The sequence below is a fragment of the Dermacentor silvarum genome, chromosome 9, assembly GCF_013339745.2.
Source record: "Dermacentor silvarum isolate Dsil-2018 chromosome 9, BIME_Dsil_1.4, whole genome shotgun sequence".
Classification (NCBI taxonomy): Eukaryota; Metazoa; Arthropoda; class Arachnida; order Ixodida; family Ixodidae; genus Dermacentor; species Dermacentor silvarum.
Window position 1 is genome coordinate 19941874 of NC_051162.1, and position 72089 is coordinate 20013962.

General features: G+C 46.6%; 3 protein-coding genes across 3 annotated transcripts; all 3 read left to right on the forward strand.

Moving 5' to 3' along the window:
- Positions 1–8600: 8600 nt before the first annotated feature.
- LOC125940327 (uncharacterized) lies at positions 8601–20098 on the forward strand. The gene is made up of 3 exons (XM_049656383.1): positions 8601–8826; positions 18113–18297; positions 19896–20098. Exons 1-3 carry the CDS (start codon positions 8644–8646, stop codon positions 19999–20001), a joined length of 474 nt encoding a protein of 157 aa, XP_049512340.1. The 5' UTR covers positions 8601–8643; the 3' UTR covers positions 20002–20098.
- Positions 20099–23702: 3604 nt separating this feature from the next.
- On the forward strand, positions 23703–40306 carry LOC119463470 (vacuolar protein sorting-associated protein 4B). The gene is made up of 5 exons (XM_049655224.1): positions 23703–23714; positions 24891–25081; positions 30078–30207; positions 37636–37865; positions 39987–40306. Exons 1-5 carry the CDS (start codon positions 23703–23705, stop codon positions 40237–40239), a joined length of 816 nt encoding a protein of 271 aa, XP_049511181.1. The 3' UTR covers positions 40240–40306.
- Positions 40307–41931: 1625 nt separating this feature from the next.
- On the forward strand, positions 41932–49893 carry LOC119463471 (achaete-scute homolog 2). Its single transcript, XM_037724310.2, has 2 exons — positions 41932–42625; positions 49345–49893. Exon 1 carries the CDS (start codon positions 41943–41945, stop codon positions 42555–42557), a length of 615 nt encoding a protein of 204 aa, XP_037580238.1. The 5' UTR covers positions 41932–41942; the 3' UTR covers positions 42558–42625; positions 49345–49893.
- Positions 49894–72089: the final 22196 nt, after the last annotated feature.

Sequence of the window (72089 nt, forward strand, 5' to 3'; positions counted from 1 at the left end):
ATGGAACATTCTGCACTCAAGAACGAATTATGGTCAACAAATGCTTCGACATACGTATACACTTCCGACTTTACTCAATAACCTCGCCTTACGATAAATAGACCTTCTGTCCTTATGCAGCCTGCACAACTACTTTCAGTCAAACTAATCCTTGTTGTTTAATGAGATTGTTCATAAGCAATACTGTATGACTTTTCCCCCCTTTATTTGCTTTAGTTTATGCTGCAATGAATATAGTGCTATGTTATGTTTTTTTTTCCTATTTTCGTATAATAAGACTTTCTTTATGTAATCTATAATGCTCATGTATAAATTCAATATTTCCTTGTTAATGCAGACTACTTGTTTTTCTAATTATTAAAGTGTATTACTACCTGTCTCGTATACACATTTTTTTTAATTGACACCTCCCCATCTGTTTACTCACATGTGAGCGCCCGATGCCCTTTGTTGCCTTTGATGGGTTTTTGGGCTGATCAAGTTGCCTGCGTGCAACGTTGTATTCAGAACCCCACCATGTCATTCTTTTCATGGGAAGTAAATGATTATTATTATTATTATTATTATTATTATTATTATTATTATTATTATTATTATTATTATTATTATTATTATTATTGTTATTATTATTATTATTATTATTATTATTCCCGGCATTTGTGGTAGTTTTTGTCGGCGGTGCCTGCGGGCACGAAAAAAATTCGGGGGGGGAGGGGCTGAAGCCCCATCAGCCCCCCCCCCCCCCCCCCTGGCTACGCGCCTGTACTCTATGTCCGCTTGGCAGGTCGCTTTCAAGATACCGTCCGCGCGGTCGTGCTAGACTATGTTTGATCTGTCCGTGCTGCTACCAGTCTTTTGATCGCGGTTCATAATATTTCCACACGGACGGACGAGGCGCTAAAGAGTGCTAGCGGCTTATGATGGTCGGAACTTCTCCAGCGAACCTGGCGCCGCCACCTGCAGTACTTAGCTTTAACGTTATCAATGCATCTTGCGCTGCCGTCCGCACCAGTTTGTGTCGCCACAGCGCTGTCGTTTGTACGGGCCAGATCAAGTCTCACAACACTGATGATACCGGGCTGGGCGGAGATGAGCAAGTGGCACAATGCTTACGCATACTTAAAAAACTACGATGCTTTTTCTTTCTCCCGTGTCATGTTGGTGGACTGCCGCCTCCTCCCGGGACTGTCGTTGCTGTTGCGCGTGAGCAAGGAGACAAGCGCGGCAGCTCCTGCAATGCTTTTTCGGGGGCTCATGCCTAATTACGGCATCCAGAGGGCATTGTTTGCGTCCACCAAGGAGCTTCAAAATGGATTGTGGCGTCGCCGAGGGCGCGTCAGAGGGCACTGTGGCCCCGCTCTACCGAAACGTTCGGTTCTACCCATACTCAGCGGTTGAGGCGGGGAAGACGGCAAGATGGCGCCGGCCGACTACAATGGCAACAAGTACGGCGTCAGCGGGAGACTCTCGTATAAAGCGGCTGGAAGACAGCTTGCGGAGCGGTCGGTGGCGTCGCACCTGCCGCGTCTTCCGAACGCGGATCACAAGATAATTATCAGGCCAGTGGTTGGGGGAGCAATCAGGATGGCGGCGGCCATCCCGTGGCGGAAAGGTCAAGAGGAGGACAGGATCGTCGTGAACGACAAGCCGGGAGTACTGATATACAGCTCGGCCAACGGGAACGATGCCAAGAAAATTTTGGGGCCGAGGTCCATAAAACTCGACGGTAAGGAGTACGAGGTGTCGACATACATGGCGGCGCCCGAAAGCTGTGGCAAGGGAGTATTGCACGGACTTGATCTGAGGCTAACTGAGAAGGAATCGGAATTAGCTTTCCCAAACCGACAGAATCCTCCCATTCTTGGTGTGCGGAGGATGGGCAACTCCAACTAGGTAATCATCATCTTTGCTGGCGACTATGTGCCGATATGGATGATCTGTTTTGGGACGCCGATGAAGTGTTTTCTATACAAGAAGACATATGAAGTGTGTTACAGGTGTGGTGAGCTCGGACATCGATCCGACGTGTGCGACAGTCCGCATGAAAAGTGCAGAGGATGTGGGGCGACCTCCCCGACGAAGGATTACGAGTGTGTACAGAGCTGACGACTGTGTGGCAATGATCACGTAAACGGAGACAAGAGATGCAAGGCAATTTTCCGAACACCTTACATAGTCAAGAAGCGACAGTGGGAAATGAAGCTGGAAGAAGCGCGACAGCAAGCAGAGTGACGCAAGGCCGAACCGGAAAAGCACCGGCGCAGCAGGAAAGACTGGTCTCAAGATCCTTCGAGGAGTAAATCCACGCATTGAAGCAAGTCGAGAAGGCGCTCGGAATCCTTCCCTCCGCTGCCATCGCAGGAGAGACAAGGACCTCCCCACAAAAAACCCCAGGACTGTGGTGGTGGAACTCAAGTAAAGCCAAAGTCCACTGGACCAAAGTGGGTTGAGTAGCTAAGGTCTCCCAGGATGCTAATGCAGAAATGATTAGGGCTCTTAAAGAGTAAAACAGGGTTTTACGAGAGCAAAAAGCGGAATTACGCAAACAGCTTGATGAGATTAAGGCACAACTAGCCAGTAAGCATGAGCCGGAGCAGGAAACACTCCGGACAACTAATCCTCCACCCGTAAAGAAGAAGAGGGTTAAGGAAATAGAAGTTGAAGAGAATCATGGAGCGAGAATTGCAGCGCTTGAGGTTGAAACAAAGTCATTGCACAGAATGCTTAAACGGTACTTGAGCCGCTGAAACAAGTAGGCACCGCTATCGAGCAAATGAAGGTTGAATTTGCTGGTAGGGGCAGGCAGATGCAATGGCTCTGCCAAGAGGCCCAAGAACTCAAACAAATTGGCTCTGTACCATACTAATAACACGGTTTGGCCGTGGAACTGCAGGGGTTTCTCGCGTAAACGTACGGTTTTGCAGTCCTTTTTGACCACTGGCGATCGACCGGAGGTTATTGCGGTCCAGGAATGCGGAAAAAATGCTAAATTAACAGGTTACAAATCTTTTGCGGGGTCGGGCAACGATACCCAAGTGACTGGGGTTCAAACTCTCGGAGTGTTCCAAGCAGACAGGTAAGGTACCCAGGCAAACTAGGGATATACTCAAAATTCCACCGCTGCCCAAAACATGCATCTGGTATTTCACGAAGACGGACGCAAAGAGTAGGCCCTGCAGGTCAGATTTGAAAGAGGTCCGATGTGCTTTACACGGACGCTGCCGAATAGAATAGCAGGGTAGCACACACAGCGGCAATGTTCCGTGAGAGTGGAGACCCGGTGTCATGCTGCACCGTTAAAAACACAACTACAACCGAGGCAGAAGAAGTGGCCATTGCTCTAGCAATAGCACAGAACGGTACAAGGGTGATTGTTAGTGACTGCAAGGCAGCCATTAAGAATTATGATATGGGCAGGATCTCTGTTGCAGCCGCAAAAATTCTGAGAGAAGGACAAGTACCCAGAGAGCAAATCTCACTGATTGGTCCCTGGTCCATCAGGGCCTGTGTGGGAACGAGAAGGGGCACGCGACCGCCCGAGGGCTCACTTTCTGGTCAATCGCCGCTGACTCACCGCCTCCACGGGAGGAACCCCTCCCTATGGGTGACGAACTAAGGACATTCCAGGAAATCACTTTTCCTTATAAACTCAGTCGTAAGACCTACCCAGCGGCAGATAAACAGCTCCTCAAAAAAGAGGAAGTCATGTGGAGAAAATTGCAAACCGGGGTGTTTCCAAACCGTCAACTGTACAGTAAATGGCATCCGGAAGTCTTTTATCCTAGATGTAGGCACTGCAATAGCATTGCAGATCTAGTCCACGTGGTCTGGACCTGCCCTTCCTATAGCGACCCGAATAGAAATGTAGAATCCTGGGAGACCTTATTATTCAACCATGAAGCAGAAGAGCAACGCAAAGTCATCGATCCCGCCCTGACCACCGCCGGGTTCCAAGGGATTCTGGCCGACGGTTAGGGGGATGAATGAGAGTAGTCTAAAGCCCCAGTCAATTTAGACGGGTGCAAATAAAAGTTATTTCTCTCTCTGTGTCCGCAATGCTTTTGCGGGGGTTCACGAATAATTACAGCAGTCAAGAGGTGAACGTGGTGACATCCGAGCTACAAACGAGTTTCTCGCGTGGTATCTCCTCTTTGCAACACTCCTGTCATGTATGCACACATTCTGAATCGCCTCCGCGTGCGGTGCCAGGCGACAGCAGCAGCAGCAGCACAGCGGCAGCACGGAAACTGTCATACAGGGGTAAAAATATTGCTCGGACATTTTTAGAACAGACACTGTTGGTGTCGGCTGTACGTGAGTGAGTATGTTCCACATGGCAGCATAAAGGATACACACACAAAGGCGTACAATTATTTGCAGTCAACAATTGTAATTTATGCCACCGTACATCTGTCGCGCACACACGAAGAAATTACGCATGGTATACATATTCGCGCTGGAAGATAGCCACGACTGGGATATGATTGTGAGTAGCTACAACTGGGCATACACAATGAGGCATTTCAGTGTTGGAAAATTCGGCGGCTGCCTTCAGTTTCAAGGCGGTGAGAGCTGAAATGTCTTACCACCTCGATGCTACAAATAAAAATATTGATTTGGCACTGCAATTTCAGGATATTTGGCGAGCCGGTTGAGAACTGTCAAATCCCAGAAGCTCGGCTTCCGGGATTCATAGTTTACACATCGTGCTACATGGCCTTCGAGGTAACCATTATAGACATAAAAAAGTATAAACACGCCATAAATATCAGTCATGGGCAGAATTCCCGAATGTTCCTTACTGAAGGTATTGGTTTCACTTTTTTTTCAAGGCTTTCACTGTAAGCATTGGGTGTGCATAAGGATTTTAGTCATCAAATAGAGTGACCGCATGCATAACTCGACACTTCAGTTACTTCTTTCACAGAATATGATGTCAGTCCTCCGCGAACAGTGTAGACTGATGATAGCTCGAAAAAATGAAAACGTCTGGCTAAGCCTTTGTGCAAACCGAATGTTTTTTTTTTCTTCTTCTTTTTCATTACCGGTGATATTGTACACCCAAATGACTTCAGAAACTCCATTCTGGAGGCTTGTTTTATGGCCCGACTGCAAAAACAAAACAAAAAAAAAACGTCACCGAACCGCTTCTGACACCATGCATCGATGCACGCACGATGGCGAAGGATGTTTATAGCCGTGCACGACCCTGGCTCGCCAACAACCAGGGTTTCCAGCCGAGAGCGGTGGAATGGCAGCTATGTACAACTATATACATACGATATGTAGTGCCCTACGCAGGCCCCATGTGCCGATGCGGAATGCATTACAGCCAGTCCGCGAAAATGTTCACTGTGCCGACCATCATGGCAAGACAATAACACTGGATTTTATTTTTGTAGTGCCACTTGTGAGGGAGCCAGTAGTACAAGCCCTCACAAGCTGTGGACATGCGCCTTGCAACCTGCAGCACCATGCGCTGGCAACGAACTGCAAGAAGGACGGCGTGCTGTGCGGCAAAGCTACAAGACGAAGCAATACCGAACACGCAGTCAAGGTCAACTTGAACTGAATTTTTCTCGCTTAAAAGAAAAATAAATTTCTCGAGGCCTTATGCAGTGCTTGCCAATAATGTAAAGCAGTTATATATTTGGTTGGTGCACATCTTTTCGCCGATTACAGAGGAACGTGCAATATATCATCCCATATTCTCTGGCATCTCCTTTCTTTTGCGAAAAATTTTAAATCCATAGCAGTCCACGAGCATACTGTATATGCTTTCCTGCCAATCCTAAAGAGCTGTTAGTTGCTGCAATGAACAAGCGAGAATTCTGATACAAAAGCCTAACCTTAAGATCATTTCCTTTTGTTTTTGAGAACAAATAAGACTTGCGGGAACGCGATCTTGAATTCTCATAATACCATATCGAAGCATAATCTCCGTAGATGCGCAGGCAATGTTCGCAGGGCTACGTACCAGTACAACACATATATAAAGTTTTCTATGGCGCACACCGTTCCAAAGGCCAGCAAATTTCGGGTGGGCCATCACAGGACCGAGAAACCTCCATGGCAGCATAATTAAATGTCACCAGTTTTATTACAAAAGTCTACGATGGCTGATAATTACATCTGGGATACTTGACATGGAATGACCCCTTTGCATAACTCTGACTAGTTTTGGAGTGCTCTAACGAGTGCTATAAGGCACCTATTTCTTCCTGTCACTTATATTGATTGTTTTTCAGCTTTTATCTTTCAAATTCTAAATGTGAACTATATCATGGGCTTAGGAATATGTCAGGATCACTCCGAATAATGCTTTATGCCAGTCACTGTAGTGCAGCTCTTTTCGTACTGATGGCGCCAAACAGTGATAAGAAGTTCACCTGTCTTTTTATACTTCAACAAAGGCACAACAATTTATTGGCCACGCCGTCGTCGAAAATGCTTCGAAGCTTTGAATACGCACCGGATTTTTTTCTTCGAGTCATCAATTCGACGAAGGCTCTCCCGGTTAGGGCAAGATTATGGTTAAAGGAGAAATAAAGGTGAGTTCTTCGTTCTACCCGGGAATTTTCCGCAGACGAATCCGAGAGGTGGTCAAATTGATTATATGTTGATTCTTTTATGCAGCTTGCATGTAATCGGTCATTTAGAGCATTAGCAATTTTACGGATGCTCAATGCGCATTCGCGCCTTCGCCGTTGGCGTTGCCGTACTGTCCTGCTATCGATGGCGCATGGATGGCTCTCGCGTCGAGGGTTAGAATGCCTTCGGAGACACGAAGCCCGTTTGGCCGCGTTTTGCTATGTTCTTTCTCCCCAACAGGGCAGCAGCAGCAGCCTAACTTGTGGCTTGCGCAAAGAGCTTCGCACAATCTTTCTTTGCATCATGACAAAAAGGCTGCTTAGGCAAGCTGTACCGAAATTTGGGAAAGTTGGCATAAATTTGCCCTATTGTCCAAGGCGGCAAGCGGGACACAAACGGAAGAGGATGGATAATTGCCCGTCATCTCAGTTTTTGTTCTGGTTGGTGCCTAAGACACCACCATGGATTACTAAAGCGTCAAGTCATCAACAATTCGTGACGGCAGTTTGCCTAATGCCTTGCTATTCTGCCAGTACTAGCCTAGGGGATGAAAATATAAACGTTTTGCTTAATGTTAGGAAAGGCTAAAACAGCGGTGTAGCTGAGCGAGTCAGCGCACGTACCTAATATTCTGTTTGACTTGAGCAGTCTCTGTAATTCTAAAAAAAATTAAAACTCAATAGAGAGTGGTAGAAGTATATGTGGATCGTTTTAGAAGAATCGGAAGTTGCACTAGTTTGTGTGTGTTCGTTCATATGCGAAACGAATAAATCTGAAACGGATCAAACTGAAGTCTCTCATGTCTTCGGTTTCCGTGAAAAACATTTTCAGCAGCCAGAACTGTCGTTTCGTTTTGCTATTTTGTACGTCATGTGCTGTTGCGCTCTCAAAGTGTTCAGAATAAGGAAAGAGGTGCATTTTTAGAGCATTCGGCTTACGCAGTACTGGCCTTCATTGCGTATTAGACATCAAATAGGCTGACGAGAGAGGCGATGCGGGCTGGTTTGTGCGCCTTATTGAACGAGGATTAAATGTAGCGCAGCACCCCGACGCGGTCGTAAAGAAGAGCGACAGATAGAGTGCGGTGTGTCTGTCATTGATTTCTTTTATTTATGTTGTTGTTGTGCTGTTGTAGTCATGAATGATTGTGGCGCATCTCTGCAGTGGGGATTGGCCATGACTCGTGTGATTAAGAGAAACGGACAAGAGGAGGGAAAAGAACAAGTAGGCACTTGCGAATTAAAAAGGAACATTATAAGTGTGGCGTTAGAAGTACAAAAAATGAGAAAGAAAAAGACCAACGTACATTGCAGATTTAAAAAAAATCGGGTTAGGTTGCACTAGTGGCGCAAGGCTAAATACACAGCGCAGCTGATCGGTTCCTAGCTGGTCATGGCTACACGAAGTGTATAAGTCCTCGTGGTCCGTGCCATCGGGGAACGCCTCGCGAGGCACTTGCAGTCTGAGCACACGTAGGGGAAGTGGGGCGAAAGCTATGCACAGTGTACAGGCGGCGCACAGCAGACAGAACGCGAGGATGACGTCATTGCGCATGCGCAGTAGCGCGCAGCTGGTGGGAGCTCGGCTGAGCCGCCGCCAGAGGCGCCTGCTGCAGTTACGGACACCGCGAGCGTTCAGCGCTAATGCGGGGAAACGGAGAAGCGCGGATGGCTTCGGCGGATGGCCTCTGCGCGTTGCCTCGTTGGTACTGCTATACTCTGTTTCTCTTTCCCTCTCGCTGTCCTTTTCTCTTTCTCTCTCCCGAACATAGCGCGCGCTGCGCAATTTCTCTCGCTCTCATTTTCGCTTTTCTCTCTCCCGAGCATAGCACGCGACGCTCCGCGAGGTGGTCGCTAGGCAACGCAGTGGCAGGCAGCTGCAGCGTCGCTGGTTGCCATGGCTACGGCGGCTGGCTTTTCGTGAAACGCGCACGTTTCTTCGCTGGTAAAGAAGAAATCGTGGTGCACATATAAATTCCGATCGTGGTGACGATGACAAAGACCCAGCGCCGATCCTCGCGCTCTATCGGCTTCCACGTGGGGAGGCGCGCGCATGTTTAAGAAAGAAGAAGACGGAGAAGAAGCAGCGAATATGGCCGAGTTGGAGTCCCTGATGCGGAAAGCCCAAGACCAGGTCCAGCAGGCGGTGCGCGCCGAGGTGTTTGAGGGCAACATCAGCAAGGCCGTCACCCTGTATGCCCTCGCCGGAGGAGTCTACCTGGATGCACTCCGAGAGGTACCACTAGCGCTGCTCACTCAGCGGAAGCACACAGCTGCCCTTTAACGTGATTAGAATTGTTAGGGTACTTGGCCCACTTTTCAGGTTTTATCTATGCACCTCTTTTTACTTCACCTTGGGTGACTGCGAAGTCCGCGATCTAATGGGTAAAGCATCACGTGTGGTGTGATCATGGAACCGGGTTCAAAGCCAACTCCCGCAACATCTGGGTCCCTGATTATGTGACAGGAGGTATGTGCCGCTCATCAGTTAAACCATTTCAGGCCAACATGCGTTCCTGTGTCTGTACCACTGTCCATGTGCCGCTCTTCAGTGAACCTACTTGACGCCAACTAGGGTAACTGGGTGTGTGCCGCTCATCAGTCGCCAAAAAATCATTTAAGATTTATCTGGGGCTTGAACGCAATTGAACCCGCGTCATATACGCATATCCATGCAAACTTCTCTGAATGTATATTCTGACAAGGGACTTCGCGGCGCCACCGCTGAATGACCCAGCATGTTCAGAAGGAAGGGCGAGAGAGGAGGCGGTGGCATACACGCCTCATATTTATTATTGAGGCGTGTATGCCTAGATTCCACAGAGGAATCTCTGTGGTGGCAATACGTTGTGTGGCTAGATTTCTACATTGCTGACCGCGTTAACGTCGACTGATAATTTGCAGCGCGAGAGCAAACACGGACAAGCGCTGTCCGTGTCTGTTATTCGTCCCCGTGTTTGCTCTCGGGCTGTGTATTACCAGTATGAATAACCAGTAGCCCAGTCAGCCACCTTAACCTTGACATTCATTGTGGGATTCATTTTGCCGCAATTTTATTGATAGTAACTGCCAGGAGTTGAGAAATTAGGCAATTTTCTTCACCTATTTGTTACTTATAATTCAGGCATAGCAGGGCGTAATCTCAAAAAGATAATTCAGAGCCTTAGTTAGGCGCGCGTAGAAGTCATGCGCGCGCAAACGTGAGAATCGTTCCCGCGTTGGACGCGGCACGCCGGGTACGTTTTCAGACTTGCAGGAGCAAAATATTTGGCTATAGCGGGTGCTTCAACATGCCGAATTACTGTTCACTGGCTGACGTCTGTCGGCAGACGTGAACATTAGAGCAGCCAAGTTTGTTCAAGACTAGCCGAAGCCAGAATCATGGTTTCGTAAGTGCGCGAACTGAACATTTGTGCTTCTTTATGGTCGGCCAACACCACCTAAATAGCACAAGGCCTACGCACTCCGATCCATGACGTTATGCTACCTGGCCCAACTGCCATAGAATCTAATGGGCATGCTCTCGCGTAAGCAAGAGTTAGTTTGACGTCACCGCTTTCGTCACGCCAGCCTTGGCAATTTAAATTTCGTGCCAGGTAGCATGACGTCATAGATCGGAGTGCATAGGCCTGTGCTATCTAGGTGGTGTTGGATTGGCTCGCTGCAAGGTTTCGAGCTGCAAATTACCTCAATGTCCTCTGATCGTCATTTTCTATCAGTGTTCTTGTGTTTAGAAATCGACGCCCTCTTCGATAACAAAGGCTGAGCGGCAGCTTTTCTCAAGAACCGCACATAGTGCCGTTCACTTGCGCGTGCAACACAAGCGGATACTTCAGCGTGCGTACGTAAAACACCTAGTTTATCTGCACTGTGCGCATGTGCATTACTTAGAGCTGGCAGGGCTACGTTCGATATTCCAGTTTTGGTATTTCTATTTCAATGTCGCTTATTCCTGACTGATTCCTATCGGAGCCACGAATTCATGTTCTACGTACACTACAGGCGCACCCTTACCTCTCCCCTGCCCAAGTTTGAAATAAATCAGTATAGGGGCGTGCAAATATTCTAAACTCTCGAAGAACAAATCAAATAGGGCTCGGTCTTCGAATCAAATAGTCACTAATTGAAAATGCGAATACTTCTCGAATACCTTTCAAATATTTCAGAACGCAATCTACGCACGATTAAACATAATATTATAGCAAATGTGCGATAAATTTTCACTCGCGCGGGCATAGTCTAGGCATAACACATGAGGTCGTGCGTATAGTGCCTGCATGAAGCAGGCTACGTTGCTTAGGTAGCCATACTTCACAGGCTATACAGCGATCATTCGGACTCTCTAAAGAGTAATGTGCATGCGAAGAAACTGCTTGTTGGTCCTAATGCTCCATTTGTGCTTTTAATAAATAATGCTTCATAACCAACTATGTCATGACCGAAACCTGCTTATCTTAAGAATACCAGAATGTCAACGTCGTTTAACATTATTTGTCGTAACGGTTGTTCTTTATTCTATTCGATATTCCATTCGATTCAATTCGAGTCTGGCACTATTCGATGCGTATTCGATTCTGTCTCAAAAATTCCTACTCGAACACTCCTATAAATCAATCAGTGCTTCGTTGGTCCTTTAAAGAGCCACTCCTTTTTCATTGCGGCGCTCCGCGCCTATGCCGCTAATCTTCGTCCCAACACTAGGCTCGAAAGTGATAGCATAGAGACAAGGAGACCGTGCTAGTACCGAAGTATCAACTGCCCCACGCTGTAGTCCACATCCCGATACATAGCTGTTAGCGGAGTTGTGGCGGCCTCTACATATGTGCCCTTTGAGACGGAGAGGAAGATGGATGACGCCAGCATGTTCGCAGTGTTCACAAATCCCGGCGGTCCTGCGAAACGACGTGCCGGCCACTACATGTGTGTGGCTATACGTTTGTGTGGCTGTGTTGATTCTCGGCCTGCAACTCTCGTGCACATGACCTGCGACATTTTCATTGCGCTCAACGTGCCGCGTTCGCCATTCGCGGGCTCGAAAAGTAAACAGGAAAAATAACATTTAATTCGCCGCCATTAAACGACAAACTCTCCAGAAGCCACCTCGCGGATGACTCGCAAACCCAGCCAATTTTGGTGTGGCCTCGGATTATAACTGTATGTGCACGCTATAGTTTATTGATAGAACCGCTTAACATATGCCCTGCTATAGTGCTGGCTGTTATTGGTAATTCGAGCTGCATTGGAGATGTCGCCAACTGTCGTAGCTGTAGGCCATGGTTGTAGCAGTTTCTCCACAAAGGTCATTGCGTCGTCATGTCAACTATAAATGTTCCCGAAAGAGTGGCGCACAAACGTATCGAACCCTGCACGTTGCTACAGTTTATGCAGTCTGCAAATAACGGGGACTCGAAGTATGCACAAACCTTAACTCGCGCTGTTATCTGTCGTCGTACGTAACTGTAAACATACGTGGCATGTTAGTGCTATAATTATAATAGCAGCAGTACTGACTCGCGGCACTGTGGATACGGTGTGCGCAACTGCTATTATGTAGGCTAAGATACTAGTAAAGTACCAGATAGCAGTAAACTAGCGCTGAGGTTGACAATCTAAAACAGGTGGGATGATCGGAGTGATAAGGCAGGAAAGTTTATTTCAATAGGTGATTCATATTATTCTTCATAGTATGCGAATAAGTTTACATATACCATCTCAACCTATAATGTGACAGCAGTGGGAGCTTCACTAGACACTATAATTCATTATGCATCGCGGCCAAGGCACTCCTTTCACTTGAACTAGATGACAAAAGCAGCTATACAAGATGTAAACGTCTATGCGCTCTGTTTCCTATGCACGCACAGTTCGATATGCATCGCGCTGTTTAAAAGGTATTCCGCAATATTCACCGTCGAAATCAGCGTCTAAACCGGCCAACATCAGCTCTTACCGGGCAGCTACTACCAGTCTCATGTCCTGCGGAACCATTCGAGGTTGTTGGCATCGATTTCTATGGGCCAGTTCCCATGACTCCCGCCGGTAGTCGATGGATAGTGACAGCCGTCGACCACCTGACGCGCTATGCCGAAACAGCTTGTGTAAGTTCAACATTGACTTCCCTAGTTGCTGCTTTCATTCTTCAATCTATAACCCTGCGCCACGGCGCCCCTCGTGTCCTTCTGAGCCACCGCGGAAAGACATTCCTTTCCCAACTGGGGGCGAAGTGCTCAGAGCCTCTGCAACCACTCACAAGACTACATCAAGTTATCATCCTCAGACCAATGGCCTGACTGAGCGGTTTCATCGTACGCTCTCTGACATGATAGCCGCATATATTCAACCAGGTCATAGAAAGGGGGACACAATTTGCCATTCGTCACCTTCGCGTATAACAACGCCGTTCAACGCACAACCGGTTACTCGCCTATTCTACCTTGTTTATGGCCGTTCATCCCAGTTCCTTTCTCGATGTTTTTTTTTTTCTTCTCTGCCCCTGTCAGTCCATCTCCATCTTCCTGCGAATAATATGCTAAGAAATAAGAAGTCGATAATAATAAAAAATTATGTCCATAAAGAAAAATGGGACTCGTGAGCCGACCGGGCGCTACGTCGGGCCGCAACCATCCTTGTACCGATCGTTTCACCTGACCCGACTAGGGCTGGGCTGACGACCACGTACAACTTGACCACAGATACAATGAAGTCCCACCGGGGTACATGGGCTCAACCGTTGACAACAACCGGGACAATGCCTTCGAGAGACACTCTCACGGTTACCTGCCAAGCTCGTTTGAAACCCACTGCACACCTACCCAGTGGCACCTCATGCTTCGAGTCACAAGGCTACCACTGCGGTGATGCTACTGGTTGTCGTTGGTGCTTATATCAGTATCAGTGTAGATGCAGATAAGGCAAGCACAAGGGGTGTGCGGTCTGCAAGGTCACGGCTACAGGAGCCAGTGAAGAAGACGGTCTTGACAGGGACGGCAGACATTGGAGTCGATCGAGACAGCGCGGGTAGGTTCTTTGCTGCTGTCCTGAATCGATCATCGCGCGCTTATGGCTGCCCGCGAGCACTGGTAATTCTAAAGCGTTAGTATTGTGTCAACTGTTAGTATTGTGTCAACGTTAGTATTGTGGCAGAGGGGAGAAAGCCGAAGGCTACAGAGATTACTCGTAGGTAAAGCTGTTACGGCGCATTCGAGCAGTCACCCCCCACATCATCTGAAGTGTTCATGTGTTTGACCCATTCCGCAAGACGAGTTTTAAGGAGACAGAGAGTACAATTTAAATTTTTGCTCGGTAAATATGATAAATATTATTACAAGAAAAAGAAAGAGATAGCCAGTTGTTACACTCTTTACCAGAAGAAAGCGACAGCGTGCTGCACATTTGCTGATACATGAGGTATTACAATCGGGGTTAGACTTCTTGCGAAACATAACGAGCCGCAATGGAAAGTGCAGATGTGGCACTAAGGCGACGTCCTGAACGCCACATATGAACACCTTACGTATAGTACCTATTTCAGACGTGATGTGTATCATTCTCCAATTACCGATCGTGCTACGAAAGCCAGACATTCGAAAAACGCGTGGACTGGTTGTTGTTGTCTGCTCTGGACAACAACAACCGGGCCGCGCGTTTTTCGAACGTCTGGCTTTCGTAGCGCGATCGGTGACTGCAGAATACTGCACATCACGTCTGAAATACCGCACGTTCATTGGCTAATGCTTGCTTCTGGCCGTTTGGTATAAAGTCGAAATAGTCGGTCAATCTTATATGTTGTCCTTAAAAACTTTCTGTATTACTTGATAAACACCTACCGCATACAATAACTACATTGCCATTCGCTACACAAAAATTACATTGTTCATACAACCATTCTCTACGCAACATGAATCCTTGGCGATGCTTGGACTTAGCTACAGTTGAGTCTGCCAATTTTTTTTAAATCTTAATTCACAGTTTTACGTTCCTGCAAGTGGAGTTTCGGCGGGTCATGTAATACGTACAGCAGATACCTGGTGATCTATAGATTAGAGTAACAATGAATGTTAAGGAAGCGGTAACTGCTGCTGGCAAATACTTAGAAGCAGCGGCTTATCACATTTCTGACTCAGTGAAGTTCGTCGGTGCGGTCACTATCTGATTATTTTCTGCCTAATCGCTCGTGGTTATGCTCAGTTGCAATAGGTTTGTTCTTACTGTACACAAGGCTTGGATCGTAGCTGCTCTGTTCTTTGTAATAGCTTGTAGCAAATATGTAGTATGGCTAGTAAATCACTTAATTACTCCTTTGTATCGTCACAAGTGGTGACGTGGAGCAGAGGTAGATCACCCGGCTTCTAATCTGAAGGTCGTAATTTCGAATCCTTCTCCAGCCCACTGCATTTTCAGGCATGAAGTGGCGCCTGACATCGGCAAAAAAAAAAATCGCCGAGAGCTAGTGGAGCTATACAAGTCCGGGTGCAACCAAATTAGGAAGGCCCACTAAGCTTCAACAAAGTCATTCCCTCACCAGCACAAGAATTGACCTCCCTGGTGCAGTATTCGGCCACTACCTCCCTCACGACTCCGACAATTAACCCATGGCCCTCAGTTCCCAGCGACTGTGGAGCACCTGACCAAGGCGGCGGTCAGACCTGCGACGCGGATGAGGGTGCTAAGAATCTCTGGGTCCGGACAGGCCGCCACTGGAAACTGAACCTGGCAACGTTAAACACGCGCACCCTATCAAGTGAGGCTAGCTTAGCAGGGCTATTTGAAAAATAATCCGGTATTGCCCGGGATATTATTGGCCTTAGTGAGGTTAGAAGAACTGGTGAGGCTTATAGACGGTTTCAGTGTTTCCAAACAAACCTCGCTTGCCGCTGGTTGGCTGCCCCATCGGAACTTCCGGCAGGAGAGCTAGAAGCACATCCGGCTATGTTGTTTGAAGGCATGCGCGCCGTGAGGTCGGCGTGTCGATGTTTGCACTGCTTGGTGGAATCTGTGATGAGCTGATTCTACATCGTGAATATTGTCGAGATGACGAGCGACTACTTTAAGGCGCTTAGCACCGAAGCAAAAGATTGGTATCGCCAAAAGCTGATGTTTAGAGGCAGAGAGCTGCCCGAACAGCTGGACAATGATGTCGTGCGATTTTCTTTTTCGTCGGGCTCGAAACACCATCCCTCAGTTACAACCCCGGAGCAACAAGCGGAGCATATTAGTAAGGACATGCAATGAACGCAAACTGTTGTTTTCAAGGCAGGTAATGGGACTGCCGAAAACGAGAAAAATTTTAATTGCACTTTTTTCTTCTTTTGGGGTTTTACGTGCCGAAACCAGTTTTGATTAGAGAGGCTCGCCGTATTGCAGGGTTCCGGATTAATTTTGACCACCTGGGGTTCTTTAACGTGCCCTACAACACAAGCACACGGGCGTTTTTGCATTTCGCAATGGCAATTTTATTGCTGCAAGATGGAGGATGAAGTGGTAAGCTGTGCATGTGTACATGCACATGTTTTCTGCGTCATATGCCTTGTTTCTGCTTTTCAATATGCATTCACAAATAACTGTACATTCTCAAAAGTCATTTAGTGCAAGAAGCCTAGGTCGACTGAAATGGGACTAACTTAAGTGCTCACGAATTTACCACACTTCTAACAAAATGAAACCTGTAGTGTTAGGCGCGAGATTGCAATCCATAATTGGCCTCCGTTAATTCGTAAATGCTTTTAGAATGTGGCCGAAACTTCCTACATGCATGCACGAAAATCGCAAACTTTTCTGCGATTCTGCTCTGCGATACCGATACGAATGCTTACATCCCGCCGCGATGGCTCAGCGGTTACGGTGCCCGGTTGCTGACCCGAAAGACGCCGTTTGGACCCCAGCCATCGCATTTCGATCGAGGCGAAATGCTAGAGGTCCGCGTACTGTGCCATGTCCGTGCACGTTAAAAAACCACAGGTGATGTCAATTATCCGAAGCCCTCCACTGCGGCGTCTGTCATAGCCGGAGTCGCTTTGGGACGTTAAACATGATAAACCAATGCGCACATGTGCCTAGGTAGTAAAGCTGGAGAAGTGCACTTGTGCCCCAGATACGAAAAACATTAAAACGGCGGTAGCATGGCACCCGCTAAACAATAATTTAAACTCATGTTCGTTGCATGGCGATCCACGCCGAGGCAAGAAACTAGATAAGAGAGCAAGCTCGGGGCGAGAGTCGAGCTGCTCTCGCGTGAGTTACACGGCATGCGGCCAGAACAATCGCGCAGTAGCACCTTTATTATTCAGCATTATAGCAGTCCGGCTACTCCACGTAGTAACATACCTTGGATGAAGTGAGCAGAGCAAATCTGGGAGCTCTTGGTAGGCTCCCAGATTTGAAAAACACCGTTGAGGAGTAAACGTAATGAAAACAGTCGATGCTCCAAGAGCTACTCGCCGTCACGCTACACACTGAATGCCACAAGTCGCACATATACCCGGAACATAACACAGAATATGCGCAGGACGAGCACGCGAGCGAACAAATACCAGCAAAAACGAGCAAGAGGAACGGCTACCGGAAGTTTCCTAAGGGCGCCGGATGCCGGCACACAGCGTTGCCAGAGCGCGGTGGGCACTGGATGAAACCGTCTATAGAGTGCTTACTAACGGCCACGTCTTCTGCTAAAGAGGTCTTGAAGATAAGAGAGAACTCGGGGTTGGATTTATAATCCATAAGGACATAGCGGGCAACATTGATGAATTCTACATTAATAATGAGAGGGTAGCGGTTGTCATAATAAAGCTGAATAGGAGGTATAGCATGAAGGTAGTACAAGTCTACGCACCAACCTCCAGTCACGATGATTTAGAAATAGAACAGTTTTATGAAGATGTTGAATTAGCAATGAGAAAGGTGCAAATTCAGTATACTGTAGTAATGGGCGACTTCAATGCAAATGTAGGGGAAAAGCAGGCTGGTGAGCAAGCAATTGGCAACTACTGCATCGGAACAATAGATGAGAGATGTTGGTAGGCCCCACCTTTAGTAAGATGGGTGCGGCGTGACGCTTGCAGTCACGCATGCACTAGGCACAACTTTAGTAAGCGAGAACCATGGAGCAGCCGTGGCTTCAGGAAGCCTGCTCGTCTCGCACCCCGGAGCCCTGGGTTGGATTCACACCCAGACCTAAATGTACCCAGCAGAAATAGCAGACCAAATTTCTACGGAAGGTAATAGTGGCTTTTTTGGGGTATTGTTTAAGGTAAGTTAGTATTACAGCTGTAATATTCTTTGTTGGTATTATTAAGGTCATAAATGCCTCCACGAAGTTGCAACCTTGCGTTGAAGCGGTCAATAGATTATGTCCAAATCCATGCTCCAGCGACGGTTCTCTCTTAGTAAGATAAACGGATCTAAAGGGCTATGCTTTTGCAAACTGCACGCGCCGGATGTAATGGCGGAGTCGGAAACACGTCATGACCTCCATGTTTCAGACAACGCTATTAGCGAATCAACAGCAGTTCCTGGCTTGTGCGCAGGTGCGAGCTCGCTGTACCAGCTGCATGGGTCGGCTGCGTGAGCTCAAGGACTACGCGACGCCTCGGCGCCGTGCCTGTGTGGCCGCAGAAGTGGGCCCAGAGGGCGCTGCTCGCAAGCCGGAAGAGTCCGATTCGGGATCGGACGACGACGACGACGAAGCCGGCCTAGTCACTGGACCTGACTTGTAAGTTTTAAGGAGCGAACACAGGACGACCACTGCCTCGCAACTGAAGGTTTAATGGGGGGAAACAGGTGCTAAAGTACGAGTGTCATTGCCTTACTACAAACCGCAGTGATGTGATGTACCCCGTCATGACGCCGTGTACTGTCACCGCGTTATGACGCCTGCCATACGCGCGCCACGCCTTGTGCTGTCATCGTTGGAATTGCCAGCCTGCATCAGTGGTAACCATCATTGACCCCATTCTATTTAAAAATGCATTCAGTAACGTACAACAACATAGTATCAAGCGAAATATGTTGGCATAATTTAGTCAAGATCCATGCATGTTAGTTATCGCGTACTACTCTTCACAAAATTGGTCTGTGTCGTGTAATTAATTTTTCACGCTATTTTGTAACTATCATCATTTTCTTTTTCATCAGTTCTTTTCCTCACATCAGCGTTTTGACGGCGAGTGAACGCGCTCATTGAGTATGATGTGTTCATGTTTGCCTATGTGCGCTGACACCATGCTTGGTAATTTAGTTAGTAAGTGAATGTTTTTAACTTGATACGGACTGATAAATCTGCTATCCTTACTTTGTATAGCTGCCTATTAATTTGCTGTCGCAATCGATGCTTCGCCTTTCGGGCGAAACTGCTACTTTTTGTAAAGGTTGATTACATTGTGTTCTAAGAGAGCCAAAGATGGAACTGAGGCAGTTGCTTGTACATATATCAAGGCAGAGCAGCCCAAGTACGAGCAAATAACTTGAAATTCGTGACGTCCGACTGACGCAGCAGCACAGAAGTTTAGGAGCGAAAGTGAAAAATAAATGTTTGAACCTTTATCTTCTGTTCTAATAATGAACGTATTAGTACCATGAAAATAACGATTATAGAGTTTTGAAAAAAAGCACCTTGTCAGTCTTAAGTCACTCATAGTTTATGTTTAGTGTTCCTCTACGGCCGTTATAATGTAAGATTTTTAAGATGGTATTGTATTCCTTTTGTATTCACCATTCGCGACAGTTTGAACGAAGAAATAACGTACACACAGCGCTTCCCGCACTATGGACGGAGTGAAGAGAGGGAAATAATTATAACAGAATCATTATCTAAAATCCCGGTGCCATTGTTATAATTTCTATGGACTCTGCCTTCGTGTGAATTCATTCATCGACCGTGCCACCAGGTGACTAGTCGCAACGGTAAGCGGAAACGCGTCTTCGTTCGAGCCAATGACAAAGACGAAAATAATATGGTGTCAATTGCTACGAAATATGATCCTACTAAACACTAAATACGAAATATGACAGAGGTAGCAGCTCTGATGTACTTTACCTTTCTATGTTCCTACATGTTAATAAAAACAATATGATGCTTGCTCCGCTGGAGTATGGGTTGTCATCCTGCGAGGTCATACGAATGTGGGCCGGAAACCCTTTACTAGGCTACCGCCAGCGTATCGCTCAAGACAATTTATCCTATCACCAATAATGGATCGCCTTCAGATGAATCAATTTACCGAGTAGCACTGTGCCACCATAATCTAATAAAAAAGGAGCTTACAACATTTCATAACAAAATTATTTTACCCTGTATCGACGCGACTGCAGTGAGATGATCTGTCACTTGGAGGGCGTGCTGATACTCGGCAAATCTTCCTGCGGACCCTGTAGCGACACCGGCCTGGTCGAGCTCGTCCCCAAGGCAAGCAATTAACCCATGGCTCCAATTGCCTTATTGACAATAATTCAGTACGCAATGACCGGTGGGTCTTCTTTTTTTTCTTAGGCTGTAAAGAATACTTACAAATCGCCTTTGGCAGATAGCATATTTCAGGTCATTGAGCTGGATTACTTAAAGAAGCGGACAACACTTGCACGAGAATTTGAAATGCTCAATCAGTTCATTACCAATATTCCACTATTGAACAATTTAAATAGTTCCTTTAGGGCCCAAATTGCCATTTACGAATGTAGCCGGCGAGTTCAACCAAAATGCTAATTGGTGATTTCTTTTCTTGATTATTCGATAATGTATTTTCATTTCCTGTGCAACTAATACCCACAGGTTTGAGCAATCCAACCAAAAAAATAGCAATTACGTTGCCTGCCGCAGGTGATTTCGAAAAATTCTGTATCGTCGAAACAAAGAAAAACATCCCGAAGAAGAAACAAACTTGACTTGAACGGAAGCGTGTGTGTTTGACGTCTGTGCCATGAACTCGTTAAATAAAACTGGTTAATAGAGCTGCTATCTGCTTTAAAACTCTTAGCTAGAGCAAAGATAATCATCAGCGAAGTTGGATGATTTCGACATTCGGACTTGTACCACTCCTACAGTGGGTGCTCTTCTGTGAATAGAGTTTGCAAGAACCGCATCCATTATTTGTGATTAATGATTTTCAGAATAATTTTTTAAAAGAAAGTCCATAATATTGTCCAAAATTCCTTGTCAGTGTGCTTGATCTGTGCCTCACCTATCAAGGTAAAGCTAAGAGAAAGCTTGCGTTTGTAATGAAGGTCCACTGAACGCAACCCTCTAGGTAATGCTTTCAATAGAGCCTCTGAATTGCACGATAACGTTTGAAGTGTAATGAGCAGTTAGCATAGTTTATCGTTATGTTTGAATTTCAAAAAAATTCTGACAGAAATCATATCCAGATGACTGTCGGCGTTATTACGGTTGACACTGAAGCAATGCAGCGAAATACTTAATGTCACGACCGAAACGCGTTTTGTAGGCGGCTTGTAAAGCAACCGAGCTCATTTCTCGCGCAGCCCCCAAGACACGCTGCGCCAACAAAGGGCGCCTGCGCGAAGTCATATGGTCTAAATATATGCGTCACGCGAGCAGGAGGTTGCGGACGGAGACTAACATGGTCGCCCGACCGCTGCTTTTAATCTCCGTCTTCCTTGCCCTCCATCTACTGTCCATCTGTACACCGATACATGTTCCCCCTTCCCCCCAAAGAGAGCGCGAGCAACAAACGACATATTAGGGAACAAGAAGAGGCTGATAAATGCAAACCAAGAAGACGCGCAGTTAGTCCATTGTCCCAAGATAGTTCTATAACTCTTGACAACCTTTATTCATTTATTCATGCGGAATAAATGGAATAATTCATGTGGAATAAACTTCATAAACAAGTGTATCTGCCCGGTGACGTCTAGTATAGTTCTGATGGGCGAGCTTGACTGTTTCGCTCCGGAAGACGTCTACATGAGCCGTAGCACGTGATCATCGATGCGATTACATGTTGAGTTCTTGATGTGACTGAGTAATATTCAAGTGCCTTAACTGTGGTTGCACTTGAAGCCAGCAGATGTGGACCAAAGATTGCACGCTGCGAGCTGTCTTTGGCAGATTTCTCTCACGAGAGAGGCTGCGTTTGCATGAAGTCGGCTCGTTTGTGGTGGTTGGACTTTATATTTTCTAAAACGAGTGCTCGTTGCAAGAAGTTTTTCAGGCCATCTTTCTGTTGCTTTTTTTATGCCAGAAGGTCGCACCTGTCCTTGTGGCCTTTGCTAGCACTGTTTTCGCTTTTGTCGTATTAGGTGCTGTCTTGATTTCTAGCGTTGAAGACGTCCTTGACGATGTTCACTCCTAGGAAAACGACATACTGGCCGAGTTGTTCTTGAGTTCAGTTGGCTAGTGCTTAGATGTATTTCTTTATATTGTGTCTGCTTTTTCGATGGCACTCATTTTCGGCATCGTCGTCGTCGTCTCTGTCGGGTTCGTCCTTGCGGTAATCAAAGTTATTCTTGGAGTTGCCGGGACAACGCTTTCTGCTGTGGGTTGTCTGATGGCGAAGTCCACGTCTGAGTTTCTTGAGAAACTACTTCTAAGGCTGCCATCCACGTGACGTCGTGCTGAGCGGACATTGCTGTTTGTTACCAATGTGTGACACATGGTGCACCCGAGGCATCGGTAATGTCAGTGATTTGTTGAGATATTGTATGGGCAAATCAGTTTGAAACACGCAAAACAGCTTGAATTCGAAGTGTAAGCTGTTGATCCGCTGCTGATGAAAGTGTATTGTCTTCCGCGTGAAAAGAGCACGCGTTGGCGGTGGTTTCCTTCTGACCTACTGTCGGATAACCAGTGTAATTCGCTTCATCAGAATAAATAATAGTTTGAACTTGAAATGCAACGTTGTCTTAAAGCCGTGAAAGTGTCACGTGACGGGAAACCTAGTGGTGGGCCACCATGCGCACAAGACAACGGTGTGAACGCGTCAGATGGTTCAGGGACACGATTCCTGCAGCGTGTCGAGAGCGTAGATGGTGAAGATGGCTCCGTGGTAGTCATCACCATGCTAGGCGTGCGTTTGTGTGTCGCCTTCTCGCGAGGATCACTACAAGAGAAACTCGTCGATGATCTCATTATACGATACCTTGTTTGGCACTGATGATGATTACTAAGTGGAGGTGGCGGTTGACTGCGGCGAACCAGTTGAACTGTCTCTAGCTGTTGGATAATGTAGGGGTCTGCAACGTATACTCGAAATCGACTAATAATCTCTTCTTTGATTCTCTCCTACGATTCGTTCTTTTCAAAGATGTGCGTGAGGTAAAACCGAAATGCCTAACCGGCGACGTATTGATTGAATTTTGAGACCATATCCTGTTCAGACCATGATGCAGCAGATGCGCGAAGCTCGAAGAGGCGGAACCAGTCTTTACGGGCCCATCGTCCGCTGATCCGGTGTGCTTGGGAATGTCCAAAGCTTCCCGTGATCCGGTCATGATGCGGGTCACTGTCGGTATAGTTGAGCTGCGTGCCCACGGTTCACAGCATGGCGTGGAAGACTTCCATGTAAAAGGGCGGCTGATGAGTAGGCTACCTGGTCTTTATCCTGTCGACTTGTGTGAGGCGAGCTGGAGGTTGCGGACGAAGAAAAACATGGTCACCCGAACGGTGCCTTTAATCTTTGTCTTCCTTGCCTTCCATCTACTGTCCATCTGTACACCGTTGCATATATGACGTCGGTTCGACTCGGTCCCGCAACGAACAAATTTTAAAGGACTTGTTTTTGTCAATTATTCTTCTTTCTGGGGTTTTACGTGCCAAAACCAGTTTTGATTATCAGGCACGCCGTAGTGAAGGGCTTCGAATTAATTTTGACCACCTTGGGTTCTTTATTGTGCCCCAGAACGCAAGCATACGGGCGTTATTTGCATTTCGCCTCCATCGAAATGCGGCCGCCGCGACCTCGTGCTCAGCACCGCAACGTCTCAACTCCTGAGCCAACGCGGCGGAGAGTGGCACATACCCATTGACCCAAGTCGGAATGAAATACGTTAATTGAACAGTGGTACATAACCAGTGTCACGTACCTAGTAACACAGATTGTTCGGACGGTGGGCTTCGAACTCGTTTCCCTCACCACAGCAGCCCGATGCTCTACAAATCAGACCATGGACTACCGAGTGAGACATGTCAATGCGAAAGAGGCTAGATGGGGTCAGACAAACAAAGCCAATCAAACAAAGAACATAGAAAAACAAACAAATATGCCGAAAACTGTGTGTAATTCCCAAAGAATACTAATCGCATTCGCAGCAGAACCTCTGTGCAATATTGTAAGAGAAACTGGTCAACGTTGCTTAAGCACTGAATTGGCTCATTTACCAGTAAGTACAAGATAAATTATACTAAATATTCTTTGGGAGCACTAGGTGGCCGCTACAGTAGGTCGAATGTGTACTGCCTGAGAGTGCCACAAGGGAGTCTATCTCTGGCTCAGTTAGCGGTGTTTTCTCCTAAATGTAGTCAAGAGAGTTAATTTTTAACGGCCAAGCACTCTTCTCCGGATCTAGCCATTTCTTGGTGCCCGAGACTAACACGCCGTTTTCGTGAACTGATCCCGGCCATTGTGCATTCTAGAATTATGTGCCGCAGGGGGCGACTGGGTATTGTACCACAGCGTTTTAGTTTGCTTTCGGTCTTATTCCTTCCCAGTACACAAAAACCTGTATCACCGTTCTGTATACAACAGTTGCATTATTCATGCGACCTTCCTCTGCAAATCATGAGTGCTTCGCAGACCCAACAACTGCTGAGTCCGCCAAATTTGTTCCTCTCTAGGGAGCCGCCAGATCAACGGTTAACGATAGAGCAAGTAATCAATGCCTGCGCTTCCCGGCTTCTCGGATGTGCTCGCGCGAATGATAAAGTTCAGTGGCGGCAGCCCGCAGTCAAGTCTCCACCTTCATCTCATTTTATCGATGCTCTGATACGTTGACGTTAATCATTTTAGAACTCTAACTCGCTCTTGTTAGTTTTTATTTTGCTGTTTGAGCTATTTGTTATTCTAACCAACATAGAATGGTTATCTTTGCGTAAACTTAAGTTTACGTACATAAGCGGAGTTGCACTAAAACGCATCAACTCGGATTTCAAGTATTGCTTTTGGCTAGTTGCAGAACTTTGACACATGAATAAGTTCTTAGAAATTACGAATTCCTTACTTGTAATATAGTTTTTTTACACTGCCACTATGAACAATAGAACAAGGTCACAGAATGAGAGGAAGCATGTTGTTGCGAGTAACGTGGGTACGCTATTCATTACTGAATTAATGGTAGACACCCTGCGTGGCCCAGGTGCTACGCTTGGCAGGGCTGGCGTCCTCCCGCTCCCGGCGTCGTTCCCGGTCACCTGACCGGCGCCCCGTGCGAAAGGTGCTTCTGTACGGTCCTTCGGTGACGGGCAAGACGTGCTTGGCCAGTGCCATCGTGGCGCGTAACACCAACGCCACCGTCTACTACGTGTCAACGCCCGTGCTGCTCAACAGGCGAGTGCTATCGTACTGAGTGGGGAGGCAGAGAAGTGATTCAGAAGGACGGCCGCGCACAGGCCAACACGGTTACATTTTGTGTGGTGAACGCTTTTGATGGGGGGGGGGGGGGGGGGGATTGTGATAGGGGCGATCCATTCATCACATGTCTATTAGAGGTGCTGATGGATTAAACACGTAGTGCTATGTTTCCCTCTTATCTGTACGTATAAATACTCCGTGTATACGAGTATATTATTCACTCACACTTTTCTAGACTGATGAGAATTTTCCTTAAGCTTTCCAATATAATTACATGTACCCTTATGACATCTTAAACTGAAAGGAGGCTCTCCTTATTGATTGGAAAGTTCTAAACGTTTTCTGCTACGCCATCGAGCAGGTGTCGAACCTTGGCTTCCTCGTACATGCTTGCGTAGACTTGCTTGTATAATTTCAAAGTTTCCTTGCTGGAGGTGATACAATCTCGCCTGGTAGCTTTGCTCTAGTTGCCACGGAGTGGTTACAGCACTTCTTTTTTTTTCGTCCGAATTACCGAAACAATTAATCTGTGTTCGGTGTTTTCGAACCACACCAGCGTGGCGTCAGTGAGCGAGAGTTGGCTGGGGGTCTCTCATTCGTTGGACTTGCTTGCACGCTCATAATGGGTAAGCCAATCGTTCCTAGAGCTCGCTACCTGCTTTTCCGAAGAAAACACGACGCTCACGGTACTGTGGCGGCAAACCCGGAAGCATCGGTCCCTGATCGTCACCGTCGTATAGACATGACATCACGTAAAGTTAGTTATCCGGTGAGTTGACAATACCGACGAAAAAATATTCTGACAGAACTCATCTACGATGACTATCTGACTATGACCCATCGTGGTGGCGTAGTGGCCTTGACGTTGCGCCTGCTTAGCCCGTGCGCGCGGAATGAAATCCCGGTCGCGGCGGCCGCATTTCGATGGGGCGAAATGCAAAAACACCCGTTTACCATACGTTGGGCGCGCGGTAAGAAACCCAGGCGGTCATAATTAATGAGGAGTCTTCCACTACGGCGTGGTTCCTGATTATATCGTAGTTTTGACACGTAAAACCTCATATTTCAATGTTTAACTATCCAAGTATGCGAATACCTGTAACGCATCATGTGTTCACTGCAACCGGGGTCCCCTCTCGCGTTTTCCTGCCACCGTGCAGTCCACGCATACTCAGGGTCAAAGTGACCCACGTTGACGGCAAAGAGGTTCACGGTAGAGTGACACATACCCAGTTGCAGATACCCACGCGAACGGACCCCGTTTATTTCCAGCACTATCTCCGGGATCGCCCCTTGACTTTGGTGCGACAGGTAGGTAGCTAAGTAGCCGAAAAAATTTGGTCTGACAATGCCAAGAATCGCATTCTCATTATTTAGTGTTCCGGGTGTGTCGTTGCTTGTGTAAACCCGCACCTCCACAGAACTCTTACGACAAGAAAGAAACTCGGTTTGTTCAACAAACTTTTTTATCGGGCGAGGATGAAACCGAGCGGCGAGACTTTCCTCCTCTCTGGATTGTGCGAGCCGGTTCGGCACTGCTTGAATGTGTTGCTGTCACGTAGAGAGGAACGATTTGGAGATGGTTTAGCTCCTTCTCCGTGAAACTTACGTGATGCCAGTTCATACAAGGTCGTCGCCTTTCGGTGCAGCGGTATAACTGCAGTGCGCGTAAATTTATCTTGGCTTGCGCAAACGAATAGTTCACCTGCATCATCAGCCGCGATGTTGAGAACTATTTTTGGCTGTATCATTTTTCACTTGACGAAGAGAACTGGCGTCCGCGAACTTCCAGCGTGAATTGGAACATCTCACTATCTGATCGCTTGGCTTGGGGGCTAAAACATAAAGGTGAATGCTCGGGTGCAGCCAACCCAATGCAACCACGAAACATCAAAGCGCCAATCGTTGTAAAATTTCAGTCAGTCACCGGCATCATTCCCACGCATTTCAAGTCTAGTAGACTTGCAATATCTATGCTATCTCTACGCTAGCCTTCTGCATGAGGCGGATGGCCTTACTCGACACAGCTATCACTGCTGTTGGTCAACCAGCATGATACATATGAGCTTTATGTTGTCGCATTGCCTTTTCCCCCTGTAAGTAGAAATACCGGAAGGGGAACACACAAAGAGAATCCGGCGGGTATTTGTTAGGACACAATTCTCGTAAGACGGGTGAGTAGAAGACGGAACGAACAAGACCGAAAAGAAATATCGATATTCCTCCTCTTCTTTTGCGAAAGAAAGAAAAGAACCAAAAGAGCTTAGTAAGGCCGCAAAAAGACCTGACATGGTCACACCGTATGCTTGAGCAAAGTGCTATGCAAAACAAACATATCTATAACCAAGCATCTGCCAATGCTTCAGACGCTCGCGCAGTGCGCATCCGGTCGCTCGATTGCTCTTATTGCTCTTATTGCTCGATGCTCTTATTGCTATTCAAAACTGGTTTATGATCAGTTGCTGTTGCTCCAGCGTGGTTCTGATAATAAATTATAGGGTTCATACACCCACTTGTCACACCCAGCTTGTCGAGCATGACATTGTCTTTCATGGACTTCAACTAGAGCCTGGATAACTTTCCATGTGTTTTATCAACCATTATCTTGTAATTAAGAGCTCAGATTCTGAACGCTACCTGACGTAACCTAAGTGAAATTTATTCCTTCGCGATATGCTACGGACACATATGCGCCAAGGTTTAGTAGAACATAATTGCTAAACAGGCGCTTTTGAAGTCATGTCAGTCAGTGTTCCGCACTGTATTCATCATTAAATAAGTATTCATTTCAATCCCACTGTTCTCATTGTTTAGCAGCATACACCATTCCAATTATCGTAATCGTTACCATCATCACCCTATCTGCCACTGAAAGTCGGTGGCCTTTATGAGAGATATCCAACTGTACCTGTAGAGCATCGGCCTACGTAAAATTGGGTTAACTTAACCCCCTGTTCCCACTGAGGTGTTTTTCCTCCCTTGGAACCTACTCTTATAGACCCGTATCCATAAAAAGCTCATACGCTAGGATTGCTCTTAAAATGCAAATTCCAGCGTATTCTTACGGCGGACATATATATTATCGAATGGGGTCAGTGGCAATAATCACTTACGCACGAAAAGATTTATGGATTTGGCCCTTAGGCTGTTAGGTCCACGGATAAAATCACTCTGCAGTAAATATTCTGCAAAACTTCGCTCATTCCTCAGGTCACTTGGTAAACGGCCAAATATATTGTCATTTCGAGCAAGGGGACTTCGACGCTAGTGTCATTGTCCAGCGCTCACACGAAAATGTAAAGGCAATCGCTGTTAAACGAAGTTGCTAGCAAATGCATTCACTGCCCTCCCTTCACGCGTCACGTTGCTTCGATAACAGTGCTTCAAAAATAAATAAATAAATGTGCAATGCAGAGATCGAACTCACTTTAAAAACAATTGTTTCGTGAATACATGTGTTATAACCACCTCCGTCCCACTTGAAATTAAAACTACATTTTTTTGCATGTCTTGGATGCGACGCTGTATTGCCTTGACTGGTGCCGATCTGTCATGTCCATGTGGTTGGAATGTGCTACATTTAAGCTAAAATACATGCTAAATACTGGCATGATTTATAACGTTGTGTTATATTGAAATACCGTCGAAGTGAAGTCAGTCAAAGTTATTCAAAAATTTGCCGTCTGGCGGGCGTATTAGTATTAACGGGAACAGCATACCAGCGTTTGCTACCATGTACCTTTCTCGCCAAGTTTCTTCTTTTAATAAGCAGCTTTCCTTTGTCGTCAACCTAATTACTGTTTCAAAATTAAATCATTTTATTTTACGTGCCAAAAGCACGATGTGACTATGAGGCACGCCGTAGTGGGAGACGTGGGAGTAATTTTGGCCACCTAGGGTTTTTAACGAGCACCCAATCCTAGGCATTTCCAAATTTAGACCTCGGCGAAATGCGGCCGCCGAGGTCAGTATTAGATCCCGCGACCTCGTGCTTAGCAGCGCAACACCATGACACTATGCCACCACGCTTATTGCTTGTGGATTACCGGTTAACGCAGATGTAAACATTAGTGGACTGGTTGGTGGCGCCACCTGGTGACATTGAGCTCAACCAGACAAACACAAAACTATTATTCAGTTACCAAATGTACTTGAGTGTTGGCGTAAATTTTTGGTAGCAACGTATTGTGAACACGTTGTGATTAATTTTTATTGGGATAGCAATTATATGGACACTCCAAGCGGCAGCGCGGGAGGGAGGGGGTGCGGCTTCTACTCTGCCCGCAACTGCGTACTTGTACTTAGCGCGGCTGCGGGTGGTCGTCGGCACCGTATCTTGAAAAGCTTTGTATGCGCTGTTCTTCCGCCGCTCAGTTTCCGTTGAAGCGATAGACAACTCGAACCATCGCTAGCTCCTGCTGCTGCGCTTTCTCAAGCCAGCGTTTTGACAGCGGTCGTCTGCGGTCATCGAGTGGGATCTACTCATGTTTGCTTGTGCGCGCTGACACCATGCTTGCTAATTCAGTTAGTAAGCGAATCTGTCCAAGTTTATGCAGCCGATAAAACTAGTATATTTACTCCGTATCACTCTCTACTCATTTGCTATTGCAATAGTTGCTTCGCCTTCCGGGCGAAACTGCGACTTTTTTTCCAACAACAATCATGTGACATAAAAACGTGTCTAAGTCACTGTGATTACATGATGCGTCACAAGACGTTGCTAGTGCGTTGTTGCTGCCGTAAACCTCTACGGTAAATCGCAAACGCTGAAATGTTGGCGGACAAACTAAAATTTTGTGATATCTATTCCGACGCGCATTGTGAGTTCGTTAGCTTTTTGAACTTTGTACTATTGCGGAAGTTACGACTTCAGTTGGGTCCTGGCAGCATATACTGATGATACAGTAATCTTCTTAGACGTGGGTGTGGACATGGGTGCACACTATTCATGACGGAGTGATTCTCGTGACAGGTGCCGCCTCAGGGGGGATGTCGTGCTGGTTCACTCGCTGTTCGACGATGCTCTGCGCCGATCACCATGTGTGCTCTGCTTCGACGACCTCGACGCGTTGTGCAGCCTCCCAAAGTCACCAAGGGACCAGGTATAAACATAAGCCCGCTGCGCGTTATCACATACGCAACTCTTACATCACGTGATCTTCGCATGAAAGTGATAGGAAAAAGTAAGCACAGTTTAATAGGTGGACGATCAATACGCACATGATATCTGAAGTGGCGCTGGTTTCACACCACAGTTTGACACCCGCCAAAACCGCTTAGCAAGCATATTAAAATAAAAGAAAGACATGGCGTCACTATGACACAAGCCAATCAGGCTGATAGAAAATTATTTACGTAAATCAACGTAAAAATAAAAAAGTGTCAATAAATCATCTTGCAAGATTTCACGAGAACTGCGAGATGCTATAGTACAATCTGATTACACAATTGCTCGCCTGCCATGTGTGCGCGTTTCTGCATTACTCTGTATGTTCTTTGAGCAACACCTCTTTCAGCAATAGTACCATTTCTGGCTACAACAGGTGTTGCTGAACGATCATTTGGTTGAACTGTGGTTACAAGCCAACAAATATATCGCCAAGCAATAGATGTGTTTAAGAATGGACACCACTTTACCGTGGTATCAGAACGAAAAACTGTGAAGGTATCGGTTGATGACGAGTAAGCTCCCGCATAGAACTCCCTTTCTAATACTTCTTCCGACTGTCTTAATTTTTGCGTAATATTTTAGAGATGCAAACAGTGGTTCTTAGTCATTGGCTGACTGCGTTTTCGGGCAACTTAATACAAATTTTGAGCTTAGAAACGAGCTCGATATAAAAGACAAGGAAGGACACAGGACAGGAAGCACGGAAGGGTAGCACTTGTTCTGTGTACGTTAACCTCCCTGCTATCAGCCAACTTTAGCTCGTCGATATACGTAATTACAATTCACGTAATGCTGGGTTAACGAGGGCATAAACGTGAGCAGTCGTGTTGGTGACACCGTCTTGTGGCGCAGAATCTAACCAGACAGGACTCTTATTATTTCAGTAACTGTCTGCATACCACTTTATCTGCTGGTGTAAAGAGTCTGGATGTGTCGCAATCGACAAGATGTTGTCCATTTCGTTTGGTATCACTGCAACGAGAATAAATATGCAACACAAAGTCATTTCATGCGTTTTTGTTGGACAAAAAATCAAAAGACGTTCCAGCCGTCCATTTTTACCGAAACCCAGCATTTCTGTAAGGAGTAGTACTCATACCGACAAGCTAAATTTCGCGCTTTGTCCGTCTGCGCCCTCATTCCCCTCTCTGAAATTGTTTGCTAATATAAAATTCAGCGCAACGTATATCTTGTGCTAGTTTCTAACGCACACATACTGCACACTCTTTTAAAAAAAGATCTGACCAGTTATCACTTAGTTTGACACCATTTGCTGCGTTAGTATCACTACAGTTGGTAAAAATAGAGTTATTAACGTAAATGACTCACCAGAGGTAGTCACTGGCACTAATGGGTCTCAGCTACCAATTCCGAACGCAGTTAGCATCAACGGATTGATGGTTTCTATTCTATAAAATCGGGCCCACTGCGGAATACCACTAGTTCGATATATGCAACAGAGGTGATACTCTTTGTATCAGGCGGTGCTAAGTGCGTTTGGAATTGGTAGCTGAGACCATTAATAACAGTGACTACCTTGTTTAGTAAGTTATGTCACTAACCTTATGTTTACCAACTGTCATTATACTAAGGATAGCAAATGGTGCGACACAAGGCAGTAACTACTAGGACCTTTTCTTTAAAGTACACGCTTATCCGGCTGAAGCTGACTTGAGCAAACTGTGCGTGACAAGAACGTCCCCGAAGCACTAGTCTCACGCTACAGGAGTTCATGAATAGAAGACATTTGCGCAAGTCTTTCTAGAACTATTGTTGTTAGGAACTCGTGGCTTCCCTAGAGAGGTCAAGAATTCCAAATATTTCGTTCTGAAAGTTGTAACTTTAAATACATTGCAGTATTCTTCGATAAATAAATGAGATGGAACGCCAACGTCCAGTAAGTGGCGTCGAAGCTGTTACACGCTGGTTGTTTTGTCTTAATGTTGCTATGAATTTCAACCTAAGCTGAAACACATCTACCAAGTGATACTACAATGTAATTTGTATTTCTGTCGCCTGGGATGTGCAACCATGTTTAAAAGCAATTTTTGTGTGCTCCTAGGTATGCAAAAAAGAGCTATAAGACCTACAGCTTATAGCTGCAGTCATGGCTCATACACACATAACCTTTTCTTTAATACAGTGTTCTGCGCATTTACCTTCTTTTTGAGTACAAAGTATTCAATTTGCTCGAACTTTCTGAACATCTGAAGGGAGTTCTTTCTCAATTGACAAGCAAACATCAATATATTTCCACTAGAGGAACAAACAAAAATTTTTTTATTTTGCTTACTAAGGCAAACTATGGCAAAGTCTGCAATATACTGGTTGTTGTACGTAAGTAGAACCAAAATTTTAAAATAAAGTCTTAAGCTTCAGAGAAGTCAGACTGACGGCGTATTGCTAGTAGCCACCCTGTGTTACTCCGAAGGTTTGCTTCGGTTCGATGAATTATTAAGTTACTTATGTTGAATAAGGCAATTATTTATTAATCATTTTAGGGCGTAAGTACGACTTGAGCAGTTCTAGTTCGAAAACACCCATCAAGTTCTTCATGTAGTCATCATTTATATAAGTCTTCTTCGCGAGCTTTGAAGAATGCGCGCGAAATATGAAAAAAAATGCCACTGCGCGCTTGTGCGTCTAGGATTCGATCGCATTGTATAGCCCTTCAACGAACGAAGCCCGCATACCCATCGAAAAGAAGTCCATTGTATGGTAGCCCCTTCGTTGCGTAAATCGAAATTGGCTGCGGTCTTAATTCACGCTGTAGACTCCCAACACAGGAGGAATGTCTTAAGTCACACCGTCACAAGATGCGTCATACAATAGCCACCAGCAAAAGTAAAATGTATTTTGACAGTTACTTACAGCTTAACATTACTATAAGTACTCACGCACAACACGAAACCAATACCTATTATACCCAATGCTACAATTAGTGCTTACCAGTTTTCATTTTTTTTCCCTAGAACTATAACTGAATACAACATGCTTCCAAAAGAACTCATGGACGAGCTTTCGGTCGACTCTTTCCTATTTATGAGTCAAGTGCCTGATTTCTTTCGTACCAATTCTAATCTAAATGCCATCTTTTCAAGTCATCTACCGGTGACCTTACCATTTTAGTCTCCCTTTTTGCTCGTTCACTATAAAATATCCGAGGACAACTAAGCATTTCTTATGAGGTGTGAATGCGAAATCAATAATTTCAAATTGAACGCCGCTGAGCGGTCCTTCGAGTTATAAACAACTCGCGGCCAAGCGAGCGCATTCAGGCACTTAGCCAACGCCTTCTAGATAGCACAAGGACGGTGCACTTCGATCCGTGACGTCATGCTACCATGCCCGACCGCCATAGAATGTAATCAGGATGCTCCCGTGTAAGCGGTGGTGATCATAACGTCACCGCTTACGTCACGCCGGTGCTTAGAAATGAAAATTTCGGTCCAAGTAGTATGATATAATAAAGCAGAAAGAACAGGCCAGCTATATAGGAGGCGCTGGTTTAGCCCAATGTGTAAGACACTCGGCTTCTGAGCGTCGTGGTATCGTAGGTTCGAAACTCGCTACCGCCATTGTTTTTCCTTCCTAATTTAATCTGTTTCTTTATACACCGATTTCTTTATAGCGATCACCGAGGCGAAGTTAGAACGCAGGCGAAAGCTTGCGCGGACAAGGAACGCACTGATAACACAGACTTCCGAGGGGGAGGGTGACAAGTTCGATTCACATAGGTCGCGAAGCTTCGGGCGAAAAGCGGTTCAGAACCAAGTGTCACCGACATCAGCAAGGGTGGTTATGGGAGCAGCGATTGAAGCGCGACTATGTGTGGAGGGAATTAACACTTGGAAATAAGCAAGCGTTTTTTAAATTAAAGCGAGACGCAGTTAGGTTCATTCAACGAAAATAAAATTCCTAATGCATTTTATATACGCATGGCGGGAAAAAAAGATACAACTCTATTTTACTTGATCATTATCAATAAATACCTTTTTTTCAGCGCCCACCGTGAGAGCGCCCATCGATAGCGGCGGGCGTTGACGCCGCTTTCACTTGCAATGCAATGCAGCTCTTGGAGTGCGTGGAAAGGCGCGCTCGTAAAGTTCCCCTGTTACAATACGCCCCGTCACATGTTGTGTTGTTTTGCATGTCGACGTTTGTCTGAATTAGGTGGCGTGGGTAGTTGTATTGTTTCTTGACCTGTGCAGTCAAAAGTAGTGAGTTGCAACCGTCAGAGACTTGTTTTCTTAAGTTGTTTTCGTGCGACAGCGCTGGCCCATGGGCTTGGTGTCCGACGAAAGGACGAGCACTGTACGCAATCTACGTCGAAAGCGTTCGTACGCCTCCAAAGAAAGTATGTTCTGTGCAGCGATGCGATTTGGACACCCGTACGGCTGACCTTTTCCTGCATCGCTTTCCGCGCAGAAAGCTCGGAAAGCCCATCAAGTCGAATTATGGGGCATTTGAATATACAACACCATGGCAGGCCTCCGAAAACAAATTTCGCGCCTATCAGAACAATATTGACGTCACTTCTGTTCTTAACGGATATGACGTCAAATTGTTTTACCTTCCACCGGAAGTGTTCCCTCCTCACACAGATGGCGCTAAGCCCCATGAATCGCCCGTTACAAAGGGGCTGGCCGCTACTAAATCATCATCATCATCATCATCGCCGATGAGCCGCCATGTATTGAACGTATGGGCTTCTATGGAAGTTTCGCTACCAGGTGTATTTACCTTGAGGGTGACGTGACGTGGCGTCGCGGCTATGCTCTCTCCCCTCACGCAACACTTGGCATGCCAGCGCGGCAGCAAGTGTTCCCTTCCACCCTGCCTCGTCCGTTGAGGTGCGCACATGACGTCGCGTCGCAGCCATTGGGAATTTATGTGCCGTTTCGCGGCTACAGACGCCGGATTTTTCGCTCAGTGGGCCATTTGAGGCTTTCGCATCAATTATTTACACCCGTAAAAGTGAAAAATAATTTAAATAGGCGTATAACTGAAACTCATACACAACAGATGGTGTAAGGGTTTAAGTTGTAGACCGATTTTACACCCTTATTCACTTTTAAGCGTGTAAATTATTTTACAGTGATCTATTCGTGTTAGTATCCCTATTCTTTTTATGTACCACTCCACCATTGGCTGCCAAACAGCAGCTGGCAGTATGGTAAAATAAATAAATGAAAGACAAGCGAGCGCTGAACAGGCATTCAAACTCGCTCGTCGGCTTTTAACGGGTATCGCATGCAGGCTATCGCTCTTGAGAAAAGCGACTGAGGGCGCAGTAATCCAAACGTATTATTGTATGAAGTATCTTGAGGCGGTGTCACTTACGGTGTTCCTTCAGTGTTTGGATTCAACACCATGATTTGGTGCCGCGGCGGATTTCGATTTTCACATGCAACGAAAGTGCTGACGTACACTGAACTCCGTGGCCGATCATTGCCTTATTTTCGGTGGGTATGCGAGCTTCGTTCGTTGAAACACTATAGAGAGCGATGCAATCCTAGACGCAGAAGCGCGCAGTGACATTTTCTTTTTTTTTCAGCTTTTGCGCGTGTGGAGTCAAATGGTATTTTCTATTTTCTATTTCCTGGGATTTCCTTACAGCTCGGAAAAAGGACTCACGCAAAAAGTAAAGGCATAGAACCAACTTCAATGCCCCGTGTTTCTGAGCACACTGTAGAACTTCTAAAGTGTGACTTATGCTTTATAACGAATATCTGAAAGCTTGCTTAAAAAGAAACAACAGAAACTAATGAAGCAAGTACTACACAATTCGCCACTCTCCGGCACTCTATTCGGCGCTTTGTACGGGTGACCATCTTGCGCGTCTCACCAGCCGCGAATCCAAGCGCCTGTGCTAAAGTGGTGTCCTCTATGGTCGCAGAAGACAAACTCGCGCAGTGTAACACCTGCAGCACAATTGAGCGCGCCATCCACCGGTGATCTCGAAAAGTGTGCCAGTGGCACTAGGTTCCGAATAATTTCTCAGCCGCGACCTTCGATGCACACGCCATCAATCCCGAGCAATATCTGATATGATTCAATCCGCTGGGGCAGGAGTTCCCCTCCAGGGAGTGGTCCTGCGCAGAGGGTCTCGTGAATCTCTTCTGGCCCTTCTAAGCGTCGAGCCTGGAAACACAAAGCGGTGACACTGGGTACAGCCTAGAAAAAAAGTACACAACGTCTGAAACCGCAAACGCTGTCGCCGTGGATAAATGCCGGCTCGCCCAACTTTCCAGCTTTATTCAAAGCCACGCGCCGCCATACTGGGGTGACTGTCGAGCATTCGGTCGCTACTGCCCGCCAGACTGCAGCGAGGATCGTCACCTCCTTGTTTTAGCCCAAGGAAACGCACACCAATCATCACATAAAAGCCTCTATTTTCGTATTTCTCGGGATAAAAAAGATGTTAAATTCTTGAGTATTACGTACCAAAAACATTTATTTATTTATTTATTTATTTATTTATTTATTTATTTATTTATTTATTTATTTATTTATTTATTTATTTATTTATTTATTTATTTCATTTTGAGGCACACCACCACCCGGCTATCTCTAACGTCCACCTAAATAGAAAAACACGAGAAGAACACGCGACAGCGTTAAGGGACCCGTGTCACAGAAAATCCGGCGTCGGCGTCGGTGTCCGCGTTGGTGTCGGCGTCCGCGTAAGCATCGGCGTCCGGCGGAAATAATCATGCCGAACCACATCATCCCGATCCACTCCGACCGGGCGGGCCCTTCGCGTGGCGCAAGTCGTTAGTGAACAAAAATTGAATTTGTCAAAGTAAAATCCGTCAGAAAAATCGTAAAGTGCGACTTAACCACGACCTACAGACGTGATAGCGTCGGATTGTTTTTTTTTAATATACTAGAAAAAAGCCTGATAAGCATCCAGGGATCTTTGAATGCTATCTCGTTCCACTTTTAAAGGCGAAGCTTATACGCGTCCTCCAATTCTGATGATGTTTCGCTGTAACTTTGGTTCTAGGCAACATTGAGGATATAGTTGAAAACCGAGCCTTTCGAAATTGTTATCGGGCCCCATGTCGCAGAAAATAGGGTGTCGGTGTCGGCATCAACGCCGTCCAATATCGCTATCGCGTTCCATTCTTAAAGGCGGAGCTTGAGCGTTCTCCAAGTTTTTTGCATTTCTCCTCATGGAAATGCGGTCACCGCAGCTTCAATCGATCACGCGACCACCCGCTCAGCAGCGCAACATCGGAGCCACTGGGTTGCCACGGCGGGTTTTTTTTCGGTTGATGCATAGCATTGTCCCGGAGCGGGTGTCTCAGATGTATGTCTGTCTTCCCGGACTGAAACACTAGGCGCTCTATCGCAGGAGCGCCTGCGGGCCCTGAAGTGCGCGTGGCTGGAGCGCGTGTCCCGGCTGCCGGCCAAGGCGGGCCCCGTGCTCGTCATGGGCGTGATCAACAACCCGTGGCTGCTGGACGACGATGTGCGCTCGCAGTTCGAGCGCATCCTGTTCGCGCCGCTGCCCCAGGAGGCCGACCGGTTGTGCCTGCTCAAGCAGCTCGTGCGAAGCCCCGCGCTCACCGACGAGGACTACAGGTACACGCCCTGCATGCACATGTGCCCGGGAATTTAGGAGATTGCCCCCTTCGGCAATCTGTTGAGCTGTGCTGCAACGTGACAGTGTAACTCAAATAAATTAAATTATCCGGTTTTACGTGCCAAAACCGCGATCTAATTATGAGGCACGCCATAGTCCGGAATAATTTGGACCACCTGGGGTTCTTTAAGGTGCACGTAAATCCAAGTGCACGGGTGTTTTCTGCATTTCGCCCCCATCGAAATCGAGATGCGGCCGCCGTTGCCGGGATTTGATCCCCCGACCTCGTGCCTAGCAGCCCAACACCACAGTCACTAAGCGAACACAGCGGGACTGGTCAGCGCTTTCAGAAATTTTATTTCAAAGATCAACCCGTAGTTGTTGCAACAACTTTTCGTATGCAACGTCGACGCGTACTTTCTTACGTATGTTCTTATAAGAACATACGTAATTATGACACAATGACACAATGACACAATGGGCAAGTGCCGTAAGTGCGTGTGTTATTAGAAGGCAGTACGCTCTTGACGTTGTGAATTGAAAATTCTGGAAACGCGGCCAAACTATATATATATATATATATATATATATATATATATATATATAAAAGGTTGCCTATTTAGTTACGCGGGTGTATTGCGGGTAATTTCAACAGATTTTCGATGCAGCAACGTGCAAAATTACTGGACATGTAATTCGCTTCTTGGCACATGTAAGGTCGCAGATTTTATTTAATGCGGCTGTGGTCAAATTTTGACAGCGGCTGAATGCAAAACTGCTTTTGCGCCAAGCATTGGGTCATATTCAAAGAAGTCTGCGGCGCAAACTAGACGAGGACATAGAACACAAAGAAGTTTGCGGCGCAAACTAGACGAGGACATAGAACACCACGGCAGGATATGCTGTTGTAGCACGTTCACTGTGATCACGTAAATTTGCTCTGGAAAAAGAAAGTCAAATTATTGTTCTCAATAAAATCTGTTGGAAGTTGGCGCCCATCCTGTCATTGTGTTCTATGTCCTCGTCCAGCTTGCGGCCAGAACTTCTTGAAATATGTCCCACCAACCAGCTTAAATCAATATTCCGCTCAAAGCATATGGGGCGCTCCTCAATGAATGCTCACATTTATTTCGGAGCGCTTCACTACGGCTTCTCTAAGCTTAAATGTTGCTCCATGATGTTAAGATCAAATAACATTATAGCCACATGAAATTTTTGGGCAATGCATGAACGTTTCCCATCACGGTTTTCTTCAGATTAACATTGTTTTCTTTTCATGATATGTTTGGCTATTTGTATAAAGCACCCAAGCATCAATGATTTGTATTACTGAAAAATGAAATGCGTCCTCACATGGAATAAGTTTAATTTATCGCTGACATGATACGTTGTGTAATATTTTCCTCAGGACTCAATTTTCACTGACACAGTGTTGGAGAACCAGGCTTAAAAAGAAAATATAGTGTATCGGTCGAGCACCGATACACTATATTTACTCCTGTCGCATTTGCCCACAGATTGACGTTCGGCCGAGGCCTTGCGTGGTGGCTGTGCCTCTATTTAGGCGGAACGTCATTTAGTTAACTTACTAAATCCTCTTTTATATTGCACTGAAGCTTGCGAGATAAGTACAGTATTATAGAGTTTTATCGTCTCTAGCATTCCAGCATACGCAATACCATTTGCATAATAGCTGGATACAGGACACCGGTGGCGACTTCTTGTGACGGCTCGTCTAACAAGAATGTCTTATAGACATGTTCTCGTGTTCTACGAGTGCTGTTGTCGAAAAAAAAGTACTTTATAAAAAAGACAATGTGTTCACGATTACGCCAGTGCCCATAATTTACACCGGCAGCAAATTAGAATACATTTAGTTCTGCAATAATAGCTTTCAGTCTGTTTGGTCAAGCTCTGCGCCACCAGGGTTCGCCACCAAACCGGCCACTCAAGTTAATTCCTCCGCTAATCCGGTAAGCCGTAAACGCTATGAAGTGTCCGGAAACACAAGAAGCCTCTAATACTTGAGAATAACTACACTTTGGGCGCACCTCATACAAACAGCAAACAAACATTAAACGTTGACGCGTGTTGCAGTTTCGCTCCTTTTTTCGACACAGACTCCTGGCGAAGCGTACCGAAGGTTTCACGAGCACCTTCCTGGCCATGTTGGCGGCGGACGCGCAGCGCAACGCACGCGCCGTGTGCGAGCACGTGTACGACCGGGCCGTGGACACATCGGGAGCGCTCAAGGTGACCCTGAGCGACATTCTCACCTCCATGGAGAAGGTCGAGCTGCCCGAGTCTGTGAGCCGCAGGAGCAGCGTCACCAGCTCCAAGACCGAGTCCACCACAGTGGCAGCGCTGCCTTAGTGCCAGCGAACGAAGGGGCCGCAAGCCGGGACAGGCCGAGTCATGGGCTAAAAAAAAAAGTATGCAGTGAGGCTGGAGATACAACGGCCCATTGTGGTTGACTGTGTGATTTTTTTTTCCTGAATAAAGTTTCTAGAAATGAAAAATGGGCCTCTCCGCATGAGTGTATTGTATAAAATGTCAGCATTTGCTCCCGTATTCAGATATGCGCCTGAGGTTGAAGCCACGGCTTGACTTGGCGGGGGGGGGGGGGGGGGGGGGGCATTCTGTAAGTGTCCACCTAGTGCACATGCCATTTCTTCTGCTGCTGAAGCGCTGATTGGCGGAGGGCTCCTGTCTCCTTCTGACGGACAGCCGAGCCCAGTCCACTCAGAACAATCTCCTCAGGCGCTATCTTGTGCCAGACTTGACCAAGTCACGTCGTGGCTTCAAGTGAAGGCGCATTTGTAAATGTGGAGGTTAGGCTGGAATAATGGCTTTTTCTATGTGCTATTCTCGTTGCCACCTTCCTCCTCGATTGCGAACGAGATCGATGCTGCACTTTCATAGCCCGTTGCTTGTTTATAGGGAGATTACCAAGTTTTAAGCATATTTCTAGCGCATGCTAAGGTAGCGTATATGTAGAACAGTGCGGCGACCGCGGCGTGCCTCTCTACGCTGACTAAATTGTGCGCATACGATGAGGATTGTGCTCGAGGTGAGCGACTGGAATGTGACACAGAACCAGAGTCACAGGGGAATGTATAGATAGCCAGGAGACGTACACGATGTAATGTAGGTCCGTTCAAACTTTGGGAGAATGCTTGCCTCCTTGCTCCTCGGTTGTTTCTTCACATTAGTGGCGGTTTGCACGAACGTTTCATAACAAAAATAATAAGGAATTAAAGAAAACGTTCTTAAATGTTCCCTAGACAACTAGTCCGCACTAGATCGTGTTCATAAATTCGTTATTATTTTCCTTATTAAATGTTCGTGCAAGGCGCCCCAGGGCTTTTTTTTTCTTTTTTTGTTATCAACTTCTTCACTTGTTGCCTGTTTTCCTTGTCAAATCTGGGCACCTGCCTGGCGGCATATACTCCTTGTGGGGCATTGACCATGAGTGTTCAGATACGCAGTTCAGATCCTCAGGTCTATACGCTCCTGGCAAAGAGAGCGCACCCGGGCGTCCTGCTGCCACCTATGGGTGCGTAACGCAGACTCCTGGCACGAGAACGATTGCCCACAAAAGCACCAAAAGCGCCGCCGGCTTCACGCAGCGCGCACGAAGGCGGTGGGACGGACCTCACGGAAAGGAGGCCCCCATTGTAGCGGGTCACGGGCGACTCCTCAGAAGTTCGCCGCCATTGGACGGAACCGAGCGGCGGCCCATTTCCTCTACGCGAGCGGAAAAGGTGGAGAGCGGCTGGAGGCGAGTGAGAGAGAAGGTCGCCATTGTATACCTCAACCCCCGCAGAGCGGTCGCGTGCGTAAGCGTGCGCCACAACAAGAACTCGGGAGCTCTAATGGCGACGAAAAGAAGAGCAAAGAAAGGTAGCAACAAGTAAAAAGATTAGACACCCAGCCGCCGCCAGCTCGTGACTCCCTCGCCCGCGTAACAACCACCACTCTCTCCCGGCCGTCCCCCGTGCGAGCTAGTTGTTGCGGGCCGCGTGGTCCGCTCTCGGTGCTCAGTACGCGCGCAACTGCCTTCGCGGAGAGGTGTCATGAAGCCCGACCGCATCGCGCTCTTTCAGCACACTCACCATCACCACCACGCCGTAGTTCATCACGCGGACAGTCACCTCCACTCGCACCAGTGCCCGCCGGCGAGCCCGAGGCCCACGGGCGTGACTTCTTGCGTCGTAGCCACCGCGGCTCCGTACACCGCGGCCGTGGCCCGCCGGAACGAACGCGAGCGAAACCGGGTGCGGCTGGTGAACAGTGGGTTCAACGCGCTCCGGCAGCACGTGCCCCAGACGGGCCAGAAGAAACTGAGCAAAGTGGAGACGCTCCGGTCGGCCGTCGAGTACATCCGGGAACTGCAGCAGCTGCTGGAACTGACGAGACGTCAATCGGGATCACTTACCGAAGACCAGTACAGTGCTCCGAAGGAAAATAGGGTTCCCGAGGGCGGATACCTGAGCTCTTCGCCACCCTTGACTACGGAGTCAGCTTCGTCTCCCGGCAGCAGCAGCAATGAGTGCGGGACGCCTGTTTCCCACCTTCAACGGGCGGGTAGTATCCAAGACCACTGTGTCTCACCCAAGACGGAATCCTGCAGCGTTGACGACGAGCAGGAAGTTCTGTGGGAACTCGCTTCCTGGTGGCCCGCGGCATAGCACGGCTATAGACCCTGGCTTACGGTTTTGTTGAACCCTCCCGCTGCCGCCGTGGACGACGGTTTTGCGTAAGTACGCTATTTCTCTGGTCTTGTGTGTAGTAACGCGGTTAGCCTATCTGGCGTCTTGCCTGCGAAAACATTTATTGTCACTGGCTTCAGCAGATTTCTTATATATGGACTCGCATTCGCAGAAAAGTGTCCCTTAAAATCAGGGGCGCTATTGCCCAATTGCCCAAGGTTGTTTCCCACTTGTGCATATAGGTCACTAAGAGCTGTTCCATATCGTAGAAGATAGGAAACAAGTATCTCCAGAATACTATGCTTTTTTTTATTTTTCAAACTTAATTGCATTGTACTAAAACTATCATCGGTTCCTCTTTGAAGACAGAAATGTAGGCACATTTGCGTGTCTTATACTTTCATTGGTTAAAAGGTTTTTCATCCGCCGTCGATGTCGACAAAATGTGGCACTAGGTTTCGGGGCAAGGGACAACAGTACTACACTACCTTTCAGACTTTGACGCAAAGTACTGGGCTTGCCGCTGCGTCGGAGGTGGTGCAGCAGTACCACAGTAAGACTTTGATGCAAGACGTGCCATTGCGTCGGGCGTAATTGGGGTCAACTTCCAACCATCATGCTCGTTCCGAACAAGATATCAAGCTGTACCCAGCAATGCAACCTCACAGGAAAAAAATACCTTTCATGGCATGCTTAATGTGAATTCCTTGAAGATGCCTGATATAGTGCCTGCTTCGAATCTCCCGCAGCCAAGCCCATTCTGCAGAAGAGAAAGATGTATCAGTAACGCAAAAGTTGATTGATACATTTTTAAAAAGCAGCAGGGGAATCTTTCCGATCGTCCTGTCACCTAGCACTCTGCAGTATTCTCTACTGTTCCCAAATGAGCTCGGGTAAAGTTTATCGACTACTCTCACACGCACCATCTCGTAGAACGTAATAAAAAGAAGAAATGGTGGGCGATTCTGTTTCTGGAATTCAGTTCAGCCAAGCACTTTCTTTTATGACTTTCCCCTGCAACCTTCTTTACTGTGGCTCTTGCCGTGATGTAGTCTTTAGGATTCTCTGCATACCCCGTCAGCTGAAGATAAAGGAATCGTGCAGCTAGCATTACTCCACATTTACTTGTAATGCGCGGCGTGTCTATGCTCATTAAATCACAGCTCACTGATGGCAAGCGTCTTTAGAGTTGCTTGAACCTCTTAATGTATTTGCCATGGTCGTGTGCCGCATTTATGGTTCGTGCACAGTTCCAGAAAGCAAGGTGTAGAACTGAAAGGGAAAGCCTGTCGCGTCTAATCAAAAACATTTGTTCAAGATGCAGCCGAACCATTCTGGTCACATAAGCGTCTGTCGCTCCTCGCGAGGAATTACAGCCTTCCATCGCGCCATTCAGTAGTCTGGGCGTGGTAAACTCGTGTTATGTTTCGGCGCTTTAGTCGACCCTACATTATTTCTGCAGTTTGTCGCAAGTTCGTGTAAGGGTCGCGGGATCCAATCCCGGACGCGGCGGCCGCATTTCGATGCAGGCGAAATCCAAAAAACGCCCCTGTGCTTGCGTTCTAGTGCACGTTAAAGAACCCCAGGTGGTCAAAATTATTACGGGGCCCTCAACTACACCATGCCTCATAATCAGAACTGGTTTTGGCACGTAAAACCCCAGAAAGAAGAAGAAGGTACTTCTGTAAGATTATGGTTCATAGTGAATGAAATATAGGGTATCGGTGTAACACTAATTACTCAAAATATATATTGTGCGTGACCTTTTCTTAAATATAGGAAGGATCATTTTGCAGGCTCAAATTACGAGCACAGAAATGCATATACAATCGTGACTACGTTATCTTAGGCGCAGCACTAGATTTGGTCGAATAGATAACTCACATGACTGAATAATCTGAATGAATGCGCTTTTAAGAGGAGCGCATCAAGCGTAAATCGTCTATATGAATCGTTCCTCACTGACATGGGCGGATATAGGCACGCATCCCCTGAGCTTTTTTATGAACACTTTACGAACTAAAGAGGGCAGCAAAATTTGTTGCGCTTCCCAGTTCAAAAATTTAAGATGTGTATGAATTAATGTGATTGCCACATATTTCTTTAATAAATACTTGCTTTACTCTCGTAGTGCACAGTTTGTTAATTGAGGCGACAACGCGATTTGGGGAGCTCATTGGTACATGACTTCGAAAGCAAACAGCGCTGAGAACGGGACTAATCAGAACGACAAAAGACGGAGCGCTGACTACCAACTGAAGGTTTATTTCGCGCAAGGTGACTTTCAAATCTTAGAAAAACTAAACGTATTGTGCCTTTTTGTGTAGTCGCATTCTTAGCACTGTTGGCTTTCGAAGTCCATTGATGGCCTTTAAAGGACCACGTCTTACACATAAACAGATGTTGCCAGTGTACATTCTCTTCTCTAACCAATCTTTGTGGTGATCACGACTCAATATTGCAATCAAAACTATCTGAAATCTGAGAAGTTACTAATGAAAAAAGGTTTTAACAACATTAAGGAAAAGGAAGAGGGTCGTAAGTAGCTGGTATTTTTAGTGGTCGGGGTTGGGCTATCGAGATATAAAAGCGGGGGGGGGGGGGGGCGGGGGGGGGAGACTATTTGAGGCCGTGTTGCCATTCGCTTCGTACTTTTACGAGGAAAGCTTATGCATTGCGAACTGCAATAATAATTACTCTGGAGGCCTATGAACACAGAAACGTTTTCTGACTTTTTATTAATGGGGTAAGTGACGGTAACGAATGGAGAATAAATTTTTTCCTCAAGAAGTGTCACTGTCAGGCAGGAACTAGAAAAATGTTTCTCTTATGTACTTTGCACACTGAAAATTACGAGCACTGTACAATCAACGAGGCAGCGTACTACCTAAGTACGTACGATGTAAGGTGAACAACTAACAAATAATTTACAACTTTCTCACGTGATTTCTTGTTTTGTGCGATGTTGCGGCCAGAATAGGCGACCGATAATGATGTACAGGCAATCATGAACGCTCCGTCAATTCCCCGATCAATATTGTGCTACTGAGGGCCATAGCTGCACTGCAAGGCCAAGTCACAGTATATGACTCTTGCGCGTTTGAAATGATGTTCATTGAACGTTTATTTACCGCGGCATTTTTCTTGATCAGCGCTACCCGTTTCGTATTAAAGAGGGCATAACGCGCACCCAGAAGTTGTTACGGCGATGTAGTTTCTCATAAAATCACTAGAGGGAACTATGGCGCTGAGATCATTGAACTATACTTGTGGGAACATGCACCTCTTCATGCTCTAGTCTTTGTGCTCATGGCTTCAGCTGTTCTTGCAGCGTTGTTTTTCGCGCTTCGTCCTCCTAACTTGTGAATAAATCATGGCTGTGTAAGTTAAAATGTCAGTGCAATATGTTTCTACACACATGCGTAATCGCTGCTACTGTTGCACCTTCTTGGACACAATCGCTCTGCAAGTCGGGAAGGCCCTCGACGCCACAAGGACGCTGTATTGTCAAATCCGTCATTCCTTTGCTGAGTGGACCGCCACAGTTGCATCTACTATAGACGCTAACGCCAGATTTACCTGTAGGCATTTCTGTAGGAAACATTGCTTTCAGCTAGTTAGTTGAGTAACGTAGATATATTGCGCTGCATAGATAGGAAAGCAAACAAAACTGCAAGTTAGGCATTGTGTTCGCCTGCTCTTGTTTGCCGTACAACGCACTATATTGTCACTTTGCAGGGGCGGCCAAGAATCAGACAGTACGCCTGATAATATTTGCATAAGTGCGCTGATGTTGCGCAATAAATAAACATGAAGCCCAATGGCCGAGTCACTTGTAGTACTTCTCACATCTACAGTTGCCTCATTGTCACTACACGGCACATTTTCGGGCAGTTCACAGAATCACTGGATTATTTTCATGCGGAGTAATTGGGGTACCGATGAGAGTGCCGTGAATAGCGCGCTCTAAATCAAGGGCATACACGGCAAATTTGTTTAATGTAATTTTTGCATGGAAGTGCACTGGGATGTATTTACAGTATGCTTGTAGCGGCTTAAAATCCCCAAAGATATATCAGACCACACACTCTGCACGCTGTGTCAGCCTAGCTCAATACCATCGTACGGAGACTAATATTTTAAAGTTACAATAATTCTAACAATGAAATAAAGAAAAAGGCCCAGCCAACCTTAGCTTTATTGTTTGCGTATTAATGAATCATGCTAATACTTATCATTTGAAGAGGAATAAATCTTTTTTTGCAACTACAACGCTCACGAGTAAGAACCCTATCTCATATACAACAATTTTGTCGGGACTGCTTCAACTCCATGACAGCCAGCTTCATCTCGTACACTTCCAATTAAAGCTCTATTATGCTGCGCTTATCACCTACATATGCAACTGTGGGCAGGTGTGACGAAGATTGTACTAATTTTGCTAATTGGAATCTGTTCGCAACTTTGTACAAAAGCTCCCAGCCTTTGTTCCCGCCATTAAAATGACATAAAACAGATGCACTAGACCAGTTTAGACTTGTCCGATATAAATTCGTTGTTCTATTTCCGTTTTTGGTGGTGACAAAAGCTTAAGGTGAGAAAATACACAACAATGCATAACGTTACATTCCCAACTCAGCATTTTCTGCTAATATCCATCAGAATATTACTTGTTTCTTCTTCATTCTCTGTAATTTGTGCTGCCGTATTCATCTCTCTCAAATTTACACCTACAAATTTCTGTTCCCTTGCTCTTCCTGCAATCATTAGGTTCTCCTGAATTTTATTTCGACAGAAAGACTGGCTGTTGAGATAGTCGCTCTACCATGTTGGCTATAAAATCTAGCGCAAAAAACAATTGGACACAGGGAACAGGCGACAACGAATGCTGCTACCACTTGTTTATTTCTATTAACACACCACCGATTTAAGAGCTACATCGAGCGCAAGCCTCACGCCACTTCTTCATATGAATGCACGAAGCCTTATCACCATGAACTATGATGCGTGTCAAATATCAGCATTCAAATACTGAATCTCCGCCTTGTTGCAAAGCAGTTGATGTCTTGCTTGTGCCAATAGTGGAATACGTGTTAATAAAGAACGCTTCCAAAGCCAATCGAGCAGTGTTACACGCAGACCTGCCTAGAATCTGCCGCTGGTAACTTATTATAAATAAATCCTGGTATCGCGAAACCACGCCTCAAAGCTTCACCATCCAGACTCCGTATTACGCGCGACAAATGCGCATACTTGTCGTCTTTCTTCCTAGTGGTCTAGAGCATGCTCCCTAAGGCGGTCGTTTAAACACCGTTATCTCTGGCCGATCTAAACCTTCCCACATGTTATGGGAATAGAATACAGAAGCCTCGTCGAGCCTTCATGAATGGGCACTTATGCCTCGTTTGGCAACCTCGCTTGCCATCATCGCGAATCCGAAGACAGAGCTTGCACAAATGTTAGGGGACAACTTGTGTCGCAATTTAAGTACTGTAGGTTAGCTCCAGTATAAGGTGCTTAATGACATCGTTTTGAACGGCATCAATAATCGGCCGTTACTCGTTGGAGAGTATGCGTGCCATATACGCCGTAAGCCGTTTGTATTTGCCTGCAATTTTTTTTTCTCGTGATCACTGTCCACTGTGAAGAATACGCCTAAGTCATGTGGTCTTTCACAGATTCGAGAGCCTGAATTCCAACCACGTACTTGTCTTCTTTTGAAACACGTTACTGAACAATAACTTATTCCTACGGTATTTTCCTCAAGCAAGCCGTCTTGAGTTTTTTGGCAACTGTATCAAGTTGCTTCCCCAGTTTTGCCGAACAAGAGATCGTTCGTCGGGTTGTTAGAAATGTCAAGTCGTTGAGATATATTGTTACGCTTGCACTGATTTACTTTTTCCTGGTGACCTGGCTGCTAAGGCATGGATCGGCACAAACCCGCCTTCCGCTTCCAAACTTTCTTTAATATTTTCGCACATTCTAAACACCTTCTTTTCTTCTTCTTTTCTTTCTGGGGTTTTACGTGCCAAAACCAGTTCTGATTATGAGGCACGCCGTAGTGGAGGGCTCCGGAATAATTTTGACCACCTGGGGTTCTTTAACGTGCACTACAACGCAAGCACACGGATTCTAAACACGAGAATATACAGCGTGTACACGGGGCATCTATCTTTTCTTCGGGACTACAAGAACGTATGTCGTTGGCTGAATAATGTTTTGCGCTGAATAACTAAGGTTAAGCTCCACAATTGTTTACCGGTTCCAATAATATAAAACGCTTTGCGGTGATTCGGGATACTATAGCCTGTCGACGCCGGAAACACGTATTGGTGGGAGATCATTCTGCTGTGTTCACTCTGACGAAGGTCGTACGTACCACGACCGAAACGTTCGGTTAGTGAACTGAAATTTCGTACATGTGTCATCTTTTTCTACTGGAAGTACACTACGCGGGATACTTCGAACTTCATTTTGATTCGCCCACCTGTCAAAACTATTGAAGTTAAATATTTGGTCCGTTTGCTTTGTAGCGTCGTTCAAGTTTATTTCTTGTGAAAAAACTTCTTTTCATACACACGTACATTCATACATACACACAAACAAACAAACAACATACATGTATGCATTCATACATATCCCTTATTCTGGCATTTTTCTCACGATGTTAGGATGTACATTTGAAGAAAAGTGTATAAACAGTGATGCATTTTCAGTGCCTTATATTCTACATGCTAACGAGGATTTACATTTTATTATTATGCAGATCCCTGCCAAGGAAGTCGACGCCCAGGATCAGACTGTGGAGAGAATGCTCGTCGCACCTACCACGAAGAAAACGGCCACGCCTGTCGCTGCTCGGCCAAGCTGCTTCTTGCTTCGAGGAATGCCTTAAGGTTGCGCCGCGATACCTTGCTCATGTGATCCACATTCTGCATGTCGAGTGGGAGACATGCTTTGCGGTGCCATTCCAATCTGCAGTATTATTGTACATGTCGCGTGTCGAAAATTCCATGAAACACAACATGGTTGTGATGCCTTCGCTTCCGCCAAACGTAGGTTTCCTATTGTTTCCAGGTTACAATGTCCTGTACATACAGTATGCTTGTGTGGTTTCGAAGTTAACGTGCCAAGGACCACTGTAAATAGACATTTTTTCATAAGTCCGAATATTTATACCTATACATTTTTATGCTGTTTTTTACTACCTCAGAGTGCCATAGCCTATACATTTGTTGATCCTCAGGAACAGAATCGCCAGAAAACACGCTTCAACTCATTGAAAATGACCTCATTGCGTTGTACGCATATATTGTTCTGTTCAAGGAAGACGTTGTTAAATAAAAGCTTTTCCTCTTTTTAATGTTTGTGTTTTCTGCCATTTTCATTATTCAAATAGCCTATATTTGACGCTTCGCATGATGTCAGGAACCGATGGAGTAACCTTAGCGGAAACGATGGAATAATGTGAAAATTTGCAAACGCGCATACTCAAGAACACTACTGCTTCAAGAACGACAACAGCTTCCTTATGCTGTTTGCATTTCTGTCGCTTTTACTGTTGACGCACATAACATGAATGTGAATAACAAACGAAGGAGTTATGCGCATGTTAGATTTCCTGAACGGGCTTCTGCAGTTGCAGTACAGCGGAAGTGTTCGTTCCTGGATGCCATGTAACCTGCAGAATTCGCAATAGGTAAATTATATCACAGAGACTGCAGATATAAAATAAATTTGGCGATCAAGCATTTAGCGTTTCTTAAAGGTGATGGGAGCTGTGGCGCCTTCTGTCAGGTGGAAATCGAAAAACTTTCATGCCTCTGCGCCTTCTCTTTAGACGTAGCAGCGCCAAAATAAACCACTGGTTCTAATAGTAACGGTGAAATAGTGCTTATTTTTTGTCCTCAACTTGAGCAGAGACAAAGCGATGGCTGATCATACAAATAATGTCTCGCTTCAAGTAACACGAGTGAATCAGTATCTAAGCGGGTCGCCTGCGAACTGCCATATTGTTAGGGTAAACAATAGGCGCCATCCCAGTAAGCTTACCGAGGCCCAACAATCTCAGCCGGTGTCGGTAACACCAGCGTAAAGACGGTGACGCTTTGCTATAAATGTAAAACAACATTTCGATCATAAGTAGCCTTATGCAGGCCATACACTCCCTTTGCTGTGGTTTTCAAAATGCGGTAGGCTCCATTCTTAGTCAAGGCCAAACAAAGGAGTATGTATAGCGCGAGCGCATTTCTGTCTTCGGCGATCACGGAAGCGTGCCCGTTTGTGGCAGAACTACTCCTGGAGCTCCGTCGTCAACCTCACCTGGAGAACCTCCAAAGTGTAAGCCACGCGGTCCTGTGCTCCCTTTGGCAGTGGATCATTCGTGTGCCAGTGTACAACCAATTACTTCCATTTAGGTAGTCGAGCCAAGTGTGACCACACTTGACAGTTGTGTAAGTTTGAAGACATCTAAGGATCAGGCAATGTAAAATCATGACCGTATAAAACCAACAGGCTATGACGCCAAGGAAACCATAAGAAGGATGTTCTACAGCCGTAAGACATGGCCCTGAGTGGCGCTGGCTAATACTCCTTGGGCTAGATCTAGCACACATAAATACCAAAGATACCGCAGCAAAACTGGTAGGGCAACGCACGCGCAATGCAAATGTTGTGGTTTCGTCTCCCACCGGCGACAAGTTATCTCATCGTCCACTTTCATTTCCCATTTTCTTCAATATTTCCATCACTTGCATTTTAACCACAGCTAATTATCCGTATGCTTTCCTTAGTGAAATAGCCTATTGGCTTTATGTGGTCGGGATTAACAAAAAGCGAGGGCCTCGGTTTGTCTTCTCCTCGTTCATACGCAGTGTAAAAGAATGACAATGTCCTAATTGAATAACGTATTTATTTCTAAAGGAGATCGCTGGCGCGTATCTGAGAATATTTTACTCCAAATGAGACTACTAGAAACAGTCCAAGACTTGCTGCGAACAATATTGCTCGAACTATCGTATCGATGCTTTGCATTATGATTGAAGCTCGAGACGGCGTATATATTTGTTACCTTGACTGCTGGCCAACTGACAACGTATTTTCTAACTAACGCATTGTTTTCTCATTGCGGAGCCCTTTCAGTGAATGTGCCAGTTGACATGAATTCTTCTGCTTGCTTTTCTGAACTCTTTTGGAAACGACGCTAGATTTGATTCTTCACTGGCTCAGCAGTTAACGTCAGCTCCACATCGCCCGCGTGCAGTTACGTTTCCTGCAGAAACTTCTGCAGTGGTATAAAACGCTTTCTACAGAAGTAGTAGTGAAATAGAGACCAATGCTTCCATGAGGTACCTGATAAAGTGTAGACATAATAAAGGTGCTTTCAAAAATAATCTGGGAAAAATATCAGGAATATAAATTATAACTATATCTGTCACTGTTGTGCAGCGAATAGTGCCAGAGCAGAAGGTGTTTTTTTTTTTCTTTTTTTTAGTATTATAAAGGGATGCTTGAAGACCTATGTTTAAACTATCAGGCTACAAAAATTGTTCGCGTGCAGATTATACGCTGTATATTGCACTGCGGATGTTGAGAAACGCCCGACACACTTCCAAGTAAGTGAGAGCAATAGTCACAGCGATGTACGAGCTGGTTAACGTCGATGCGCCCACGGCCAGAAATGGAAAGTGGCAGCTGTGCCGGAGGCACTAACAGTAACAAGGTACGGTGTCTCACAAGGGCGGTACAAAAGTATTTCATAGTGCACGTGGCTCGGAGCGCAGGAATAAGTAACGACCAGGTTGGAGACCTGTCACCCTGGGGAAACTGCAAAGAAGCGAGTGGCCAAGTCTGCAAAAAGAAAAATGCGATCTCCAGAACTACAGCACAGCAGTATGCTCGCCTTCAGTATAGACAAGCTTCATGGTTGTAAACAAGAAACGTATGACGTCGCTAGCGCAGGCGCATGAGCAGGATACAAAATAAAATGAATATCTGGCGATTTCTCGTCGAGCTCTTACTTAGATTTTCGGCCGCAGTAATCTTCAGCTTAGCTTACTTTTCTACCTGCTCGACAATAAAGGACTCGTGGCAAAAAAATATTGGGATCCAACGCACACACTGGAATATATGGGAAGCGAAGTTTTCAGGAAGCGGATAATCAGGTGCTCTAAATTCGCCCATTACTGCGTCATTTGCGTAAAGGAAACTGGCACGTGTGCATGTGTTCTCGCGTGCCTGTGCTATACGAAATGTGGTGCACGTGGTGATGATCTCCTCGGGCTAGTTGGTCTTGCCACGATAGAAGTATCCCTGCTATTTCGGCGTAATGGTTAAGCATCGGGCTGCTGTGGTGTGGGACGGAGGTTCCATAGTGCCACCGGGCACGTCATTGAACTTAATTTTTTTTACAGCGAAGCTGTTCAGGCTGAGGTTCCCCAGGATTGTGTCCACGTGTAGAAAAAAACCTATCATCAGCATTAAAAAAATAAATTTGTGGAGCTTTTTTTCGAAATGAGTCAAATCCATCTAAACAGAATTTGAGAAAACGGCGAAAATTTGCTAGGCATACTAAATACAACGCTGTCAAAGCTATTTTACGATATGTTTTACATGTCGGCTAGGGGAAATTTACGGCCAGAATCAATTAAAAAATGTGCAGCCGATTTAACCATTATTACCATGATAACTTTGGATTTAGCTCATATTGAATTGAGACATTGAATTAAATGCGGTATTCTTGAAAAAACTTTATTGAAATTGACTTTCAAGAGTGGTACGATGGAGTTTTGACAGAAAAGTCATTAAATATAGGCAACAGTGCTTCAAGAGCGCTATAACTATACAGGAAGAGTAGGCGAGTCTTCTTCGCAGCACAAGCAGCTGTCTTCAAATTCTTCTGAATGATCATTATTTTCTTGGGCACGCCTGAGGACATTCACGAAATAAGCAAGCTCTTCATTCTCTTGCCATGAATTGCCGAAATGCTTCAAAAGAAGGCTTGTCACATCTCTCAGTTTCATTTCGTTGACATGGTGGGTGTAAAGTGCGCATTGTGCGGTTGCTTGTGCAAGGAACTTTCCCCTCTTTAGGACTGGCACAAAGTTTGATACAGAAACCTTGCAGTGGGGTTCCGCTCTAACTTTAGGACTTCTACAAGCTGCATTTCTTTGAATGTAGAAGACCTTGGTTTCTGTTATTTTGAACTGCAAGCTGGACGTCGACTTCATCACTGCGGTACAGTATAGGCTTTTCAGTCATACACGTCCCAATGCTTTCCAAGCTCTAACACAGTTCCGTGATTCGAAAAAAATCATTTGGTAGCTCTGCGGATTCAGGATTTCTTCGTGTTTTCTCACATTCTTTTCAATCAGGCCAAATAGCCTGTCTGGGGGTAAAAAGCTGTGCCCTGTGACAGGAAACACAAGAGAAACTACTGATATCTCTGATGGAGCCTCATTCTGAAGCCACCAAAGAAGCACGCAAAGCACAGTACTGTTCTTATTCTATCCAGCACAGCCATCCGCTACTAACCGCACCTCCCTTATTCCTTCAAATTTTGCGCTTCGAAGTGTATTATGCACGGCACTCGCAACTTGGTTGCTTCCTTTGGAGCTTTCATCTTCGCTCTATGTGTACGAATGCACGGCTTCTTTAGGCATTGATCCATCCACCTGGTGTTCCACCACGCAGAGGTGGTATTGATACAGCTGGCGGCTGTAGTAGGCTTCCTGGTCCGGAACTTTGGGGAGGACTTGATTTTATTGGCAATCAAATGAGAAAGTTTTCAAGCCTTCCCTCTTCTCACGTAGCAATGAGTAAAAAGCCTTATGCTTCAACATGTGCACACGTTGCTCGGTAACGATACGCTGTTTCTGCGAAGCATCTTGACAAGTTTTCATTTCATACGCATTTTTCAGACATACAGAGCAAACGTCTGTTCTTGGTGTTCTGAACGAAAGATTGAACTTCGTTCGAAAAATGTGGTGAAAGAAGCCATACTTAACCCGCGCATCATCGGGTGCTTGTTGGTTATAAATCTTCCACAAATTTCGGATGCTCTTCAACTCAACTGGAAGGTATAACTTTTTTGTCTTCTTCCGAATGTAATGGGACTCTCTTACGCGAAGTCGCTGAATAAACCCCACAACAGCTGATCGCTTTCTATAGTAGCGCTTGAGCTTCTGATCACCGCTCCGCCTGTCGGGCTTCAATTCGCCCTTTTCATGCTTATGCTTAATATAGCGAGCAACTGTGCTGTGGCTCACATCAAGCACCGCGCAAGACATATCGCGGCAAACACGAATCTCTCTCCCGTTTTCAAGGCGTACCTTGTACACAGCAGCAAGGATTCGACGAGGATCCGCTTCCTTTCCTCTCCTGCGTTTTACTGCTGATGATGTACAGTACATCAAAACGAACGCCTTTTGTTCCACCCTGCACAATTCATTGAACTTTTCCTTGAAAGACTTCACAGATGCCTCTGTCACAAGCGCGCACCGGAGAGTTTTTTTTTTGCGTGTTTACATTCCGGCAGCGGCACATTCTTGCTTCGCCGGCGTCGACATTGCTTCTGTTCACGTTGTCGACGACGTCTGGGGACAGATCTCTCGCCGACCTCTTCACTTGCATCAGAATCCATGATAATCCAGCTCCGAAAAGTAGAAAAAACATGCAAAAACACCATAAAACGGGCAGAGCAGTCAGGTGGGAAATCGCACGGAGGCTGCCATGTTTGCGGAATCACGTGATCGCTGAAGTGCTCTGCTATTGGCATACTGGATTTGACTCATTTCGATCCGTACAGCACATGGATTTGGCTCAATTTCGTTTTGAAACGAGATCTGTGAGCACACGTAGCTGTTGGTACTTGACTCACTTCGTTCCGATAACTCTTTTAGAGGAAAGTTGAGAGAATGTACTTGCCAATGGAGCAATATTTGAGCTAGTTTCGGTTTCTGGATTTAGCTCATTTCGAAAAAAAAAACTCCTTATTTCATTTAGCTCCTTGTGCATGGCGGTTTCCCTCCAGTTGTGCCTTATAGCACAGGCGTCAAAACGGATAATGGGTGGCCTATTGTTATACCCCTCGCCACCGCCGATGCCTCTTTCACAAGTGCCACGATACTCGCCGGCGGCACGTCCCACCAATCGTTGTGCTCCTTTGTCTCCTGACGTAGAGATCGCGGTAGCGCTGTTAGCACTTGCCCTTTGGACTCGCCATGGGATGATCGCTCGTTTAACCACATCTTCCAGGATCCTGCCATCAGGATACTGGCGATGCCGTGCAGTGTGCCGCTGCTATAAATGCTGTGGCTCATACGCTAGTCTATGACGATGGGGCAGACTTGGCGCCGCAAACGCACTAGCTGGCCATCGCACCGGGCGAAAACCAGATGCCCGTGTCCTTGCACTTGGACGAACATGGCGAAAACGGTCAATAATGGGAATAATAAAAGTACATAACTTCGCTATAACAATATTCACTACAGAAGACCCACCATAGTCACAGGTTCTCTGGCTTCCATATTCAAAGTAGTGGAAGGGCTCTGAATTTTTAAGTCTGAGCTATTTAGCAAGACAGCTGCAGCATCCAGCAGCCATGGTTACGAAAGTATGGGAGGATTTCCAAAAAAAAGATTCTCTTAATTAGAATCACAAGTGCCTGCCAGAACCAACCGGCTCGTCGTAGTGCCTCGAGTGGCCTGTCGCGCGTTAATGTTGCGTGGTTTGCGCGGGCTTCTTTCACGCTCAGAAAACACTTTTACGCTTGCGCGACTGAAAGCTGCATCGGTAGTTTTTCATGTTGGTCTACAATTTTCTCATTGACACTTTTCATCTAAGTACAGTTTTTGAGAAGTCAGTTAAGTAATTGAGTCTAATTACGTAATTAGGCGGAATGGCAAAAAATAAGGTATCTCCAAGCGACGGGTAACATTACCTTGTTTCTGTCCAGCTACGTGACATCTGCATATTTTAAATCGAGTAAGCTGTATATCCGGGACGCAGCCGCATTGGGATACGTGAAATGTCTTGTGCGTTGCTGTTGAAGGTGTCTGTGCACTAGGGTACAGAAATAACGTAACCAAATACATACCTTACATTTATTCACACATTAGAATGTTTGCATGCTTATCTTATGTTACAGCTAGCCTAGTGTAACCAGCCAATTCAAATGTCGCCTGCGCTTGTGCTCCCTGTGGAGACAGACACGTTCGTCCGTGGTCAAAGGGGTTGGTGGAGGATTGACCATCCCTCTGTCTTGCTGTCCGAGTTTTCTCATGCCATTTCTGGACCCTACGTGTCGAATGCAAGGACTCCATGGCCAAGAAGGTGTCAAATTCTTGCAACAAATTGCACACTTGCAGTCCGCACAACTTCTGTTCAGGACATATTTGGGTTTAGTGGTTTATACCTCCTGTGGCTGAGGGAGCTCTCTAAACGTGAACACACCGTCGGATTAGCAAACGTATTGCCGAGCCGTATACTTCTCTGAACGCCGAGCGAGAGGCTAAGTTTAGCTTCGACTGCGTCATGCGGGGGCACAATAACGGCGCCATCTGTGTATGCGACTCATGCACCAACGACTAATGGCTTTTCTTCTCCACTCAATGACACCGAATTAAAACGCGTACGTTGTGCGGTTACAAGATATAAGCAATAATGGTATTACTTGATTTCCTTACACCCGGCTTTAGCAATGGAAACCGCTTTGCAGCTGACCTAACTAAAAAACGTTTCACGTCTAAAGGCAGGCCAACAAAAATGAGGTGGTGGTCTTCACTTCGGGAGTGCTGTCGAGAGCGCTGTCATCGCACTACTCGAGTTCAGAGTAGATGGAACGTTATTTTTTCGTTTCTTTCTTCTTCCTACATATAAAAAAATAGCAGATAATTTCCCGTGCACTTTCATGGCCAGATATTCTGGCTGCTGCACGTTGTTTCTATTAAGCGCAAAACAGAGTGTGACAAAGGCGAGAAAGGCAACTCGATAAACTGTGCATTTAACGTTATTAGTTTATGAAAAGTGACAGCGAATAACACTTTACAAATCCGTGAAAAGTGGGCCGATCCTGGCGATAGTGCAGAAAGGGTCCAAGCTCAATTGCACCTACATCTGTCATGTCGGCCGATCCTGGTGATTGCGCAGAAAGGGTCCAAGCTCAATGGCATGTACCCCTGGGGGCTAGGGGCCCTGTAACGTGCCCTTGAACTACCCTTGTCACATGTGGGACTCAAATAGACAAAATCATCAGCCCTTCCCCCTGTCGAGAAAATGGGGGTAAGCGAAGCTTGTCGCCCGATTCTAGCATGACGATTCTAGCGTGAGGCTTCCGAAGCCCAGGAGAAACGTCAGCGAAGAGCCGCAGGCCCCGAGTTGTGGTCGCGTGTTGTTGAGGCCAAACATCAGCGAAGAGCCGCTGACCCGGAGTTTAAGGGAAACGAAGCGGAACGTCTGCGACAGCGTCGTTTTGCCGCAAGCTTCGCTTACCACCATTTTTTCGACAGGGGCAGAACTCTGAATTCATTGTTGAGCATGACAGATACTATGAAGCCGACGCGTGTTAAATTATGAGGTGACTAATAACGAAGCAATACTTTTAAGGAACTTGCATGCTGTATTAGTACTGCACCACAGCGCTTGGAAACTGACGATACCGTCGTGTACATGGGTTCTCCGGCAGGTATGGTTTTGTTTTCACATGTTTTCTTGGTACCACTTTGTGGCCAAAAGAGAGAACTATAGAACATGAAGACAAATTTGGGCGAGTTTGTGAGAATTCATACTTGACTTAAACGCAAAAAAACGAGAACACAACAAGGAAGGCTAGACAGCACAAGTGCTCGCGCTGTCTGGTGTTCCTTCTTGTGTTGTCGTTTTTTACGCTTTAAGTCAAGTATAAAACATGATCACATGATCAGCAGTATTTTTGAGAACCAGAGAGCGTCTATACAGGAAGACATTTAGCATAAAATGTGCTTTCACAGAAGAATGCAAAGACTAGAAAATGAATTGGAACTGCCTAATGCGCCACAGCGTGAAGATTCACTATATTGTAGCAAAAACTAATTAGCGAAGTAGTTTTATTATTTTTCTCATATTTGGAACACGCGAATGTTTAACTGGCGAAATCATGATGCAGGGGCCTTTCGCGGTGCATGTAAGATGGTAGTAGGAAAGCGACAGTAAGCAAGCCCCTGCACACTACACACGGGAAGAACAATGCATGCTATGCAAGCACTGGAAGAGCTATCAAGGACGGCACACTCTCAGGGTGTATGAGCTGGGCGTCAGTATGACAAAGCACATGCATGCGCTTCTCATCAAGAGGAAATGACGGTGTTTCTTGACTCCGTACTTGTGTCAACTACTAACCACCAGCGGAATTTCAGTATTAAGCGGTGGGAATATTCAACTCTTTCATACTCATTACTGTAGCAGTACAAAGACTCTTAGCGGCATGCGAAATGACAAAGTGTGATAAACACGTACGCGCAAAAGGAAAGAAATGATGTACGCCAAGCGGCCCAACTTGCCGCAGTGTGAAGGCGTGGTACCTTGTACTTCTTTTTTCCGCCGCGGCAGAGGTCAGGCCTGCGCGACCCCCGGATAAAGCCGTCAGAGGCAGCCCGGTAGGTCACGACCTGTGCCGGCCGCCCTGGGAGATAAACGCCCTCAGGGCGAAGCGGCTCCTTTCAAGTGGCCGGTACTCGTGTGGCACCCAAATTACGGCCGCGTCGGCTCCCACACACACCGGGCCATGCTATCCCTTGCGGGAGCCAGATTGGCTTTTGGCGGCAAGCCTCCGGTGCATTGGAGACTTGTAGATATTTACTAATATTGTGGGGCCTGCCTAATTGCACTTTGGCGTCAGCGTCCGTGCGAAGCTTATATACACACTCGAATCGGCAGGCGAGAAGGTGGCGTAATTGAACTCCGTGCCTCTATCCATCTATATATCCGGGCCTGGGATCAGGGTTCTCGGTGAAATCCGGAACTCGTGAGTTCACACGTGACGCTAGTAACGAAAGATCGTGCCTCGCGCCGCGCTGGGCGCGTGAGAAGGCCACGAAAATGTTACGCGCGCCCTTTTGCAGCTCAGCCATCGTTTGGTGCTCATTTGGGGCTCAAGCACGCATGCGCGGCTGTGGTAGTCGGCTCCTGGCTCAGCTGGGTTGATGTTACTGGGCTCTGAGTTCACGTACAAACACCGTACTGTCGCACGGCACCAGCTGCGGCTCATGTGCATTACCCAACAGCTGGGTTGGCTGACCGCTGAGCTTGTGGCAAGGTTCAGGTTTAAAGGCTCAATTTGCCTCTACGACAGCAATAGACTTTCCCAAAGCTACTGCCCTGACGCGATCTGCGAACTAACCTTCGTGTGAAAACCATTTCTCTGGAATTAAAAGGAGACGCGCAGCCGTGTTTGGTTCATCACGCGGGTGCTCTGAAGCCGTATCGCCAATACCAGAATTAGGAGGTATTATGCGTTTAGCGAAGCAGTACAATGAGTTCTCTCAGCAACGTAGCAGGCGTTCGGAAATTTGTGCAACACACTTGTAGCATGTGTATCTGCCCTAGCTAATAAATACCCCCAAATAAGGCGAAACAGCAACCAAAATGCGCGCTTCACAATATCCTGGGTATCTGTGTTCTGAATAGCGCTGCTTCGCATTCGAAAGCAACTTCACCTCTTGAAAACGTTACGTATATGTACTGGAGACGCGCAGCCAACGGCACCACTATTCAAGACTTGCTCGTGATTTACAGATAGTTTGGTCAGTGTCATTTCTATGTTGAAGGTCGCACATGCCTTCGCAATTAGGGAAAAATATGTCACTAAGTGTGATATTCCGAATTACAGGAATGATTTATCGGCACTGAGAGCGCGCCGATAAAGTGACATGCCTGAAAAGAGTTGGAACATTTTATCTCCAATCACATTGTGAGCTGTATTTCCATGACTTTCCCTTAAATTTTACCATGCGTACGTCAGTAATGCCAAAAATTGGGAGGACGCTTAAGCTTCGCTTTTAAGAGTGGAACGCGCTAGCATTCAGAGATTCCTGACCGCTACTCATGGTTCCCGACGACTGCAGCTTATGCAACCGTAATGGTTACTGCCAAACACTGGCGGCGAACGCTAGGCACGTAGGCGAGCTTTCTGGTGGAAACGCGGCCTCTTGCGTGGGCCAATCCCGGAGATTGTGCACAACCGCGCCAAAGAAATTACATCATTTTCATTTTTCCGTATTTGTTTCGCACTTTTAGTATTTAAGTCTGAGAAGATTTAACATAAAAGGCGTGCGCTGTGGGTGTTTTGTTTTATGACATTTGTTTGTGGATTGTCATTCTCAAAATTCCGAGGAATAGCTTTGCCAAAAATGCAAGACCCGGTTTGAGCAATATTAATGATAGAATAGTGTGGCATACCTAAACCTGGCTGGGGATGATTTTCTCGGCCGCGGGCGCCAATGCCGATGCCGGATTTTCTGCGACATGGGGCCTTAAACGCTATTAAGTTGAAATGTATCTTACCAAAGGTGTGGGTGTATCTCTCACACGGTAAGGACGGCACGCAGGCAGGTATGGAAAAGTAACAGATTGCAACCTAAGTAACGCAAGGAAGAAATGGCTTTGACGCTCCCCAGCTTATAGTTGGCATTGAGGGATGGCGTAACTAAGGGCCCTGAATTAGTTTCGGTCGCCTGAGATTCAATATCATCCTGTATACCTTCCCTCACCTGCAGGCGTTTTGGCATTTCACTTCATACAGGGAGCGCGCCATGGTTGGAAATATAACTCGCATAGCCTTCAATAGTACGAGAACGCAATAATCACTAAGCCACAGCCATATGGACATGGGAATTAAGGCACCAAGGCATTAAATACGGAAGCACATCAAAACAGAGCAGATGCAGGCGTGATACAATAACTGAACTTTGTAGTGGCACATAACAGCTAATGTGACCGGCGAACGAGAAAAATAACCTCGAGCAGAATAAGGGGTATTCACTATGCAGTACGTACTGATGTGAAGCGACGGTATCTGTGCGTTTCATCTAAGATCTCAATCTTGCACGAGACCTGCCGTGGTGTATTTCTTTTTTATTTTCTACGACTACTTTCCACTCAATCAGCCACCCACGCCGCGTCGGCTTCACTTCCGAAAGCACTTCCGCTCGGAACAACACTCGATGTTTGAAGCGCCGCGGTGGGCCCTGCTTTTGCAGCAGAACTTGGAAAGCTCAGAGTAAACAATGCGGCCGTCAGGTTCAGTCGAAAAAAAGGAAGAAAAAAAAAACACATGGCCAGCAAAAAAGGATCCGGAACGTGGACACGGAAGAAGAGGAGCGACAGTGCATAATGGAGAGTCCAAACAACCTGCTTAATGCTGCACTGGGTCAGGGTCGCCTTCCCTCGCTTTGTGTGCCATAGTCGAAGGTCAAGATGACCGCTGGTCTGGCGAACCCGACTCGGCACTTCCTGCTGGGGTTCTCCCCGTCCGGAGCCCTGCATTGTGTGGACGAAGGTATAGAGGCCGAAAGCAGCAGGCAAACTTCAAGCTGTGGTAACAAAACAAGAAAAAAAAGGCAATAAAGGATCCGTAGAGAGAGAGTGTTGCAGTACCCATCAAAGCAAAAAAAAAAAAAAAAAGAAAATGCTTTGCTGGGCAGCCGTGCGCCCTCTCGTTTGTGAGAGCCAACCGAGTCCACTTCCGCCCACGCTTGTGCAGGAGTCCCTTGGAACTTTAAAGGGCGAGAAGTTCGTTTGAGCAGCCAAGGTGAAATGTAAAATAAACTACAGAAGAAGGGGGGGGGGGGGGGGGGCGCTATCGCCGTGTGTACCGTGGCGTTCGTTTTGCACTTCATAGGAGTACTTTTCTTACCATTTCTGCCAAGGCAGGTTTGAAGAAGGCCTCCACACAAACCTCCGTCTCCTCACACCTCCTCGGTTGTCAAAGGCTGCTAAGGGGCTCGCGCCTTTGTTACCGGTGCCAGAAAAAGAAACACGTTACTTTCTTTACGGCTTGCTTTTTGCTCGATGATCGGATGCTACCTGCGCATCCAATGTCTGGAGTTCGTGCTCAAGGCTTTTCTTTAAGAAAGAAAGCTGAAAGAAGTATTCAGACGGCATTTTGTTCCTCTACTCTTAATTTTTGTAGATGGACGAAGGCTCCAACTTTCTAAATTCTAAAGAAAAAATATACTAGCAAGTGTCGTAGCATACCGAATAATTCGCTCTAATGCTTCTGTAAATCTCTGTTTCGGTAACGAGAAGGTGCGTGCGTTTTGACGCCATAATACACTGGCTTACTTCGTTCATTCGATTGCTGCCAGAAGTGGGGCGAAGCCATTCTGTGTGTGTTTTTGTAGGCCTTTCATTTCCCCTTCCCCTTCCCCCAGTGCAGGGTAGCAAACCAGAATCTTTTCCGGTTAACCTCCCTGCCTTTCCCACCACGTTTCTCTCTCTCTCTTTCTCTAGGCCAACGTGGTCACATCTATAGCCTTATTGCTACTAGTTGTTAGCACCCTTCTCTACATGTGTGACGACGTCAGGGATATTGTTGATGACGCCCTTTCCCGGTACATTGAAACCAACTCTAGCTTAAAATTCAAATGTTTTATGGTTTCAGAACATTCACACCTGTGACTGAAAAACGCATGGTTCAGGTTGATAGAACCTTATAGCTAATGTAACTGGCTCAGCTGATCGTAATGCCAAGTTTACTTCTACATTGCTCAACGAAGCTTTGCATCATTGTACTTGCTTACATGGGTCTAACGGCATTAGATTGTTAAAAACTGCGCAAACGACCGCTAGCTGCGCCTAAACCTTAGGATTTATTATAGCTTTCCTGATTCTATTCAGCTTTCTCCAGCCATGTTAAACGATACCGTTTTAACCCGCGGTGTATTATATATATATATATATATATATATATATATATATATATATATATAGCCTGTAAAAGTGAATACAATTTGCACCAAGTGCCAAAAATGCTTCCTTCAAGGATGTGTTTTCATTTACCTGCGGATGTGTAACATCGTCAGTTGTCTTTTTCTTAAGACTGTTCTTGGTTTTGAATGTAGCATAGTGAAACACTCCTGTTTGTAGACCTTGTTTGAACTATTTCGAGTCAACCTTCTTGTCTTCAAGATGAGAACAGGGTTTCCGTTCTTCAACCGTCAGCAGAGGAAATAGAAAACTACAATGAACACTCGATAGTGGCAGTAATGGAAAATAGAGGAACCGATATGGGCGTAACGTTGTTTCGGTGGCACTTTTAAACAAAGAAGCGCTTTTCAGGAATGCCACATATAAGTTTGCTCACCACTCACATCTGTTCAGTATTTTCGATGGGGCAAACGGCAAGAAAACGATCGTGTAGTTATTATACTTAGCTGCACGTTAAAGACTCCCAGTGTGTTTCAAATGCTTCTGCAATCCCCAACTGCGGTTCGCCACATAATCAGTTCGTGGATTTCTCACGTAAAACCCCCAATATTGATTTTTTTTACCTGCAGTAGAGGTGACAGCTTAGTGATTGAGTAACTATTCAAGGCAAAAGTACAGCGCGCAAAATGAACGAAGGAGACAGGTGGTCTACAAACAAGCCTGCCCCCCCCCCCCCCCTCCTCTTCCTCCCAACTCAAGTTTATTGCAGGAAAAGATTATGCATATGGAGCCCGGCTAACTTCAAGGAGCATGCGGAGAACATATCAAAAGGTCACATGTAGTTAAAAAGATGAATTTTGTGTCAGTGAGTATAACAGGTGCCGCACTCACGCACATATCAGCGCGCTTTCTGATAAGGAAGGCCTCTGCTATTTCGCGTGGTATTTTTATGTGCTAAAAGAACGGCGTTATCAGAACCGCGGTGCGCGCTACAGTTTTACCATGACTATTTCTTTCTCTTTGGTTTTATGTTTTTTTCGGAATCGGTTGTGCGTTGTGGCGCTGAAAGCGTGCTGCCCGGCTACCAGATCACGTAGCCAAATTATGCACCGGTTGCTTTTTCTGTGTTTTCTGCACATTTTGCGGCTGTAAAAGTGTTGGACGCATGCGCGATGGGTCCCTGCTGTGGTGAAAACTTGTCAAATAAACATGACCACATTCCGCGGTCTCTTAGCAGGATAGACCCAGACTTCCCGTACTCGTGCCCCAAATGCGGAGCCGATTCATGCTCTTTAGATCACATGCTCTGGCTGTGCCCAGCCATAGAAAACTCTATACTGGCAACAACGAAACAGCGGGAGGAATTCCTCAGAAGCAAAAACCATCACATCCAGCTCCAGGCAGTCCAGAGGGCTCTCGCCATCGCAATGGGACTCCGCCTTGTGGTGCCATCGTGGGCGAAGCCACCGACTTAACCTGAGGGAGCTTTCGACTCCCCCGGGCCACAGTTTCTCAGGACCCAATAAACTTCTTGTCACTGTCATAGTTGTTAGTAGTGGCTGCCCCGCCGGTCTCAACTTCATTTTTGTCCCACATTCTGTGCTCCATTTTTCCAAATACGCTTCACCAATTTACGCAAAACAACAGTTTTGTTTAAGTGTGCGCTCAGGATATGTTAGCATCATGGGTGATATCAGCTACTACTCCGTCTCTCCTAAGCAAACACTTTTTATAAAAAAATGGCCGCCTAAAACAAATCTACCAGAAACTACTGTTCTAAACTTGAATGTAAGGGCGCGACAGTTTTAACATTTAAAGTTGGCTAGCGCCGCAGGGATTGGAACCGGCACCTCATTCGCCGCAGCATATTGAAATAGCCAGTGAGCCACGGCGAAGAGAAGCAGTTTTGGTACTTGAGCAATGCACATTTTATGCTCAGCACTCCCGCCTAATATATATATATATATATATATATATATATATATATATGTGTGTGTGTGTGTGTGTGTGTGTGTGTGTGTGTGTGTGTGTGTGTGCGTGTGTGTGTGCGTGTGTGTGTGTGTGTGTGTGTGTGTATCGACAGAGAGGGTGCAGATTACTGGTTTGTATGAATGCATTACCACGTCATACATCGATGAACCCTTTGCAAAGTCTTAGCTAATGCGGTGCCCTGTAAATAATGGCCTGGTCCTTGTATTTGCATTACAATGCATTCTTGCACCCATTGACGAACGCCTTCGGCCGACTCCTCCGCGATCACATGTGCTTATTTCTTTTGTAATTTATTCCAGGCGCTTTATATTTCCATTTTCATTCTTTATTACTTAGCCTTTACACATAGTACACAAGTGCTCCATGAATGAAGTGGGCGCTGCCTTTTAAATTGCTCGGGAGGTTATAATTACATATATATTACAAGCATGTAATCGTGAGTAATGTTTCTCGGGACGTGCTCACCTCTAAACATTACGCCTGCCGTCACCTGCTCCGCCAGTTACAACAGTGCGATAAGTATTTAATGGCACTAAAGCCTAGCGTTTACGGCGAAAAGCAAGATGTGTTGGAACTTAATCAATAAAGCAGATCCAGCAGTTCAGTCAATAAAACAATTCCCGCAACCACCCAAGTGGCTGTCTCCATCACATTAATGTGAGGTCATGGGCTTAAGAGCCAACGTACACGTATATACGGTATGTATAGCAGGGAACACGGACTGTATTATACAAATGCTATCTCTGATAGTAACAGAGGCACGCAATTATAGGGAAGGAAAGACGGCAGAAAGTAATACGGCTAGTAATCACCTCAGTACAAAGCAAGCAGCGTTAAAGGAAAAAAAAAAGGGGGGGGGGGTGATACCGGTTTAAGCCGAAGACAACGAAATCGAAAAAAAACAAGAAAATTCTCAATGATTTCCGTGGGCTTAACATGAGCTACGACAACCCAATTTTGTAATGTGCAATCGGGGAGCACTAAACACTTAAGAAGATGGTGGGAAGAATGAGGGGAGCTCAAGTTTTATCTCAAAAGAGTGCGGGCTTGCCGAGTAGGTGAGAACGGACTGCGAAGTATAACCTAGAAGTGGTATACGATCTTTCTTCGCAACTCGAGCGGTGCCTATCGGTGACGAACGCGTACCATGACCTGAGAGCTCGGAAGTTGGAGTGATGAGTCGAGCGGGATGAGCGTCAAAAACCTTGACCGCAGGGGCACACGTGTACGGAGTCTATCCAGCAAGTAGATCCGTGTACGATACAGAGCTTATAATAAGGTGTCACAGCTAACGTCAGCCAAACGGTTCAAAGAATGACTGAAAAAGAAGGCGCAATGTATAAGCTTAAGCCCTACAGTGATCGGTCAGTGGAGGCTTGTCGACCGAACACCACATATCTTAAATCGTATCTTGCACTGTCTATGTTGTCTTTTTTTTCCTTTTTTGCAAACGTTAGCTGGAACACATTGTATTGTTTCCTGCAACAATACTGGAGGGCGCTGTGCTCATTCAGTTACCATCAGAATGATGTCTAGAAGACGGATTTGTTTAATCTTCGTGCTCTCGGCTTCAGACTTTCTTGTGGCGCACGTTACTCATTATGGTATATCTTTCTAAACTTACAAGCATTCACGCTTTTTTAATCACAGCAATGCAATTTTGTGGGCACACATGGAGTCATTGCGAGTTGTTCCACTTACAACACTATATTTTGTTAAAAACTACAAATTGGCAATTCACAAGGCCGTGTGCGACAAGTTATACGTAAATAATATATGCATTTCTCACCTTTTCCACGCTGGCTGCACCACTATTCGTCTAGATCCAGTAGACAATACGGCCCGGATTTTGTCTTGGATTTTTTTTTTCCAAGTGCAGTTGCCCTAATCCACATTGGCAGGTTTGGCGTACAGATAAATGACGAATTGAAATACACCAAATGCTAGACACAAGTTTAACCTTCCAATTCAATTTTATTAAAGAGGCCGAATGAAATTTATGTGCACATATGATATGACGTATTTTCGGTTGAGTTACTGCAGAGTAGTAACTAATTGTTATTTTAGTTATTTGCAGAAATTCCGCGCTGTAGAGTTGCTTTTTCGTGTGAATCTACAGTAATCCCAGCAGTAGTACGTCATAGCAGGTGTGGACATATTGTTCACCCGATCCTACTAACAAAATTCTGTCGGAAGTCATTGGTTGTACTTAGAAGCTCGCCCAAGACCTGTACTTAGTCGCTGGAATAATTTTTGTAGGAATCTTTATGACACAAAGGCCCAGGCTATACACTACGTAACATCACACTCACAAAAACACACACACAATGCGCTTCTCATTTCCTAGCTGGTGTGCAACGAAGTCCGTGTTGCATTTGTACCAAAGAAGCACATCTGGACAAACGAAATATTTGTTCAAATTATTGGACCTTCCGTAGATGCAGGATACTTGATTTGTTTGGAAGGTGGCTTGCACACACTTTATATTCAATTCATTAAATAAACTGCTTTACCTGCCGCGGTCGAACAGTGCCATGGCAGTCGACTGGTGATCGATTGATTTCAATTGCCGGCTGCAGGTGCTTTATTCCGGTGAGGGCGAAATGCATGAGCACTATTGTTTTAGATTTCGTTCTAGACTTTTTTTTTGTGTGTGTGTGTGTGTGTGTTTGCGTGCGTGCGTGCATTTAGCCTTCTTAGCCTGCTTCTCCCCCTCCCCTATTAGATTGCTTCTGCTGTCTGCTATCGAGCTCCTGAAGCGGTCACTCTCGCTATTAAAACAAAACAAAATTTTTTCGAACGATAACAAATATGACAACGCGCTCTTTTACCTCACTGAGAAAATTAAGTATTTATGCCGTAAAAAGAGGCCTATACAATCACGCCTGAGTTCATTAGAAGTGAGGTATTCTGAACACCAATTCTACCGAGCCTGTAGGACAAAACAGGCTGCGGTTGGCTGGCCTCATTTTGTGAAGCTTCCTTCGTGGGGTCCGAATGTGTAGACGTTGTCGTCTGTGGAGCCGTTACAAAAAAAAAACGATTGTTTTTTCTATGGACAGTCAGGTGGATGACATTTTTTTAAATCCTCAACAACCTTGCGGGCTTTCACGGGACTGATTTACCAGATTTTCGTCACTATAGAAAACGGCAGTTTATAAAGCTTCATCATAAATCCATCGCACCGAAATTTCTCACAGCGTCTTTAGGGTCACAGATTGGGAACTCTTTCTAAAAATCAGGGTGGGAAAGAGGGCCGCAGATTTTAAAGAATAGTTGTTGCAATTGAATGGAGACGTCGAGTCCACCACCAAGACAGTCCGCACGGACCTGAAGGTGGACAGGGTGGACAGCCGTCTCGCTCACCTCCTCGAGGCCAAGGCTGCTCTCCAGGTGGAAGGGGCAATGGCTCAATCGTAGACTCCGTAAGAGGATAGCAGAACTAAATCGCACCAGTGAGGAATACTGTCGCACGCTCGCTATGCAACATTGGGTCGAGCTTTGTAATTCGGTCGACGGGCAAATGCGCACAGGAGGCAAGTGGAACCTCCTGAAGCAGCTCCTAGACGAATTGGCCTCCAAGTCCAATCAGGGACTAGCTCTGGATAGGGTTTTGCACGAAGCCAAACGGGAAGGCTCCACGGTGAGGGACATTATCCAGTCGTTGGCCGACAGATACCTACCCACAGGCCCCTCCGGCGACGCGGACTACCCCCGCTACCGGGGCCTCCAGCGGGAGGACCTAGACACTACTTTCTCTAAAAACGAGATCAGGGAAGCGTTCTTTACCCTGAACGGCAGATCGGCCCCGGGGCCGGACGGAATCTCGAAGAGGCTTCTTCGCAATCTGGACGAAAAGGCCATCTCCACGTTAATGGACAAGATCAATCGCGTGTGGTAGTCAGGTGACGTCCCGGCTGATTGGAAGCTCGCGTCAGTAGTTCTCATTCCAAAGCCCGGTCGGACCCCCGGCCCAAACATCCTGCGACCAATCTCGCTCACTTCGTGCATGGTAAAGGTCGCGGAATACGTCACTCACAACCGGATATCTAGGTACATTGAGGAACGCGAACTCTTCCACTACAACATGGTAGGATTTCGTCTGTCCCTGTCATCTCAGGACGTCATAAAACTCATTAAACACCAGATCATCGATAGGGATACGAGAGACGTCAGGGGTATCCTGGCGCTCGATCTTGAAAAGGCCTTCGATAAAATTTCCCATAGGCACGTCCTCGATTCCGTTACGGACATGGACCTTGGATCCAAGTTTCATGGGTTAGTCAGTTCGTTCCTTAGGGGCAGGCGCGCCACTCGCAAGGTGGGTGAGGTAGTCTGATCCCTTCGAGCTGGGAGCATGGGGCACCGCTCAGGGGTCGGTCATCTCGCCACTTCTCTTCCACGTCGCCATGCGCGGTCTCTCCACCCGTCTGTCCGAGGTGGACGGCGTTAATCACGCTCTTTACGCCGACCACATCACGGTGTGGTGCGATGGCGGCTGCGGGAGGCTGTGGGTTCGATTCTCACCACCGCCGGGCACCAACTGATACAAAAGGGTACAAGCGTACCCCGGTGCCCCCACCTCAATAGGTGCTTGGGGCGCCACATGGGAAATGACCGCCATGGGAGCGGCCCAGACACCACTTGATTTCCGTGCTCACGTTGGTTTCGACGGGAATTCAGGGCACATGCTCCTTTCCCAAGCGTATCACCCTTGAAGGAAGCCGAACGCCAGGCCGGGGTACGCTTGTACCCTTTTGAACCAGTGGGTGCCCGGCGGCGGTGAGAATCAAACCCACAGCCTCCCGAAGCCGAGGTGGGCGTTCTACCACCGCAGCGATGGCCTAGCGGTAGAGCATCCGCCTCGTATGCGGGAGGTACCGAGTTCAAATCCCGGTGCCGCCGGGAACCCACCGGTTTTTCTCATGGGTAGAGATTTCCCCTGGCCTGGTGCTCGGCTGTCATGGGGATCCACATCTCGAAAGAGGGCCCAATAGAGATTTCAGCTGTTGTCTCTGGGCGCCTCTTGTCCAACCACAGACGGCCTTGTAGACGAGCATCCGCCGCGGCTGTGGTAGGCAAGTGCTGCCGCCGGGTACCTACCGGTAAAATAGGTACAAGCGCGCTCCCGCCCTGGTGCTCGGCCATTATGGGACCTGAACGCTTGGAAAGGCGTGTTTGACCTCAACCCGAAGGTGCCCCCACCTCAATAGGTGCTTGGGGCGCCACATGGGAAATGACCGTCATGGGAGCGGCCCAGACACCACTTGATTTCCGTGCTCACGTTGGTTTCGACGGGAATTCAGGGCGCATGCTCCTTTCCCAAGCGTATCACCCTTGAAGGAAGCCGAACGCCAGGCCGGGGTACGCTTGTACCCTTTTGAACCAGTGGGTGCCCGGCGGCGGTGAGAATCGAACCCACAGCCTCCCGCGGCCGAGGAGGGCAGTGAAGGCGGAGTGGAGGAATCGCTACAGGCAGTACTGAGCTGCACGGAGGATTTCTTGGCGGGCACGGGGCTCCGGCTCACCCCCCGTCCAAGTCAGAACTCCTTTTGTATCGACCGACCAGGAGGGGGCGCCTCCCCAAGGGTCAGGCCCCTCTCGGGATGGTCTACATTCTCCATTCGCACGGCCATCGTGCAGGTCATTCCCAAGGTGGAGATCATCCACGTACTCGGTATGCTCATCGAGGCAAATGGTTGTAACGGACAGACGATCGCTTATATCGCGACCAAAACGGACAACATGGTCAGGCTCCTCACTAGGGTCTCCAACAGTCGCGGAGGGCTGGGGGAGGACAACCTCCTCAGGTTGAACCACGACTTCCTAATGAGCCACATCACGTACGAGGCCGCCGCGCATCGCTGGCACAGATACGAGAGGGCAAATCTCGAAGCGCTGATGCGTAAAAGCATCAAAAAAAAAAAGTAGCAGTGGCTTAGCTCGGCTATGCCAGGATGTACGTAGCGTTAGCAAAGGTTCAGCTGATTATTCTTAGCTTTCCTGGTTGTCCCCTACGCTGAACCGCTAATTGCCAGGCAACTACTTCGGGATCCGATGAGTCAAGCTTCTCCGTTATTCTGCGCTGTTGAGCAGCATTTGCGCTCTCCTTCTCCATGGCTACACCACACTGGCAAACGCCAGTCAGAAGCGCAGCGGCTCCAGCGCAATGTCAGACGGCGACTGCTCAGCGAGCGCGCGCCGGCGCCAGTGCGTCTACCACGGCTACGACGTCACTCCTCTGGAATGCGCAGACCGGCGGCGGTGAGTCGCGCGCGGCGGCGGCGGAGTGCGCGAGAGGTGCCGGCTCTGGTGGCTCCGGTGCGCAAGCCGTGTGACATCACTGATCCTTGCGCATGCGCAGCACGGCTCTTTATGTGCCGCGCGAAACGAGCTTGGCTAGGCCAATGTAGCTAACGCTACAAAATATGCTCGGCGTACCCATGGCCGCCAGCACGGAGAAGCTTGTGTAGCTGGGAGTCCACAACACTCTCGACGAGGTTGTCGAGGCACAGTAGACGGCCCAGGTCAGGCTTTCTTCCTCGCTTGGGGGGAAGCGGATCTTGGAGGCGCTGGGCTGCAATCCCACTGCCGTCAGGGAGAGGCGGTGCGCGCTCG

Bases quoted from the DNA above. Each gene is read 5' to 3' on its own strand.
- LOC125940327 (XM_049656383.1), top strand. From the start codon at position 8,644: ATGTTTAAGAAAGAAGAAGACGGAGAAGAAGCAGCGAATATGGCCGAG. The intron at 8,827-18,112 runs GTACCACTAGCG...GCTTGTGCGCAG, and splicing joins ACCTGGATGCACTCCGAGAG to GTGCGAGCTCGCTGTACCAG. The intron at 18,298-19,895 runs GTAAGTTTTAAG...ACGCGACTGCAG, and splicing joins CTAGTCACTGGACCTGACTT to TGAGATGATCTGTCACTTGG.
- LOC119463470 (XM_049655224.1), top strand. The intron at 25,082-30,077 runs GCGAGTGCTATC...TTCTCGTGACAG, and splicing joins ACGCCCGTGCTGCTCAACAG to GTGCCGCCTCAGGGGGGATG. The intron at 30,208-37,635 runs GTATAAACATAA...GCTCTATCGCAG, and splicing joins CAAAGTCACCAAGGGACCAG to GAGCGCCTGCGGGCCCTGAA.
- LOC119463471 (XM_037724310.2), top strand. From the start codon at position 41,943: ATGAAGCCCGACCGCATCGCGCTCTTTCAGCACACTCACCATCACCAC.